The sequence below is a fragment of the Chiloscyllium punctatum genome, chromosome 1 (assembly GCF_047496795.1).
Source record: "Chiloscyllium punctatum isolate Juve2018m chromosome 1, sChiPun1.3, whole genome shotgun sequence".
Taxonomy (NCBI): Eukaryota; Metazoa; Chordata; class Chondrichthyes; order Orectolobiformes; family Hemiscylliidae; genus Chiloscyllium; species Chiloscyllium punctatum.
This window is the reverse complement of record NC_092739.1, coordinates 160,260,506-160,332,594: the sequence shown is the minus strand read 5'-3', so window position 1 is coordinate 160,332,594 and position 72,089 is coordinate 160,260,506. Positions and strand designations below refer to the sequence as shown.

The following is a 72,089-nucleotide window of genomic DNA, read 5'->3' as shown; positions in this document are numbered from 1 at the left end:
TATGTGGTGAGTCCAGTTGAGTTTCAGATCATTATAACCCACAATGTTGATCGTGGCGGTTCCTGTGCTGGAAACAATATTGAATGCCATGGGGTGGTGGTTAGATTGTCTCTCATTGGGATGATCATAGCCTGGTATTTGTATGGCATGAATGTCACTTGTCAGCCCAACCTTGGATATTGTCCAAATCTTGTTGCATTTGAACATGGATTGCTTCAGTATCTGAGGAGTTGTGAATGGTACTGAACGCTGAGCAATCACCAGCAAACATCCCCATTTCTGACCTTATAATGGAGGGAATGTAATTGATGAAGCAGCTGAAGGTGGTTAGGCCTAGGACACTAGCCTGAGGAACTCCTGCAGAGATGTCCTGGAGATGAATTGACTGACTTCCAACAACCACGACCATCTTCCCATGTGTCAGGCATAACTCCAACCAGTGGGCAGTTTGCCCCCTGATACCCATTGATTCCAGTTTTGCTAGAGGCTCCTTGATGCCACACTCGGTCAAATGCGACCTTGATGTCAAGGGCTGTCACTCTCACCACACCTCTGGAATTCAGCTCTTTTGTCGTAGAAGTCAGTGTAAAGATCAAACTTCGGACATAAAGAAAAATAAAGAGAGAGGAAAAAGTAAACTGGAATAAGAGGGAGAGGGAAAAAAGAGTGAATGGAAGATGAGAATTGCTTTAAAAATTTAAAAGCAAACCTACAACAACAATTAAAACGTGAGACATTTTTGCATTCGTGAGATTAATTGGCAGCATCTAAGACTTAATATGGTGTTTCAAGATCATTCTATTTTAAATTATTTTGTGTGGTGTTCCCTGTTGAGTTGAGTCTGTACTTATTGAGGATTAGCCATGATTCTACTGAATGGCGGGGCAGGCTTGATGGGCCAAATGGCCTACTCCTGTTCCTATTTCTTATGAGCAAGAGCAGGAGATTCATTCTATTCAATCAATTCTATTTCGAGGCACAGAATGTGGAGTTGCTTTCTGAAAATGAACAACAGACTTACGTAGCAGCTTTATTGTCTTCCCATTTAACCTCACATCTTCTTCTTGCCTGATGTTACTGTGCTATTTACATATAAATAGGAGAGAGTGACAATAGACTCACCATTGATTTGACAGCAAGTGAATAGAAAAATTAATCTGGATTGTAAGATTGAGCTCATCCAAAATGCTTTGCCCACATGTCAACCCCCTGTTCTGCACGTTAACTCTATGCTCTGTTTACCAATCATCCTTTAAGCTTGCTGATCCATGTCAACGCACGATCCGTCAATACACTGCCTTTAAAATTCCCTTCTTTGTGTTCAAATCACTCTCTGAACTGAAGAAATTCAAGGGGCAGAAACCTGACAATATCTCCAGGAGTCAACATATAACTGTTCCGAGAGTGACGGATAACATTATGTTAATTCACTCATTGCATGTGATGATGCTGCTCGGCCAGTATTTAGTGCCCATCCCTAATTGCTCTGGAAAAATCTAGGAACAGAAAATAGAAGCAGGAAAAGGCCATTCAGCCCTTCGAGCCTGCTCCACCATTCAATTTGATCATCCAACTGATCGTCCAACTCACTCCCTGTTCCCGCTTTCTCCCGTTACTCTTTAGTCCTAAGAACAATATCTAACTCCTTCTTGAAAGCATTCAATGTTTTGGCCTCAACAGTTCTCTGTGATAATCAGTTCCACAGTCTCCCCACTCTATAGGTGAAGATATTTCTTCTCATCTCAGTTCTTAGACTGTGACTCCTGGTTCTGGTGTTCTCAGTCATCGACAACATTCTTCCTGAATTGACCTGGTCTAGTCCTGTTCGAATTTTATAGGTTTCTACGTTATCCCTTCTTATTCCTCTCAATAAAATCAACATAGTCCTAATCGATCCAATCTCCACAAAGGACCATGGGTGTCTCTCTCCATTGGCAAGAGACAACAGATCATCTATACCTTCCGGGCTACCGCTCTGTAGGCACAGGGCAAGGTGAGGAGACTGATCTCCATGAGTTCCCACAGCCAGTGTAGGGATTGAACCTGCATCAATCTGAATCAAATATTTGCTATTTGGCCAACTGAAATAATCAACTCCACCGCACCTACAGTCAACTTATATTATAAGCATACAGTGATAACCCAGTCAATCAATCCATCAGGCTATTAGAAGAATGTGCTGTCCTGTTCTGAATGAAACAAACTTAAATAGACAGGTAGGTACTTACAGAACGTTACAGAGCCAGACAAGTGAATGTCGATAAATTAACTTTATTAGCTAAAATGGTCATACAAGCAGAGATATATAAGTCTCGGGATAGTGATGGATGAAAAGATAGATAGAGATATATAGTGGTAGTGATAGAGATGTGATTGATAGGGAGGGATAAGAACAGACTGATGAATAGATAAAGTCAGAGGGTAGATGGATGGATAGTTGAACAAGGAGGCACAGGGTTAGATAGATAAATAGGTAGATGAATAGATAGTATCATATTTTGCCATCTGATATTCTTGCTAAGTGGAACCTAAAGGGACATTAAAAGCTGTTTGATGAGGTTGTACTGACAATGGTGCAGTGCAATGTTACAGACCAACTGAGGAGGTTAACAGTGTACAGAAAATTCTTTCTAGGGTCTCTCCTGGAATGTGGAATTGTGTGTGTGTGTTTGTGTGTGTGTGTGTGTAATAAGTGAGCAGTTGAAGTGTGACTGATCAGGGAATAGAGAAAGAGAGGGGCGGGATTTGAATACGTTATTCACAACATTATTCCACACCTCATCCTTTGGACTTCCAATTTTACGGACGATTAACCCAAAGCGTGTTTCTGACAAAACTGATGTATGTATTAATTTGTTTTAACTAGTGATTAATTACCCTCCTCTTGAGCTGCTATTGCCTGGAATTTGCATATTAATCAAATTCTAGTTGATAGTCGGCACTCTTGATGAAGGTGTAGTCTGGGGAGGGGGTATGGGCTTTGATGGGAGCACTGGAATGAGTGAGTCACAGCCAGGAAGACTATATCTACAAATGGGAGGATCATTCAAATGAACACATATTATGAAGTATAAATGTATATTTTCAGTCAGCTATGTTGTAACTACCTTATTTCTAACTTTTTTTTAGATACTGTAAGTAATGCCACTAGTTTTCCTTTTATTCTTCTGTTGTACCCAGGTATTTGTACCTACGATGGCACATTTACAGACAGCGACTGCAATAAAACTTTTCACCATACTCCTGTACTTCTGTACTGGAGTACACATGACAATAAAGGGTATTCAATTCAATTCAATATTCAAAAGCAGATCTTTGCTGTTAACAGTTTGCTTCATAATTTCAGGAGCCAACCTCTTGCTTTCCCCCTACATCCAGGCCTCTGTGACTGTATTCCATAGTGAGTTTTGACCACACAATCTACATTGTTTTCATCAACCACTTCTCCCAATGTACAGTCTTCAAGGTAATGCTTAATTCGCCCTTGACCTAACCATCACTTACAGCTACCAATCATGGCCTCCATCCCCTGATGCATAGTTCCCTGGATTGCCATTCTTCATTCACTGACCCCTCTACTCCTGTGGCACTGGACTATCTGCTATCATCCCCTGAGTTTCTACTCCTCCCACAATAGACACAAAGTGTATAACAGCTCGGCGCTGGTGTGTAAGTTTGAGACAAACCTCTTCCCCCTTTCTCAATTAAACCCATCAAAACTCCTATTCTTGTCTCTTTTGTTTCTTCTGAAGTGCATCCTTTCTATTCATAGAGTCAGAGAGATGTACAGCATGGAAACAGACCCTTCAGTCCAATTCCTCCATGCTGACCAGATATCTTAAATTAATCTAGTCCCCTTTCCACTTCAATGTTGGGGACAGTTTCACATTCTTTCCAGATAATTAGCTTTCTCTTACATTCCCAACTCAGATTTTCTTTTGTCTAGCTTCTATCTTGGGTTCAAGTTAAATATTTTCTCTATGTTTACATTATTCCGTCCTTTCTTAATCTTAAAGTACTCCACCAGGTCAACCTGATCTGTTCAATCTTTGCTGACAGATCAAACCTCTCAGCTTTGGGGTTGTCTACCCAATGTTCTCTGCACCTTCTCCAGCATCTCTACATCCTTTCTGCATCAAGTAGAACAGATGGCCTTCCTGCTTTTCTGTTTGATCCTGGTAGAAATGATACCTAATGTTTTGTTGTTTCTCTTTATCATCTTGTTAATCCAGGTTGTTACTTTTAATAGTCCATCCATTGACACTCACCCATCTCTCTGTACCTTACACATTGGTAAGATTACAGCTGGATTATCATCTGTGATCTTGGTCCACTTACTTGTGGAAGGCCGTAATTGCAATGGAGACCGTTCAGAGAAGGCTTACCAGATTAATTCCAGAGATGAAAGACTTATATTGTGAAGAGAGATTGAACTGTTTAGGCCTAAACTTGCTCGAGTTTAGATGAATGAGAGGAGATTTAATTGAGGAAAGACTTACAAGGAAGTTGCCAGGATTGGAGGGATTGAGCTACAAGGGGAGGCTGAATAGGCTGGGGGAATTTTCCCTGGAGAGTGAGGGGTGCCCTTAAAGAGGTTTATAAAATCATGAGGGCCATGGATAGGACAATGTCTTTTCCCTGGGATAGGGGAGTCCAGAATTAGAGGGGATAGTTTTAAGGTGAAAGATTTAAGGGAAAGATTTAAAAGGGATCTAAGGGGCAACCTTTTCACACACGGGGGGTGCATGTATGGAATGAACTGCCAGAGGAAGTGGTGGAAACTGGTACAATAACAACATTTAAAAGACATCTGGATGGGAATATGAATAGGATTGATAAATACAGAAGTTCATTACAAACTACACCCCCATTATGCAAGTTAATTCATACATTCCTGTATTTTATTGATGTCCTTTTCCCCTGCATTAGCTAAATCCCTAAATCTGGTGGCCTCCTGATTCCTGAACTCAAATTGTTCATGTAAATTTGAACAGTGGTGAACGGTATTAGGGTCAATATAAAACACCAATCTCCAAAATACTTCTATTCAAAACATTAACTCTGTTGCTCTCATCACAACTGCTGCCAGACCCATTGGGGGGTATCTTCAGCATTCTCTGTGTTTGTTTCAGATTTTCAGCATCCATGGTATTTCACTTTTATTTAAAAGTTTCCGATCTGACCAATTGCCTTTAACTCTTAATCTCCATTCTCTCTTTGTGTAGTCAGTTGATTATGCATTTTGCACTGTGCCCTTTGACTTTACACATTCTGACCTTGTTGATGAGTCTACTATATGTGACTTGGCGAAGACCTTCTGATAGTCCAAATTGATTATGTCTGCATATTTAATCTAATGTACCCTGTCTTCTTCAAAGACTGAATTATCTTATCTTTACTTTTTGAAATCTGTTTGGCAGCTTTATTTTGGTTTCAGGTTCTAGATGATTTTTCTCTACACCTTTGACTAAGAACATTCCAATATCTTTTCCACCTCGACAATAAGCTGATTTGTCTCCAGTTTCCTGCACATTTTCTATCTCTTTCTCTGGAGGAACGATATTAGCTATTTCATTTATAATTGTTGTGATGGGTATGTAATTATACATCCTTTAACTTTTTAAATGTATCCGTTTATGGGATGTGTGCCACGCCAGCACTATCCCCCAGGATAGTGTAGGGGGACGAGATGAGATTAGTTCACAGGTCGGCGCAACGTTGAGGGCCGAAGGGCCTGTTCTGTGCTGTATTGGTCTATGTTCTAAACTACCCAGAGGGTAGTTAAGTAGCAACCATAACTTCATCTTCTGTTGTGAGAATATGATTTATCACTGTCTGTTCCCATTACACTCGATTACAATCGTCACTCTATCACCATCCCCTGAGTCAATGTGCGTCTCCCATGTCCCTCTCCCTTTATGTCTCATTCTCTCCATCCCCCTAACTAATTTATTATTAAATGTTAGTGTGATCCCTCTTCTCAAGGGTAGCAGGTACATGGGAACACCACCATGTGCAAGTTCCTCTCTAAGCCACTCACCATCCTGACTTGGAAGTATATTGCCATTGTTTCACTGGGTCAAAATCCTGGAATTCCCTCCCTCAGGTATTATGGCTTTACAGCACAGGAACTGCAGTGGTTCAAGAAAGCAGCTGACCACCACCAAGGGGCAACTAGGGACGGGCAATAAATACTGACCCAGTCTGTAATGCCAACGTTAATAAGTGAATATGAAAGGAAAGGCTCCACATCAAGGGTTATTGTGGAAAATAAATGCTCAAGGTGTTCAAGGAAAGATATGATCTTGGATAGAAGATTGGTGAGCTGTGAGAAAACAGAGAGTTTGCATACATGGTTCTGTGTCGAGAGTGTGGTGCTGGAAAAGCACAGCAGGTCAGGCAGCGTCTGAGGAGCAGGAGAATCGACGTTGCAGGACAACCTGATGAAGTGCTTATGCCCGAAACGTTGATTCTCCTGCTTCTCGGATGCTGCCTGACTTGCTGTGCTTTTCCAGCACCACACTCTCGTCTCTGATCTCCAGCATCTACAGTTCCTCACTTTCTCTGTAAATGGTTCTGTCTCATATTGGCTGGGTGCCAGTCTGATGTCACGCAGGGGTCTGTGCTGGGCCCTCAACCTTTTACAAGTTACACCAATGACTGAGCCGATGGGTGTGAAGGCATGGTGGCTAAATTCTAGATGACACTAAGATAAGTAAGAAAGGGCATTGTGAAGAGGACATTAAGGGGAAACGGATGCACATAGTTAGACTACGTAACGGGACAAAAATCTGGCAGATGGAAATAATGTGGGAGAATATAAAGTTGTACATCTTGAGAAGAAAGATGAAAAAACCAAGTTTCACTTAAATGGAGAATGATAGTGGTATAGAGAGATTTATAGGTTCTGGTGTACGAGTTGGAAAAAATATAGTTGTAGGGAAAATGCACAATGGCCAATGTAACCCTTTATTACAAGAGGAATTGAACTTAAAAATAATATGGTTATGGTTCAAATTGTACAGGGTAAAGATCACATCTCGAATAATGAGTGCAGTTTTGGTCTCCTTATTTAAGGAAGGATATAAATACATTGGAGGTGGTTCAGAGGAGGTTTTCCAGATTGAGATCTGAGTCTGTTGTCTTATGAGAATGAGTTGGACAGACTGGGCTTGTTTCTACTAGACTTTAGACAAGTGAGGGGTGACTTAATGGAAATGTGGACATGGAAAAGACATTCTTCGGAATACACCAAGTCTGAAAGGCTTATAGGGAGCAGAACTTTTGAAATTTGCCCAGAAGATCTTTTCATGGCAAAACATAGGAAGTCCTACAAAAGAGGGGTGACGCTGTACCTAATTTTAGGAAAGAAAATCAGGCAAGTAGGAGATGTGACAGTGAGGCAGCATTTTGGAAATAGTGATCATAATTCAGTAAAATTTAAGGTAATTATGGATAAGGACAGAGATAGACCAGAAATGAAGGAATGAGGGGAAGGCCAATTTTAATAAGACAGGATCTGACCAAAATGGACTGAGAGTAACCATAAAATCTAAATCATCATTCAAAAGGTAAGAAGTCAGAGTTCAAGGCCTACATATTCCTGTAAAGTATGGGACCCGCAAATCCAGATAATCCTCGATATCAAGGAATGTATGAGATTGGATAAGGACAAAAAAGGGAACCTATGGCAGATACCAAAGTCACAATACAACAGATGCCTGAGAGAAGTCTGGAAAGTGCAGGGGGCTGCTTAGAAAAAATATCAGGAGAACAAAAATGGGGACATGAAAACCACTGCAAGTGATATTAAGGAAAATCAAAAATGCTTCATAAATATATTATGGGCAAGATAATAACCAGGGAAGGAATAGGACCCATTAGTGACCAAGGTGGTGATCTGTGTGTGAAGCTGGAAGACATGGCTGGAGGTTTTAAATGAATATTTTATATCCATATTCACAATAGAGCAGGACAATGTTGGTATAGAAATCAGAGAAGAGAAGGATAATACACTAGAACTAATTAGCTTTGAGAAAGATGAAACATTAGAGGATATAGCAGGCTTGAAGGTGGATAAATCCCCAGGATAAGATGTATCCCAGACTGCTAGGGGAGGCAAGGAAGGAGATTGCAGGGGCTCTGAGGATAATTTTCAAATCTCTGGCTGCTGGAGGGCTGCAGGAGAGCCCTATGGTCCCATTATTCAGGAAGGGTGGGATGGATAAACCAGGAACCTACAGGCCAGGGAAGTCAGTGGCAGTGGTAGGGAAACTGTTGGAAAAAAATGCCTGAGTATCATAATTAATCAGAGGCAAGGATTAATCAAGGATAGTCAACAGAGTTTTGTCAGAGTGAGATCATGTCTGAAATTTTCAAGAGGTTGTGTAGATGAGGGAAGGGCAACTTATTGTATTCCAAATAGGCTTTTGATGAGGTCTCATGTGGCAGACTGGTTAAGATGTTAAGAGCCCATGGGATCCAGGCAAATCCGGCAAATTGGATCCAAAATTGACTTAGTGACAGGAAGTAGACGATAATAGTCGAAAGGTGGTTTGTGACTTGAAGCTTATGTCCAGTGGTGTTCGACAGTGGTTCACATCCTGTTTGTTGTATACGTTAATGATCTAGATGTGAAGGTTAGAGGTCTGCTCAATAAGTTCACAGATGAGATGAAAATTGGTGGTGTGTAAGTAAAGATCAGGAAAGCCTCAGACAATAGGACAATACAGGTGGGCTGGTCAGACGGCTGAACGGTGGACGTTAGTCCTGAAAGATGAGAGGTGATGCATTTTGGGAAGATTAACAGAACAAGGGAGTAAATGTTGAATGGTGGGACATGAAGAAGTACAGAGAATCAGAGGGGCTTTGCTGTGCATGTCATAGATCCTTGAAAACAGCTGGACAAACATATAAAGTGGATAAGAAGGCATATGGGATACTTGGCTTTATTAGACAAAACACTGACTAGAAGAGCAGGGAAGCTATGATGAAGCTGTATGGGAACATTAGATAGGTCACATCTGGGACATCGTGTGCAGTTCTAGTCATCACACTATTGGAAGGATGTGATTGAACTAGAGGGGAGATTCACAAGGATGTTAACTGGGCTGGAGTGACTCAGCTCTGAGGAGAGACTTCATACACTGGGGTTGTTTTCCTGAGAGCAGAGAAGGCTGAGGGAGGATCTGATTGAGGTGTGCAAAGTTCTGAGAGACATAGATGAAGTAGATAGGGAGGGTTTTTTTTTCCCTTAGTAGAGGGGTGAATATCCAGGGAGCACAGTTTTAAGGCAAGGGTGATGCTATTCAGAGGGGACTTAGGAAAAATAATTTCACCCAAAGAGTTGTGGATGTCAGGAACTCACTGCCTAAGAGGGTGTTAGAGGCAAGAACTCTCAAAACATTTGAAGAACTATTTGGACGAACACTTGAAATGTGTTAGCGTGAAAGGCTTTGGGCCAAGTACTGGGAAATGAGATTATACAAATAGTTGTTTGAGGACTGGCACAGACACAACGGGCTGAAGGGCTATGCTGCAAAATCACATGACACCATGAATCTTCTAAATTCATAAGTTCATAATCTAAAGGAGCAGAATTAGGCCGTTCAGTCCATCAGATCTGCTCCGCCATTCGATCATGGCTGAGATGTTTCTCACCCACGTTTTCCTGCCTTCTCTCCATATCCCTTCAACCCATTACCAATTAAAAATCTGTCCAACTCCCCCTTACTGTCCCAGCATCCACCCCACTTTGGGGCAGGACAATCCACAATCTCTGCAACAAACAGAGCAGCCATAACCTTATTGAATGCTGGAGCGGGTTTGAGGGGCCGAATAGCCTAGCCCTGTTGCTAACTTGCAAGTTTGCTTGTTCTTAACTCCAGTCGTGAAGGCTACACCTTCCCAACCATCTGTGTGTAAAAAAGGTTTCACATTCTCTCCATGCCAAATCTCGAACGTTTAACCTCAGATATGTGTGCCCTCCCTGTAGACTCCACTAAAATCAATCCAACTCCATTTTGTCTTCACTCTTTTGTAACCTTTTCTTCACTTCTGTCGAATGGCCTCCTACACAATGCCCCAGATCCCCAGCTCCCTATTGACCCCTGGGACTTGCTCCTGAAGTACAGACATGACATGTTTTAATGCTGCAACCAGAATCACCTTGGTCTGCAGCATATCGCTTGAATGTTCTGCTCAAACCTCTGGATAGGACCTTAAACCCTCACCTTCAGAGTCAGTGGCAGGCCTGGTACCCATCAAACCAGAGCTGCTACAGAAACTCAGACCAGGACCAAAGTGACAAAGAAACAACATGATTAACAGGGGTGAAACGGAGGGAGGGAGACATACCGTCTCTGACCTCTTGGAACAGACTCAGTGGACCAAATGGCCTGCTTCTTCTCATAAGTATTATGGCCCATGTGCTTATGTTCTCCTCCTCCAGATCAGATGAAGGAACTCTGCAAAAACCTTAGCTAAACCTTACAAGACATTCTTGTCATAATTCACAGTGCCAATTACTTTGGACTGAGATGAAGAATTTTTTTTCAGTCAGAGGATGGTTAGCCTGTGGAAACTGTGACTACAGAAGGCTTTGGATGCTGAATATATTCAAGAAAGGGATTAATAAATGATTTAAAAGATATTTGAGGGGTATGGAGAAACAACAGCAATATGGTGTTGATATTGTCGGTCAGCTGTACTCATATTGAATGATGGAGCAGGTTCAAAGGCTGACCCTTCTCCTAGTTTCTATGTCTCACCAGTATTTTTGGACAACGCTGGAGGGAACTCTGGCATTAATAAACTTAACCGAGAGCCCAAGTCATGAAATCCCAAGCAGTCCATTTGATGACAACCTGAGAGAGCTCAGTCTTATGTGGTGCAAGAGCTCCCTCCATTGGTGGCAGAGTGACAAAGCACTCAGACTTTTGTCTCTCAGAACATTTGATATGTTCCATCCTCAATATTTTCTTGCACTGGAAACTGAGGTTGACTTGACTTCCTGCGCCACTGGGTCAACCATCCCTCCATCTCCATTTTAGAATAAAACAAAACTTCAAAGTAAATGAAACACATCTCCTAATGATTGTGATCCTGGATGTTGCTTGCAGTTAGTATCGAGGGAATAAATCATAGAATCAGAGAATCATACAATGCAGAAGAGGCCCTTCTGCCCATCAGGTTTGTACTACCAAAGCTGCACTAAATCAATGCAAGTCCCATCTTCCAATACTCAACCCGTAGTCTCAAATATTATGACACATTTAAAGTCCTCCCAGGATGTGCATTAAAGACACCTCTCAGATTCTGAATGAAAAAGTATTTCCTCAAATCCCTTCTAAACCTCCTGCCTTTTGCTTTAAAATGATGCCCTTTTGTTATTGACCTTTCAACAAAGGGGACAGCTGCTTTCTAATCACCTTGCCCTCATAATCTTATACACCTCTATCAGGTCCCCCCTCAACCTTCTCTGCATGAAAGAAAATAACCTGAGCTTATCCAGCCTCCCTTCATCGCTGCAATGCTTCATCCCAGGCAGCATTCTGGTGAATCTCCTCTGCACCTCTTCCAGTGCAATCACATTCTCTTCCTACAGGAGAAAGTGCCCTGAGCTTCCTTGTACCTTGATACAAGAAAAGTTTAATTCCTGGGATTAGCAAGTGCATTTTCTTGGCCGAACATTATGTGATTTTAAAAAAATTATAGTTAAGTATTTTTTAAACAAGGAATTGTGCAGAATGGACCTGTTCTCTTGAAGAATTGGAGTTATAGAATCATAGAGATGTACAGCACGGAAACAGACCCTTTGGTCCAACCAGTCCATGCCGACCAGATATCCCAATCCAATCTAGTCCCACCTGCCAGCACCCGGCCCATATCCCTCCAAACCTTCCTATACATAAACCCATCCAAATGCCTCTTAAATGTTGCAATTGTACCAGCCTCCACCACATCCTCTGGCAGCTCATTCCATACGCGTACCATCCTCTGTGTGAAAACGTTGCCCCTTAGGTCTCTTTTATATCTTTCCCCTGTCAACCTAAACCTATGCCCTCTAGTTCTGGACTCCCTGACCCCAGGGAAATTACTTTGCCTATTTATCCTATCCATGCCCATCATAATTTTGTCAACCTCTATAAGGTCACCCCTCAGCCTCTGACACTCCAGAGAAAATAGCCCCAGCCTGTTCAGCCTCTCCTTATAGCTCAAATCTTCCAACCCTGGCAACATCCTTGTAAATCTTTTCTGAACCCTTTCAAGTTTCACAACATCTTTTCGATAGGAAGACCAGAATTGCACGCAATATTCCAACAGTGGCCTAACCAATGTCCTGCACAGCCACAACATGACCTCCCAACTCAATACTCTGACCAATAAAGGAAAGCATACCAAACACCTTCTTCACTATCCTATCTACCAGTGACTCTACTTTCAAGGAGCTATGAACCAGCACTCCAAGATCTCTTTGTTCAGCAACACTCCCTCCTTACCATTAAGCATATAAGTGCTGCTAAGATTTGCTTTCCCAAAATGCAGCACCTCACATTTATCTAAATTAAACTCCATCTGCCACTTCTCACACCTCCAATTTTGGTGTCATCTGCAAACTTACTAACTGTACCTCTTATGGTCGCATCCAAATCATTTATGTAAATGACAAAAAAGTAGAGGACCCAGCACCGATCCTTGTGGCACTCCACTGGTCACAGGCCTCCAGTCTGAAAAACAACCCTCCACCACCACCCTCTGTCTTCTACCTTTGAGCCAGTTCTGTATCCAAATGGTTAGTTCTCCCTGTATTCCATGAGATTGAACCTTGCTAATCAGTGTCCCATGGGGAACCTTGTCAAACGTCTTACTGAAGTCCATAGAGATCACATCTACTGCTCTGCCCTCATCAATCTACTTTGTTACTTTTTCAAAAATCTCAATCAAGTTTGTGAGACATTATTTCCCACACACAAAGTGTGGGAGTTGTTGACAGTGAGGAAGGATGTGTCAGGTTACAGCGGGATATAGATAAGCTGCAGAGCTGGGCAGAAAGGTGGCAAATGGAGTTCAATGTAGCTAAGTGTGAGGTGATTCACTTTGGTAAGAGTAACAAAAAGATGGGGTACTGGGCTAATGGTCGGATACTTGGTAGTGTGGATGAGCAGAGGGATCTTGGTGTCCATGTACACAGATCTTTGAAAGTTGCCACCCAGGTAAATAGTGCGGTGAAGAAGGCATATGGCGTACTGGCTTTTATTGGTAGAGGAATTGAGTTCCGGAGTCCTGAGGTCATGTTGCAGTTGCATAAGACTCTGGTGCGGCCGCATCTGGAATATTGTGTGCAGTTTTGGTCGCCATACTATAGGAAGGATGTGGAGGCACTGGAACGGGTGCAGAGGAGGTTTACCAGGATGTTGCCTGGTATAGGAGGAAGATCGTATGAGGAAAGGCTGAGGCACTTGGGGCTGTTTTCATTGGAGAAAAGAAGGTTTAGGGGTGACTTGATAGAGGTGTACAAGATGATTAGGGGTTTAGATAGGGTTGACCATGAGAACCTTTTCCACGTATGGAGTCAGTTATTAGCTTTAAATTAAGGGATGGTAGGTATAGGACAGATGTTAGGGGTAGATTCTTTACTCAGCGAGTCGTGAGTTCATGGAATGCCCTGCCAGTAGCAGTGGTGGACTCTCCCTCTTTATGGGCATTTAAACGGGCATTGGATAGGTATATGGAGGATAGTGGGCTAGTGTAGGTTAGGTGGGCTTGGATCGGTGCAACATCGAGGGCCAAAGGGCCTGTACTGCGCTGTATTCTTCTATGTTCTATGTTCTATAAAGCCATGTTGACTATCCCAAATCAGTCCTTGCCTTTCTAAATACATGTACATCCTGTCCCTCAGGATTCCCTCCAACAACTTGCCCACCACCGAGGTCAGGCTCACTGGTCTATAGTTCCCTGGCTTGTCTTTACCACCCTTCTTAAACAGTGGCACCACGTTTGCCAACCTCCAGTCTTCCGGCACTTCACCTGTGACTATCGATGATACAAATATCTCAGCAAGAGGCCCAGCAATCACTTCTCTAGCTTCCCACAGAGTTCTCGGGTACACCTGATCAGGTCCTGGGGATTTATCCACCTTTACCCATTTCAAGACATCCAGCACTTCCTCCTCTGTAATCTGGACATTTTGCAAGATGTCACCATCTATTTCCCTACAGTCTATATCTTCCATATCCTTTTCCACAGTAAATACTGATGCAAAATATTCATTTAGTATGTCCCCCATTTTCTGCGGCTCCACACAAAGGCTGACCTTGATCCCATTAGAGGATTTGACAAGATAGAACTGGAAAGGTTGTTGATCCCTGGCTGTAGGGTCTAAAACACAAGGTCACAGTCTCAGGATTAGGGTTCAGTCATTTATCATTGAGCCAGGGAGAAAGGTCGTCACTCCAAGTGTTGTGAACCTCTGCAGTTCTCGACCCCAGAGAAGTGTAGATGCTCTGATGCTGAGTGTGCTAAAGGCTAAAATCGATGGAATTTTAGATACTGAAGGAAGCATGAAACATCATGAGCAGGCAGGAAAGTGACTGTAACCTTAATGAATCAAAGGGGTGTATTCCTGCTTCTTATTATAAAATGAAAACTTTTGGTTGTGTGATAGGAACATAGCACCATCAGATTTATGAGTAAAAGCAAGCCATTCAGCCCTCCAAACCTGCTCCATCACTCAAGAAACCATAACTTGTCTGGCTACAGTCTCAACTCCCTTTCCTGCTTGCACCTTCTTGTTCTTGACTCACTTGCCTGACAAGGACCTCGGGTGTAGGAGTGTTGAGTGGTAACATCCAGAGGCCTATTAGCGAGTTTTGAGAAGATTTGTAGCTCAGGTTGAGGTTCTGGATGTAGGTTTGCTCACTGAGCTGGAAGGTTCATTTCCAGATGTTTCGTCACCCTACTAGGTAACATCTTCAGTGGGCCTCAGGCGGAGCACTGCTGATAATTCCTGCTTTCTATTTATATGTTTGGGTTTCTTTGGGTTAGTGATGTCATTTCCTGTGGTGATATAATTTCCTGTGGTGAAGTCACTTCCTGTTCTATTTCTCAGGGGGTGGTAGATGGGATCTAACTCGATGTGTTTGTTGATAGAGTTCTGGTTGGAATGCCATGCTTCTAGGAATTCTCATGCATGTCTCTATTTGGCTTGTCCTCAGATGGATGTGCTGTTCCAGTCGAAGTGGTGTCCTTCCTCATCTGTTTGTGAGGATACTAGTGAGAAAGGGTCATGTCTTTTTGTGGCAAGGTGGTGTTCATGTATCCTGGTGGTTAGTTTTCTGCCTGTTTGTCCAATGTAGTGTTTGTTACAGTCCTTGCACGGTATTTTGTAAATGACATTAATTTTGCTTGTTGTCTGTATAGGGTCTTTCAAGTTCATTAGCTGCTGTTTTCACCTGTCAGTGAAAAAGATATAACACCTGCCTGTACACCACTTCCCTCCCCTCCATCCGGGGCTCCAGACAGTTCTTGAAGGTGAGACAGAGGTTCACCTGCATCTCCTCCAACCTAGTTTACTGTATCCGGTGCTCCCGATGTGGTCTTCTCTACATCGGAGGGACCCAACACAGACTGGATGACCATTTCATTGAGTATCTTTGCCTGGCCCACAATGGCCAGCCTGACCTCCTAGTCACCGCCCATTTCAATTCCCCTTCCCACTCCCTTTCCAACATAATGATCCTCAGCTCCCTCCGTTGCCGCAGTGAATCAGACTGCAAATTGGAGGAACAACACCTTTTCATCCACCAGGGCAGCCCGGAGGACTCAACATTGAATTCTCCAATTTCAAATAACCTTCCCACCAATGCCCCGACTCCCTTCCCAGCCCCGAACCCTCTCTTCCATTCCACCGACCGACCCTTCGCTCCATTTACCAACTGGATTCATCCCTCCCATCGACCAACACCCACTATCTGTGCTCACCTGTCACTACCTCACCATTCTGCTACTCTCCCCACATCCATCCCCTTTACCTGTCACTCCCCCTACCCCACCCCCAGTCCTGAAGAAGGGTTATACCCGAAACGTTGACTTCTGCGCCTCTTGATGCTGCCTGGCTTGCTGTGTTCTTCCATCCTCCTGTTTATCTATTCCACAGCAACGTGACTGACTCTTAACTGCCCGCAGTGAAGGCCAAGCAATCCTAGGGAGACCTACAGAATTGTGTGTAATTTGTATTGAAAATGCAGGAAGAAATGTATGAACGGCAGTAACCAAGCAGAAGACATTCCTGTCCACTAGATGGTGCTGCTGCCCAACTAGATACACAGGGTAATATGACTGCAGATGCTGGAAACCAGATTCTGGATTAGTGGTGCTGGAAGAGCACAGCAGTTCAGGCAGCATCCAAGGAGCAGTAAAATTGACGTTTCGGGCAAAAGCCCTTCATCAGGAATACAGGCAGAGAGCCTGAAGCGTGGGGAGATAAGTGTGGAGGGTGGGGGTGGGGAGAGAGTAGCATAGAGTACAATGGGTGAGTGGGAGAGGGGATGAAGATGATAGGTCAAGGAGGAGAGGGTGGAGTGGATAGGTGGAAAAGGAGATAGGCAGGTAGGACAAGTCCAGACAAGTCATGGGGACAGTGCTGAGCTGGAAGTTTAGAACTAGGGTAAGTTGGGGGAAGGGGAAGTGAGGAAACTATTGAAGTCCACATTGATGCCCTGGGGTTGAAGTGTTCCGAGGCGGAAGATGAGGCGTTCTTCCTCCAGGCGTCTGGTGGTGAGGGAATAGTGGTGAAGGAGGCCCAGGACCTCCATGTCCTCGGCAGAGTGGGAGGGGGAGTTGAAATGTTGGGCCACGGGGCGGTGTGGTTGATTGGTGCAGGTGTCCCGGAGATGTTCCCTAAAGCGCTCTGCTAGGAGGCGCCCAGTCTCCCCAATGTAGAGGAGACCGCATCGGGAGCAATGGATACAATAAATGATAATTCATCAACTTCACCAACACATTCCACCCTGACCTTAAATTTACCTGGACCATCTCTGACACTTCCCTCCCCTTCCTGGACCTCTCCATCTCCATTAATGACGACCGACTTGACACTGACAATTTTTTACAAACCCACCGACTCCCACAGCTACCTGGATTACGTGGTTAAAGATGCCCTCCAATGCATCTCGTCCACATCCTGCACCTCTGCCTTCAGACCACACCCCTCGGTACCAGAGGTGAGTTTTCAGGAGCCTTGTCAAGGAAGAGAGAGAATCAGAGGCAAGGAGAGAATTCCAGAAACATTGGGTCAAGAGTGCTAAAGGTGTGGAGGAAAGCAAAATACTATAGATACTGGAAATCTGAATCAGACACAGAGAGTGCTGGAGAAACTCAACAGCTCTGGCAGCATCTGTGGAGAGAGAAACAGAGTTCATGCTGTACATCTCTATGACTCTATAACTCACTGAAGAGCATCCCACCCAGACCCACCTTATCCCTGTAAACCTGCATTTCCCATGGCAAATCCACCTACCCTTCACATCATTGGACTATGGCAGGAAACCGGAGCAAAACCCACACGGACAGAGGGAGAATGTGCCCACACACACACACACACAGATGCCCAAAGGTGGAACTGAACCCCAGTCCCTGGTGCTGTGAGGCAGCAGTGCTAACCACTGAGTCACCATGCCACCACCCGGTGACTGAGATTAATGGGGGAAGGGCAGGCTAGGCCATGATTTGTACAAGATCATGGAGGGATTTGAAGATAAGGATGAGAATTTTAACTTTGCCAGGCGAGCTAGCCTGCTGTGAGTGAGGACATAGACACTTTGGATGAATTCAAGTTTACGTTGGTAGAAGACTGCAGACGAGCCATGAACAGAGATAAGAAAGTCATGAGTAAGTGTTTCAGCAACAAATGAGCCAAAGCAGCCTATAAACCAAGCAAGGTGGTCTTGGGTGCAAGTTGTGGCCGAATCTTCAGGTAAAATAAGACACCGATATTGCTGATGATCTGGTTTAATGTAAGATAGATGTCATAGAGAGGGATGGAGCTGGTGACCAGGGGCCAGAGTTTGTATTAGGGACTGAAGATAATGTCTTTCCAACTTGGGAGGAAATTTCTGCTCAACCTGCCCAATATTGCACACGATCACTGCATCAGTTCAGACAGGTCATGGTGAGGTAGATCTGGAAGTGTAGCAAATATCTGAAACCTGTGCCATGGAGCCAAGGATAGATTCTTTGGGGAGTCCATTCACAACACCAACAGGTGTGCTCCCTGCGAATTGTAATTCAGTAGCAGCTATCTTTCCTCTGAGTAAGAAGGTAATGTATTCAAGCCTCACAGAATTGTTCCAGCTCAGCAGGAAGCCACTCAGCCAATTGAGTCTGCCCCGGCTGTCTGAGCATTTGGCCTTAGTAGCAACTTCCTTTTCCCCATAACCCTGCATGGCATTGCTGTTTACAAAATTTCACTTGATCCTGCTTCTGCCACACTTCCAGTCAGTGCACTCAGCTTGCATTTGCCTCTATAGGAAAAAAAACTAAATCTTTGCCCCCTTGTTCTTGACCGTCTGAATATCCACTGAGTAGGGACAGTTTCTATCTACTCTGTCTAGACTCCTAATGATTCTCACTTTTTTGTGGGCGGCACAGTGGTTAGCACTGCTACCTCACAGCGCCAGAGACCTGGGTTCAATTCCTGCCTCAGGCGACTCTCTGTGTGGAGTTTGCACATTCTCCCAGTGTCTGCATGGCTTTCCTCCCACAATCCAAAAATGTGCAGGTTAGGTGAATTGGCCGTAGTGTTAGGTGAAGGAGTAAATGTAGGAGAATGGGTCGGTGTGGACTTGTTGGGCTGAAGGGCCTGTTTCCACACTGTAAGTAATCTAATCTAAGAGACTTGAAACTACAATCTTGGGTGAGACATCCAGTGCAATAATGAGGCAGTATTAATGGGAAAGCCTTTCAGAGCATTGATCACATTGCTCTTAGTGTGACATTATAATGTACAAATTGGCAGGAGTAAGGAATACTATTGTGCCATGGATAGGTGCTACATTCCTATTCCATGTCTATATTATAATATATGCCATCATGAGGTGCTCCATTGTCTGTAAAGTACCTTACGACACCCTGAGGCCATCCTCAGCACTATAGAAATGCATGTCTTTAATTTAGTTTTTACAAATGCCCACATATGTCAAGGACAGTGGGTGATTTCACACAAAACGGATGTGGGCTTCAGACATTATAGCTCTGTTAATGCAAATTGCTGTGCGATTTGAGTTGTCTCTCTCTGTAGATTTTCTCTGACATATATCCAGCATGGACATGTCTCACTTGATATGTACTAACATTCATGCACCATCTTTAACAGTAAAACTTCCCAAGACACTATAGAGAAGAGTAGAAGAAAATTTGACACCTAAACAGATAAAGATTTGTCAGTACAACTGACCAAAGGCACAGTCAATGTCAATAAGGACTGTATTCAAACAGGTGGTAGCAGTGAGGTGGTGAGTTTTGTGGAAGAATTTCTGTTAACTATGCGTTTCGGCAGCTAAATATGCTTTGGAGATGCCGGTGTTGGACTGGGGTGTACAAAGTTAAAAGTCACACAACACCAGGCTATAGTCCAACAGGTTTATTTGGAAGCACTAGTTTTCGGAGTGCTGCTCCTTCATCAGGTGATTGTCAGATCTAGTATGGTGACAAAACGTCTGAAAATGAACCTTCCAGCTCCGTGAGAAAACCTACATCCAGAACTATAACCTGGTGTTGTGTGATCTTTAACCTGGCACAAAAGGTACTGTCACTCTCAGAGCAGGCTCAAAAAGGGGTTGCACTTGCTCCCATATTCTTACATCAAATGATGGCACAATGGAAATCATATTCTGAAGTGAATAGAGTGCTGATGGAGAGGACAGTTACAGCCCAGGGCTGCTTGTACAGGGCTTTTATTTTTAACATTACAGACCTTAGTGAAGTCTTTAGCTTATTTCTGTTAAGTTCAATTAGTCTAATGAATGGAGGGATGTCAGGACAGCTCAGTCCAGCTCACTCTTGTTTAATGTGAAAACTCCAGAAAATATCACACCAACCACATGTGCAGCATGTGACCATCTGGAGTGGCCTGAGAATGTGCTTCAGATCCTGAGCAGCCACAGCCATCACTGAAATCTGAAAGGCTGAGAAGTGAGATGGATGACATCTTTCTGTATGTGACCAACATGCAGTGTAACAGTATGCAAACAAGACAGGGCATGGGTGACAATCAAACAGGAGGATGTGTATATATGCCTATGACCAGGGAGGTCAAGCAGGATTTCCATTGAGGATGTTGAATTCTTCAACAAGTATTCAGTTCTGAATATTATTGGGGTGATTCTTCATCTTGGGAATAGTCCTTACCTTACCTTATCAATACAGGCAGAAGATTGAGAAAGCCAATAAGAGTAAGAAATGTGTATTATAGGAACAGGAAGGCATTTCTGCAATTGACTCCAGGATGGTTGGCTATTTCCTCTCTGATTAGGTGAATTATGTCACAGAACCATTACAGAATAATCCGAATGGGGAACATATTGATGGTGTAGTCCATAGATACATTGGTGGATAAAAGAGGTGCTCTGGGCAGATTGACAAGCAGACCCTCAAAGACAATGTATGGATTACTCCCCTTGGTGCATGCTAGTGAGTAGAAAAATCCAATATATGAGATTAGATTGATGTGTGACTGGGGACATGGTGTAGCAAGGAAGGCTTCAGATTCCTGGATCATAGAGACTCGTGTGCAGAAAGTGATGCTCATACAGGCTGGTAGGTTATACCCGAATAGAGGTGGACCTGAAACATTTACAGACTAGATTGCAGGTGTTTTTGGAAGAGGGCTAGGCACTGGCATACAACATTGTTTTTCCTTCTTAAAGGAATAGAAGAGACCGATAGCACCAAGAGAAAGCACATAAGCAGTATAAGAGTAAAAGGGAACACTATAAGGTCTAAGATCTAAAGTCGTAGATGTGAATGTAGGAGAGTTATCAATAAGTTTGCAGATAATACCAAAATTGGTGGGGTAGTAAAGGGCAAGGACGGCCTTAGATTCCAGGAGAATATGAATAGGTGGTCTGATGGGCTAATCAGTGGAAAATGGAATTCAATCTGGATAAATGGGAGGTGATGCTCTTAGGCAGGATAAACAAGTATATTCACAATCTCTAGGAAGCATTGAGGATTAAAGAGACCTTGATGTTCACGCCCACTGGTGCCTCAAGGCATTGAGAAAGGTGGATACAGTGGTTAGGAAGGTATATGGGATTACTTGCCTTTATTTAACAGATTATGCTGGAATTAAGGATTCCGTGATTCTTTGAAAATGTTGTTTGAGCCACAGCTAAAGGGTTGCGTGCAGTTCTGGAATCCATATAATAGGAGGGATGTGATAGCAATAGAAAGAGTACAGAGGAGATTTACCAGGATGCTGCCTGTACAAGAGATTTTCAGTGATAGACTATAGAACAATACAGGCCCTTCAGCCCTTGATGTCATGCCAGCCTATTATCCTACTCTAAGATCGGACGAACCTACACACTCTTCATTGTACTAACATCCGTGATGAAGAGAGATTGGACAGACTGGGGTTGTTTTCCTTTGAACAGAAGAGATTGAGAAGATACATGATGAAGATGTATAAAACTATGAGGGGCACAGAGACTTTTATTTTCCCCTTGATAGAGGGATCAATAACCAGGTGGTATAGATTTAAGGTGATGGGCAGAAGATTTAGAGGGGATGTGAGGGAAATCTTTTCACCCAGAGGGAGGTGGGAATCTGGAACTCTGTCTGTAAGTGTGGTGGAAGCAGAAACCCTCAAGACCTTTAAGAAGAATTTAGATTGTGGGTCAAAGTGTTGAAAAATAGTTCGGTGGTTAGAATTTGACCAGCTGAAGGGCCTTTTCTGTGATGTAGACAGCACTGACTCGAAGTTGAGTTTTACTGCACGTGGATGCAAATGCACAGTGGCAAATAAGATTGGTCATAAAAAGGGAATTTCAGTGCAACAGGGAAATACAGGCAGATGGAATAGACAAAGTGATCTTGCAGAGAATTGACCTGGAGTTGATGGGCTGAATGGCCTTGTTCCATGGTCACTCTATGATCTGACTGAGGTTTGAGATAAAGGGGAACAGATAGGCAGATAATGTTTCCACTGGTTGGCAAGGCTAGGGTTACTAGAATAGCCTAATAATAGAGCAGAAAGGTTTGGAGTGAAATTGATCAACGCTTCACACAATGCAGAAATTCGATTCAAAGTTGGTCAGTTGTCAGTCTTTGCAAAGTACCTTTTTTTTGTGGCCAAATAGGTATTAAGTGTTATTTGATAAAGATAGGCATATCGCGTTAGGTCACCAGCCTCACTGAGCATGAGAAACAGCTGAAAAGCTCTATTCCTGTTACTATGCTCATGCTCCAATTTTCACTTCACAATTGGAAGCTTTATCAGTTAGGTAGGGCCTGTACTTCAACAGCTCCTGTAGTCCCCTTCTTGAAGTTTCTCTCGTTTGGTTACCTTCCACAATATTTTCCCAATTTATTTTTAAACACAAGGAATGTGGTTATTGTTGGCTGACCATTTATTGCTGACCACTATTTGCCCTTAAGAAGGTGGAAGTGAGCTGCCTTCTTGAACTGCTGTAGGTACAATGCCCTTATAGATGGAGATCTGGATTTTGACCAAGTAACAATGAAAGAATGGCAATATGTCCTACCTGCCTATCTTCTTTTCCAACTATCCACTCCACCCTCCCCTCCTTGACCTATCACCTTCATCCCCTCCCCCACTCACCCATTGTACTCTATGCTACTCTCTCCCTACCCCTACCCTCCTCTAGCTTATCTCTCCACGCTTCAGGCTCACTGCCTTTATTCCTGATGAAGGGCTTTTACCCGAAACGTTGATTTCGAAGCTACTTGGATGCTGCCTGAACTGCTGTGCTCTTCTAGCACCACTAATCCAGAATATATTTTCAGTCAAGATGGCGAGTGGATTGGAGGGAACTTGCAAGCAGTGGTGTTTTCATGTATCTGCTGCCCTTGGCCTTCCAGATAGAAGTGGTTGTAGGTTTCGAAGGAGCTGTCTAGGGATCTTTGATGTCTAAGATATGGAGATGTTTGCATTAGGAGAGACTAGGACCCAATAGCACAGCCTCAAAGTGAAGGAATTCCCCTTTCAAACTGAGCTGGGAGGAATTTCTTCAGTCAGAAGCCCGTTAATCTTTGAACCTATTGCACAGAGTGCTGTGGGGGCCAAGTCATCAAGTTCATTTAAGACAGAGATAGATAGGTTCTTGAGGAGCAAGGGGATCCAGGGTATGGGGAGAAGGCAGTAGAATGGGTTCAAGAAACATAGCAGCCATGAGTGAATAGCAGAGCAGACTAGATGGGCTGAATAGCCTAATTTTGATCCTATGAATTATGGATTTTCTTCAGGACATGGTGTTGATGATACACACAGCTGCTACTGAGCACCAGTACTGTAATGGCTGAATATTTGTGGATATGGTGCTAATAAAGCAGGCTGCTATGTCCTAGGTGGTGTTAAGCTTTTTGATTGTTGTTGGAGCTTCACACATCCAGAAAAGTGGGAAGTATTCCAACACGCACCTGACTTGTGCCTTGGAGATGGTGTACAGGCTTTAGGGAGGCAGGAGAGGAATTACTGGGTGCAGTATTCCAAGCCTCTGACCTGCTCTTGTAGTCACTGTATTTCTGTGGTGAATCCAGTTCAGTTTTGAGTCAATGGTAACCCCAAGGATGTTGACAGTGGGGGAATTCAGTGAGGGTAACTCCATTGAATGTCAAAGGATGGTGGTTAGATTGTCTCTTATTGATAATGGTCACTGACTGCGACTTGTGGCATGAATATTATTTGCCATTTTTCAGCCAAAACTTGGATATTATCCAGATCTTATTACAGTTGAATGCTGACTGCTTCAATATCTGAGGAACAGTGAATGGTGCTGAACATTGTACAGTCATCAGTGAACATCCCCATTTCTGATCTTATGATGGAGGGAAGGTCATTGATGAATCAGCTAAAAATGGTTCCACAAGGTAAGATGGTTGTGGTTATTGGAGGTTAGTCATCTCAGCTCTAGGACATTCCTGCAGGAGGTCCTCAGGATACTAGTCTCAGCCCAAGCTATGACTCTAACCAGAAAAGAGAGTTTTTAGGGCTCCTTGATGTCATAATCTGTCAAAAGCAGCCTTGATGTCAAGGGCTATCACATTCACTTCACCTCAGTGCTTCAGAACATTTCACAATAGTACAGATAAATTCTTCTGCTAACATTTCTGGGAAATCATAGTGGGAGGAAGGGGATGCATGCCCACTTACACTGCGATAGGCAAGATATATCCAGGAATATTTCTATTCAGGTCAGGAAGCACAAAACAAATTGCTAATGACTTGTCATAAGTTTCATACAGAAATCAGAGAGGTCGCTGCTTAAAATTAAACAAAGAATTACATTAATTTCCTTTCTTTAAAAGTTCAGTCTTGTGACATGAGCCAGCATTTATTTGCCCATTCCTAATAACCATTGCACGTAAGCTATGATTTTGAACCACTGCTGTCCACGTGGGGAAATAAAATGACCCCATGAAATCCAACTCTTCCCAGCACTAGCATTCGTGCCACCCAAGTTGGCAGCACAGTAGGACACCTGAGCCAGCACTCATCCACTTTGATCACTTTTCCTTCATTTTTTCTCTCCCACCTTCTCTTTTTTTTCTTTTATTCTTCTTTACTTACCTCTTGTCCTGAGCTCAGGAATCAGCAGCAAAAGCCCAGCACAGACCCAGCGTAAACATGGGACATGCCATGGGAATGGGCAGCTGCGACATCAAGGATGCTGGTCTAGTGACTTTGTCGTTGGTTGTGACTGACTATGGCAGTGGTGAGGCGTTGGAGGAGGGATGGTGGTAGAGGTGCTGTTGATGGTAATGAGCTGGTTCAGGTCTGATGAACTCTAAGCTTTATCTTTCTATTTTCTTTTCTTTACTCTTAAATTATTCAACATGGTGCCAGATCACGGTGACATTGGAAAAGCCTTTCACCGTATTTTACTGAATTTATTTCTTCCCCCAAACCCTAAAATGCACATGATAATAAAACCGTTCATTCAGTCACATGAAGGCCAGTCAGTCTTTTTAGATTAGTGCTGCACTCCATTACTATCCGCAGTGCCCTGGCTGGTTGAATCAACTGCTGCAGAGTCTTACCTGAAATGTCGCCTCCTCCTCAGAGAGTGCCTGGCCTGCTTGGTTTTTCCCAGTACCTCCCTCTACCTACTCTGGTTCAATCAATTAGTTTAACCAAATGTTCAGCACCTGTGCCAACATTCATTGCTCAGGCACACCCATGAAAATGTGGCCACAAGGGTACCCACTATGTCCATCCTTAATGGAGTTTGAGGAATAAATAGCACAACCTGTTTGGGGGGGGCAGGGGGGATCAGAGAGAAATAAATTACAAAATTTCATTCGCTTAGACTCCAAGCTTGATATCATTTTTACATTTGAAATTTACATAGAGGCACTCAATACTTCAAATAATCCAAAAGGTTTACAACAATACAGAACAAACCTTTACAGAAGTTGTAAAAGCACACATTCTTGAATTCCTTTTGGAAAAAAAAAGGAAAATCTGGTAAAGGTGGAACAATTAAGGATGTTACAACACTACAAAAATTAACCGCAGAAGGAAAATAAATAGATTTCAATTTTCACTGGTATCAGTCACAGGGGTTTTAAATCATGTGTAAAATTCTTCCCCCCTTAAACAGAATGCTGTAGAACTCAACACTCGCTTGGGACTTAAGAACAGTTATCAGTTCATAATGCATTATCTAAAAAAGCCATTCGGTTAGTGCAAATTTCACTGCAAGCTTCTTTAACACTAGATAATCCATTAAAAAAAAGAGGAAATAAATAAGCATACAAACTATCCAACCTGTACGATTGGCAGTCACCACTACCTGCCTTTCTTTGTTCTGGACTGAGCCACATACAGCAGATAATGTCCCATTGTACATTTGTTGGATTACTGTCAGCTTGCAGGCTGCTGCCATAAGGTTGGATCGAGGCACGAGGTTTAGCTGAAGTATGTGTCAGAAGCAGAGTATGCTGAAAACACATTTGTCTTGAATATCTTCTTTTTGGAGGAGGCCAGCCAATTGTCCCTGCCCCAATTGGAGGGAATTCAATGACCAGTGAGGGCGAATGGATGGCAACAATGACAGAGTACATGGCTCATTCACAAATTGCCACCAGGCTACAGAGGCAGGGCTTGCCTTAAATTTACAAGCAGATCCAAGCTGGCTGGACACAGTCTATTTGGTAGGTGGAGATGCATAGACCACAGGATCTTAAGTAGGAATTAATTGTTTTCCAAAGTCCAGGCTTGCTCAGCATATCAGTTTTTTTTTCCCCTAAAAATAGTGACAGCACATTTTGATGCACTGGAAGAGTTGTTTGTCTGCCTCGGCTTTCACCTTCCTCGCTTCTCCTTCACACTGTACTGAAGGACCATTGGTGTAGGCTGAAGGAAAAAGTAGGAAGTGAAGTTAAATTCTCACCATTACATAAAGGAAATAGCAGCAAGAATGGTCTAGATTTGGTGTTTGTTTTTAACTGGCGCAGACTCAATGGGCAAAGGGCCTTTTCCTATGCCGTACACCTCTAGGATTCAAACCCATAAGAACCCTTAAACATGTTCCATTATTCAATGAGATGTTCTACTCCACTTTACTGCCCATTCCCATACCCCTTATGTTTCAATGTCCAAAAATCCATCACTCAATATTTAATGCACCCAACAATTGAGAATCTAAGTCAAGAATTCTAAACTTTCGAAGTGAATGAAGAAGTGTTTCCAGAGTTCAGTTCTTATCCTGTGGTTATACCCCAGTCTTAGATCCTCCAGCCAAGGAAACAGACTTCGCTTCTACAAACAAAAACAGAGAGAATGCTGGAGAAACTCAGCAGCTCTGACAACATCTGTGGAGGGAAATGGTTAATGTTCCAAGACTAGTGATTCTTCTTCAGCACCTGAGTTACTACGTGCAAGGTTAGTTAAATTAGCCATGGGAAAGTGTGGGTGTACAGGGATAGGGGCTTTGGTGCATGCAGGATGCTCTTCAGGGGGTTGGTGTGGACCCGATGGGTCAAATGGCCTGCTTCCATACCACAGGGATTCTATGATTCTTCTACTTTGTCAAGCCTATTGAGAATTTTGTTTCACTCAAGGTGGTTTTCATTTTTTCTGAATTCAAGAATGTAAAGGCCCAGAATCAGACAACTGATTCCAGGCATCAATCTAGTGAGCTTTACTGCATCTTGGAGACTAATATATCCTTCCTTTAACAAGATGACCAAGACTGTACATAATAACCCTGATGTAGTCTCAAAGTCCTATATAATTATAGCAAGACCCTTACTCATACATTAAAGCCACAGCTAACATGCCTAATTGCTTGCGCAGCTGAACATTAAATGTGACAATCCATGCAGGTGAATCACCAAATTCTTTGATGAGCAATGTTTAAATAGTGTCATAACTTTTAAAAGCCACCTTCTCCCAGACTTCCTACCAAAGGTATTGACCCTAGGACTACTAATCAAAGGATGCCAGACTATATCTTTTGATCCAGTTTTCCTCTGACAGCTATTGCACAGGAAGTAGAATGCCAACCTGGCATTCAAGAGTCAAGTCAAGTCAAGACTCGAGAGTAGCTTTTACTTGTCATTTCTCCCATATACAACTGATACAGTAAAAGTGAGACAGCTTTCCTCCAGGACTGAGGGTGCTACATGAACAGCACAAACTACACAATCATACACAGGGCGACATAAAGTGCATAAGAAGTGCAAAACACTAAGTCAGCAGGCACAGTGGTGCACAAATTACAGTGTAATAAAAGAATGAATTAATAAAACATTGTTCTAGCAGCAATTCAAAGTCGTGCAAAGAGTTTCAGATGGAATAAAGTCTGATCATACTGTGTTAAGGAGCCTGATGTCTTGGGGGAAGAAACTACTGCATTGTCTGGCCGTGAGACACCAAACGCTCTGGTACCTTCTGCCAGACGGCAGGAGGGAGAAAAGTTTGAGTGAGGGGTGTGTGGGGTCTTCCACAATGCTCTTAGGCTTTCGGGTGTGGCGTGTGGTCTAAATGTCAGTAATGGAGGGAAGAGAGACCCCCGATGATCTTATCAGCTGCCCTCACTATCCGTTGTCTTACAATCCAATCTGTTCCAAATCTGGATTGACTGAGGATCCTAGACAGGAAGTCCAGAATCCAGATACAAAGGAGGTATTTAGGCCCAGCAGACTCCGCTTTCCAATCTGGTGTTGAGGAATGATTAGTGTTAAATGCAGAACTGAATTCTATGAACAGTAGTCTGATGTAGGTGTCCCTCTTCTCCATGTAGGTGAGAGCCAGATGGAGGGTGGTGGAAATGGCATCATCTGTTGAGCAGTTAGGACAATATACAAACTGCAGTGTGTCCGGCGGGGTCTTAAAATGCCTCATCATGAGCCTCTCAAACACTTCATGATGATGGGTGCTAGTGCAAACAGGGCAGTAGTGCCACATCCAAGATTTGGGCTCAAAAATCCACATCTACAGACCAGAACAGCATCATTCTCAGTAGGTCAGTACCAATTTCCGGTTCATAATGCTATTGTGAAATGCCTGGCCATTTAGCTTTGTTTAAGAAACAACATAATGCAAAATATTGCTGAAAAACTATAAAAGCATGATGAGACTAGGTTATTAAAAAAACGAGCCGCATGAGCCATTACAGAAACTGAGGAGTTCAGTTCTCACTGAAATGGATGGGAAGCAGTTACAGTGAGTTACACAGTCACTAGTGAGAGTGTCCTTTTGCAACACGATGCCAGTCACAAATGGAACATTTACACCCCTTCCCCTCAAGCCCTAGAGAAACTGCATTTACAGAACTTACATTAGTCCAAAAACTCTGCCTCGATGCAAGCAATACAAAATAACAGAAAATCCAACTCCTAAAGCTATTCATCAATGTCACTACCCAAGCTTCTCAACATAGGCCATAAACAGTTTCCAAAATTGGGTCGTCATGACAGAACGAAGATGAAGTGTAGACTTCAACCTTCATGCCCCATACTTTGGAACTTTCCCTCTTGACCTTTCACATTCATTTACACTAGAACATGAGCCTTTAGCCTTGGCATTGATCACCACCGCTGAGATTTCTCTTACAATTGCAAACCAGCTGGCAAATTCCACTACATTACAGGTAGGAAGGTAAATTTGTCAGAGTTTAGAAGATTGTGAGTTTATGACTCATACCATTAAGTGGAGATAAAATCCAAACTGCGTTCTGTGCAGAATCGAGAGAGAGTGCTGCACTGCCACAATAGCCATCTTTCAGATTTCATGGTAAACTGAGGGGCTGTGTAGTCTCTCAGGTGGATACAAAATATACCATGCCATTTCTTCAAGGAGAAGAAGGAGATCTTCAACACCCCATAAAGTTTATCTGGTCATTATTATGGTCACTATTTATTTGCCATACCTTTCTAACAAGCTTCTAATATTCCCTCCCTTATACCCAATCCTCGTGAAACTGTTGGGGGAACTGTGTTCCACTTCCACAACTTACTTATTGCTTTTATCATGTATCATTGCTACACAAACCTTTTGACATCTACATTTCCTGAACTTAGACCATTCCTCTTGAACATCCAAAAACCATTAATTAACAAATCAACACCAAGTCTACTTGGTCTGTTGATTTATTCTTCAATAAAAGCAAATTACTGCGGATGCTGGAATCTGAAACCAAAAAAGAGAAAAATGCTGGAAAATCTCAGCAAGTCTGGCAGCATCTGTAAGGAGAGAAAAGGCCCACTTTACTCAACCTCTCAAAAACAAAATCCCAGTCTAAAGAACTTTCTCTGGACTGCCTCCAATACCACTACATCTTTCCTTAGATAAGAAACCAAAACAGTTCACAGAATCCTGGCTGTGATCTGACTCATGCCCTGCACTTTAGCCAGAGTTCTCTACTTTTTATATTTCATTCCCTTTGAAATACAGGCCATTATTCCATTTGCCTTATTTTCCACTGAAATTGAAGCTAGCTTTTTGTGATTCATGTACAGGAACTTCCAAATCCCTGTTCTGCAGTCTCTCTCTCTCTCTCTCTCTCTCTGTAAATAATACTCATCATCTCTCTTCTTTCTGCTAAAGTGCAGCACCTCACATCTCTCCACATTATATTCCACCTGCCAAGTTTTTCCCTCACCTAACCGGTCTATATCCCTTGACAGAATCTGTCATACTCCCCACTTGCTCTCCTACCTATTTTTATATCATTGCAATCTTGATTATTGTACATTCACTTAACCCAAATCATTAATATATATTGCAAATACTTGTGGCCCTAGAAGTGATCCCTGTGACACACCACTAGTTGCCATCCTGAAAACTCCCCCTTATTCCAACTGCTTGTGTTCTGGTAGTTAGCCAATCCTGTTCGTTCTATCATACAACTTTCAACAACATGTGATCTTATCTTGTTACATAGTCTAAAATGTAGTACCTTATCTAATGCATTCTGAAAATACAAATATATTATATCCACTGCTTCTCACCTGAAATAATTCTAACAAATTTGTCAGACATTATTTCCCCTTCATGAAACTACGGTGACTCTGCGTGATCATATTATGTATTTCTAAATGCTCTGCTATTAGATCTTTAGAATACTCTTAACATTTTCACAGTAACAGATGATGTTTAGCTAACTAGCCTGTAGATTTTTTAAAAATTCATTCATGGGATGATGGCATCCCTGGCTAGACCAGCATTCATTGCCCATCCCAGACGGCAGTTGAGTCAACCACATTGCTGTGGGTTTGGAGTCACATGTAGGGCAGACCAGGTAAAGGATGGGAGTTTCCTTCCCTTAAGCACATTAATGAACCAGATGGGCTTTCCCCCAACAATCAGTAGACTCTTAAATCCAGATTTTTATTGAATTCAAATTTCACCATCTGCTGTGGTGGGATTTGAACTGGTGTCCCCAGGACATTACCTGGGTCCCTGGATTAACAATTCAGTGATAATACCACGGCTAAGTGGAATATATCTTAAAGGGAAGGTGTCCAAGGAATAAGGCAGATGAGCAGAGGGCATGAGAGTGTGTAATATTGTAGGTATAATCAAAACTTGGCTGATAAAAATGAGCAGGATTGGTAACTCAACATTCTTCGGTTACAGGGTATTCAGGTGAGATAAAGAGTGGTTGGAGTCACAGTAATGATTGAGGAATCAATTTTAGCAGTTAGGAGGAAATGATCAAATTGGACAGTATGGGCAAAAAAAAACTATAAAAAAAGACACAAAAGGATTATAGCCACTCCCCACCCCCACAAGCAAATCAGAGAGAGATAGAAAACCAAATGTGTAATGAAATTTCAGAAAAGTACAAAGAATAATAAGGCAGCAATTGAGATGTTGGAGGACGGTATAATTACAACATTTAAAAGGCATCTGGATGGTTATCTGAATAGGAAGGGTTGAGGGGGATATGGGCCAAATACTGGCAAATGGGACTAGGTTAATTTAGATTAGATTACCTTCGGTCCAACAAGTCCACACCGACCCTCCGAAGAGCAATCCACCCAGACCCATTCCCCTACATTCATCCCTGACTAATGCACCTAACACTACGGGCAATTTCTCATGGTCAATTCACCTAAACTGCACATCTTTGGAGTGTGGGAGGAAACCGGAGCACCCGGAGAAAACCCACGCAGACACAGGGAGAATGTGCAAACTCTACACAGACAGTTGCCCCAGGCTGGAATCAAACCCAGGTCCCTGGCGCTATGAGGTAGCAGTGCTAACCACTGAGCCACTGTGCTGCCCCAAAGGTTGGGTCAGCATTTACTGCTCCTCCCTAATTGCCCAGAGAGCTCAATATGATAGAGTCTTAAAGCAAGATGAAAAGCACAGGAAGAATAAAGACAAAAAGAGAAATTAAAGAAGCTAAGATATTGTATGAGAAAGCATTAGTAATTCGAATAAAGGAAAACCTAAAGCAGTTTAAAATATATTCTAAATTGTTTAAAATATATGAGGAAAGAGTAGGGCTCATTAGGGATGAGAAGAATAAACTGTGTGGATCTGGAAGGTGAGAGTAGTGTCCTCAATTAATAGTTTTCATCGATCATTACAATATTAAAGATTTATGCAGGTACAGACATCAGGTAGGTACAGAGCGAGATAAATCATCAGGCCTGGATGAAATCAATTCCAGGCTGTTGAGGGAGGAAATATTAGTTGCTCTTGCACTAATTTGCAGATCCTTTCTGGCCACAGATGAATTTCCAGAGGATTGCTAACATTGCTCCATTATTGAAAAAACAGAGGAGAAAGACCAGAAAATTACAGGCCAGTCAGTCAATTTAACTCCAATGATCAGGAAGTAATTAAAAAGAATTCTGAGGAACAGAATATATCTGCACTTGGAGAGAGAATGATTAATTAGCATAAATTTGTTAAGGGAAAGTAATGTTTGACAACTTTGATCAAATATTTTGAGGGGGTAATCTTGAGTGTTGAGGGAAATTCATTTGGTGGCCTTTGACCAGGCTTTTGATTGGTCCCTCACAGCAGATTGGTAAAGAAAGAAAGTGGCACATTGGATCCAAATTCCTTAGAGGCACGGAGCAGAGGATGATGGTAATTGGATGTTTCTCAGTTTAGAAGTCAGTTTCCATCAGGGTTCTACAGCGTTCAGTGCTGGAGTTACTACTGTTTGTTGTGTATATTGATGATCTGGGCATTGGTGTAGATGTGTTCTTCAGAAGGTCATGGCTGACAAAAATTGGTAGAGTGGTAAAAAGAAAAGACTTCAGCTAAGAGAACAGCAGCAGATTTTAGAAACTTGGGGACTGTTGTCTCCGAAGCAGAGGGGTTAAGTGCAGATATAAAGACATGTTCCAAATACTTAAAAAATTAGTTTTAGTAGGGTAAATATAGGGAAATTGTTGTTACTGGTAAAAGTCAGTAACTAGATGACACCATAGTGTTTATAGTCCCTACAAGGCTCTCCTTTATCTGGACTTGTTTCGGGAACCTTCTCTTTCTCTCTCCCTCAAGCACAGTAATCAAGCAGCTACTTGCACACGCCGAAGAATGTGGTGCTTGAAAAACACAGCCGATCATGCAACATCCAAGGAGCATGAGATTAGTTGTTTCGGGCACAAGCTCTTCATCAGGAATGAGGCTTGTAGGCCAAGGGGGTTGAGAGATAAATGGGTGGGGGAGGGGCAAGGGGAAGTGATAGGTCAGAGGGGAGGGTGGAGTGGGTAGCTGGGAAGAAACATGGTCAGGTAGGACTGTTCAAGAAGCAGTGCAGAGATGGAAGGTTGGGACTGGGATAAGTTGTGGATGGGAAACACTTCACCCTCCTCTCTAACCTACCACTTTCACCCCCACCTTCACCTACCTATCGCACTCCCAACCCCAAACCTTCCCATTTATCTCTCAGCCTCCTTGGCCCACAAGCCTCATTCCTGATGAAGGGCTTATGCCAGAAAGGTCGATTCTCCTGCTCCTTGGATACTGCCTGACTGGCTGCGTTTTTCCAGCAACACTCTTCAACCTGAGCATCTGCAATCCTCATTTTCTCCTAGCTACTTGCGTACTAATCACTCACCTTGCCATACCATCTCAAGAGCCAGAGCTGCTTCATAGTCATGTGCTCTGGCAAAGGCTCATTGTCAAACAATATTTGCACCTGCAGAAAGAAAGTCAGTTATATTATTGCAAATATTGTGAAGAAACAAATGAATTCCTTGCTAACCCTCCATAACTTACCTGTTGCTGATCGATCACATTAATTCTATGGCATAGAACTCTCCTCAAGTGCCTGATCTCTGCTCGGACAGAACATCGGACGTACTTTTGCTGCAAGTGTTAAAAAGAGAAAGTATTTTAGTAGTGTAGTTTTGTTCTCACTTCAATCCCCTAGACAGAAAGAACTATTAAAAAACCAACAAGGAATCAAAAACACAAAGCCATATAAACCCCAGTGGGCCTCAGGTTTAGTCACATGGCTGATAGACCACTGCTCCAACTGGACTTGGTATCCATTGATTAAAAGGTAAGGGAGGGAAAAAAATGCAAGGTCTGATAAGTTATTAAGCCATGATATTCTCCCTGAGATGGTGGCAACTCCAGCACACAGTGAACCTGGCTATTGACCTTGTTCTGAATCCCAAACTACGCACTCAGCACAAACAGGTGAGCACCCAGGAAATTTCCAGATAGATTTTCATAGATATCCTTGATCTCTGCAGAAAAGATTTTATTTTACAGTGGCATCACATCATTGCAAAAGCTCCTTATAATATTCCATTGCCACGTATACCAAATAGCATAATACCATCTGCCTCTATGAAACAAACACTGGACTTCCAACATAGCAGCACAATCTGTAAATCACTTGCATGCAGGTGCACTTTGAGTTAGCTATGAAATGTCTGGCAGCTTTCAGTACTGTTAGAAAACAAGTACTGAAAGATGAAAAATCCCTGGCGGATAGGATCAAGGATAACCCCAAGGCATTCTATGCGTATGTGAGAAACCTGAGAATGATGAGAACGAGGGTAGGTCCGATCAAGGACAGTGGTGGGAGACTGTGTAGAGTCGGAAGAGATAGGAGAGGTCTTGAACAAGTACTTCTCTTCAGTATTTACGAACGAGAGGGACCGTATTGTTGAAGAGGAGAGTGTGAAACGGACTGATAAGCTAGAAGAGATGCCTGTTAGGAAGGAAGATGTGTTGGACATTTTGAACAACTTGAGGATAGACAAGTCCCCCGGGCCTGACGGGATATATCCTAGGATTATGTGGGAAGCAAGAGAGGAAATTGCAGTACCGTTGGCAATGATCTTCTCGTCTTCACTGGCAACTGGGGTGGTACCAGGGGACTGGAGAGTAGCGAATGTTGTGCCCCTGTTCAAAAAAGGGAATAGGGAAAACCCCGGGAATTACAGGCCAGTTAGTCTTACTTCTGTGGTAGGCAAAGTAATGGAAAGGGTACTGAGGGATAGGATTTACGAGTATCTGGAAAGACACTGCTTGATTAGGGACAGCCAGCACGGAGTTGTGAAGGGTAGGTCTTGCCTTACAAGTCTTATTGAATTCTTCGAGGAGGTGACCAAGCATGTGGATGAGGGTAGAGCAGTGGATGTAGTGTACATGGATTTTAGTAAGGCATTTGATAAGGTTCCCCATGGTAGGCTTATGCGGAAAGTCAGGAGGCATGGGATAGAGGGAAATTTGGCCAATTGGATAGAAAACTGGCTAACCGGTCGAAGTCAGAGAGTGGTGGTAGATGGTAAATATTCAGCATGGAGTCCAGTTACAAGTGGAGTTCCGCAGGGATCAGTTCTGGGTCCTCTGCTGTTTGTAATTTTTATTAATGACTTAGATGAGGGGGTCGAAGGGTGGGTCAGTACATTTGCAGATGATACAAAGATAGGTGGAGTTGTGGACAGTGAGGAGGGCTGTTATCGGCTGCAGAGGGACTTAGATATGATGCAGAGCTGGGCTGAGGAGTGGCAGATGGAGTTCAACCCTGCCAAGTGTGAGGTTGTCCATTTTGGAAGGACAAATAAGAATGCGGAATACAGGGTTAATGGTAGGGTTCTTGGTCAGGTGGAGGAACAGAGGGATCTTGGGGTCTATGTACATAGATCTTTGAAGGTTGCCACTCAGGTGGATAGAGTTTGTAAGAAGGCCTATGGAGTATTATCGTTCATTAGCAGAGGGATTGAATTCAAGAGTCGTGAGGTGATGTTGCAGCTGTACAGGACTTTGGTTAGGCCACATTTGGAGTACTGTGTGCAGTTCTGGTCGCCTCACTTTAGGAAAGATGTGGAAGCTTTACCAGGATGTTGCCTGGAATGGAGAGTAGGTCGTACGAGGATAGGTTGAGAGTTCTCGGCCTTTTCTCGTTGGAACGGCGAAGGATGAGGGGTGACTTGATAGAGGTTTATAAGATGATCAGAGGAATAGATAGAGTAGACAGTCAGAAACTTTTTCCCCGGGTACAACAGAGTGTTACAAGGGGACATAAATTTAAGGTGAAGGGTGAAAGGTATAGGGGAGATGTCAGGGGTGGGTTCTTTACCCAGAGAGTGGTGGGGGCATGGAATGCGCTGCCCGTGGGAGTGGTAGAGTCAGATTCATTGGTGACCTTTAAGCGGCATTTGGATAGGTACATGGATGGGTGCTTAATCTAGGATAGAAGTTCGGCACAACATCGTGGGCCGAAGGGCCTGTTCTGTGCTGTATTGTTCTATGTTCTATGTTCTATGTTCTAAGTGACAGGCTGGGGTCTGGACATAAATGCCGTCCAATCACATGCCCTATATGGAATCTGGAGGACCATGTCCCACCCCAAGTGCTTAATCCTGCTCACACTCTTAGGTCCCACAATTTGAGAATACAATGGGACAAAACTGAATTGAGATGAGCTGTGGTTTATCCTCAATGATCTCAGGCCCAGCCAACATGAGCATCATCCCAACCTGTGTTTGGGAGAGGTGCTGCAGCGAGATTAAGAAACAGTACTTGGACAGGCCATTACCAGAGAGAAAAAAAAGGAAAACATATTCTGGACAAAAAAAATTCGTTTATCTGTACTGGAACTTTTAATGACATGCTTTTGGATTGAATATTGTACTTTTGCAAATTATACATCAAGTGATTCTCTTCATATTAGAATTTGTTTCCTTTGCATTTTGTTCCACTTTGGTGGTGCGAACATTGCTGTCCTTCTGAAATTTCTCCAAATTGTATTCTTCATACTATATCCTGCTAACATTATTTCTTCAGTTTAATGGGGTGTGGACATTACTGGTAGGGTCAGCATTTGTCATTGATCTTAAGCAGAGAGGGTTAGTTGGCTATTTCAGAGGGCAGTTAAGAGTCACAGTACTGAGACCTTGGACAGACAATGGCTCCAGACCAGGTAAGGGCTGTAGATATCTCCCCACTCAACACAAAGGACATGTGAATCAGATTTTTTTTTTAAAAAAGACAAACAATTTTCAGTAATGATAGCCATGAAATTAACATTTATGTTCCAGCTTTATTAATTCAATTTAAATATCTACCAGCCCCAATGGAGACCAATCACAAAACCCTAAATTGCTTTTGTTTTAAAAAAGGATATGGGGACAAAATGTATTGGCGTTTCAGGGAGATTACAAGACAAAACAGAATTGTAGCAGCACAGAAGGATGCAATTTGAGTAAATTGGGTACACAACAGCAGGAGATGGCGAGTGGTAGAGCAGGTACAAGAGTGCCTATGAGAGCACGTGTATGGGAACAAGGAGAGCAGGGTATATGCAGGAGAGCACATGGACACAAGAGCATTAACAAGAGATTGTAGGAGAGCATAAGAAAATGTCAAATTTTGTCAAATGTAAAGACTTGCATTTATACCACAAGATGTAGGATCAGAATTAGGTCATTCGCCCATAGAATCTGCTCCAACATGATCATGACTAAATTGTTTCTCAGGGAGAAAAAGTGAGGACTGCAGATGCTGGAGATCAGAGTAGAGTGTGGGGTGCTGGAAAAGCATAGAAGGTCAGGCAGCATCCTAAGAGCAGGATGAGGCTTGTGGGTCGGGGCTGAGATACAAATGGTGGTGGGGGGAGAAGAGTTGGGAGGAGGTGGTAGCTGGGAAAAAGATAGATAGATGAGGGTGAGGGAGAATGTGATAGGTCAGAGGGAGCAGTGATGGATGGGTCTGGAGGGCGTTGCCAGATTGGAGGCTTGGGACTGGGATAAATGTTGGGGGGGGTCCACATTTATTCTAACTGGTTGCAGAGTCCCAACTTGGAATGTGAGGCGTTCCTCCTCCAGGCACTGGGTGGTAACGGTTTGCCGGCAGTTTGAAATGAAGAGGTTGAGGGCAGGTAGTAGGTCAGCACAAGGTGTCCATGTGGATGGGGTTTTGGCAGAAGTTTGAAATGAAAAAAAAAAGAGGTCAAACGCAGGTAGCAGCCAAACCAGTACCACAACCCACAAGCTTCATTCTTGAAGAAGGGCTTATGCCCGAAACGTTGATTCTATGGCACCTCAGATGCTGCCTGACCTGCTGTTCTTTTCCAGCATCACTCTCGACTCTAAATTGTTTCTCAAGGCCATTCTCCTGCCTTCTCCCCCCTTAACCCTTAATCTTCTTACTAAATAAAAGCCTGTGTTGAACACACTCTGACTCAGCCTCCACAGTCCTCTGCGACAAGGGGTTCCACAGATTCACCACCCTCCAGCTGAAGAAATTCCTTCTCATCTCACTTCTAAAGTGTCGTCCGTTCATTCGGAGGCCGTGCCCTTGGCTCCTACTCTCTCCTACTATTGGAAATATCCTTGTGTCAACTGCATCCAGGCCTCTTAACAATCTGCGTTTCAATGAATCAGATTCCCCATCAACCTTCCACATTCCAGGTAGAGACCCGGAGTCCTCAATCGCTGAAACCTGGCTGTGTTTTAAAGTAGGAAAGTGAAGCAGCCATTTCATGTAGAACAAGCTCTCAGAGATGGTACGGTGATAATGTCCAGATGATTTGGTTAGGGATAGATATTGGCACTGGAGCCCAGGGATCTTCTGTCTCCATTTGAGAATGTATGGATGGTTTAATGCCTCATCTGAGAGCAGTGCTTTGAGCACTGACCATGTCAGCCTGGATTCTGGGGTTCAAATTTCCAGAACGGAGCATGGAATAATGAGTTTCCGATGGCAAGTGAGAGTGCTACTCACCGAGTTGTGGTTCACAACTTGGAGCTGAGCATGAGGAGAGGGACGTTAGAAAAAGAGTGGAGGCTTAAAGTTAAAACAAAATGCTTGCAACACACTGACATCAATTTATACCTTAAAAACATCTCACCTGATTCCAGATTTTAGGGGGAAAAAAAAAAGTTTTGAAACGAAAGTTGTACAACATCAATATTTGCCAACAAGGAGGAGCAGGTGTGTCTGAAATCCACCTGACATCACGCTGCATGATTTAACAACTCCAATGTTATTTACTCTATGCATGTGTCCACTGGGGAAGGGAGGAGGGGTACACAGACTGCTTTCTGACAAGAGTGGGAATAATTGAATTCTACTTCAATGATCTGAGAACACAGGATGAAAAAAAAAAATCAATAGACCCCATCTGCTGCAGTGTAGTGATGTGAAATGATTTGTGACCCTTGAGCCCTTGCATTAACTGCAGGCTTTGTATCTACTTCATGTTAAATATGTTTTGGATTTACAGAGGGTCTGGCTATTAGAACAGACACACAGACAGACACACAGAATAAAACGCCTTCTGCATCTGGGAATTGTGTCAGAGGAGCACGTAAGCAGAATGACTTCAGAGTATTCTGCCAGTACATAATGCACATAGGACTCCTTACAAAGTTCATTAACCACCTGGTTAATGATCGCTTTCCTACCCTCCCATCCAACTGAAGAAAATGACTTAAGACTGTAGGTTGTGGTTTTGACTTCTAGACTCAAAATGCAGAAGTTCAGATAACACATCCCACCATGAATTCAATAATTCAGCTGGATTCTTGAAATCACTGGCAAACCAGTCAGGAATGTTTCCAAGAAAGGGAACTTCCAGCTGCTCCCTGATCAAGCCTTACTAAGACCAAAGTCACTTAATGCTGTCTGAGACAGGTCAAGCACTCACCTTGGCTGGAAGGTCAATTAATATCAACACAACATCCTATGTCTGCCACAACTTTCTCAGGACAATTAAAGAGGGGTAATCCTGGCCAAGTCTCAATTATTGTCCATATCCCAGTAAGAAAGGGGTTGATCAGGAACCTCATCAACATCAAACAGCCATTATCCTCAACGAGGACAAAGTCATTTAACCTGGATCATTGTTCATTCCTCCTTCACTTATCTGAACTTTGGTGGGCTGACAGCAATACCAGGGAGATTGCATGTACATTTGTTGTCATGATTGGTACAATGAAACGCTGTTAACCACACATTCCATAGGTCTGCACAGAAATGCAGCTAGCTGTCCAAGGATGAATGCTGTCGGGCAGAATTGGCCTCAAAATATACCTAACTCATGTGCTGACCTGAAAAGTTACAAGTACAAGTAATGTAACCTGCAACAGCGTTGCACTTGGTAAGGCTACTGCTACCAACCCACAACAATTTGCATCGATCAGGACATTCTGCTATCATGTGCATTTCATCAGCACAAATTGGGTATGATGTAACTGACAAATCGTGGATGCTATTTGGATACTGTAAACTCTCTACTGAACGGGTATAGTGATTTTCTATTAGCGACCTTCAACAGCGCAATCTTCTATAGCAGCTTTCCATATTACTCACATGCACACCCATACACATCCACAAATATACACACACACACACACCTCAAATATACCCACACACACACACAAACACATGCACACACAAACACCCTCACCCCCCACATGCACTCAAACATACCCATACATCACCACACACACACACACACACAGCACAAGGTTTTGGAGGAACACAGCTGTCGCGTTATAGCAGAACGACCTGTATATTGTACCTTAAGTGCTAGAAAATCAGCCCCACAGTCTTTCACAGGAGTCAGACTGATAAAATTGGACACTGACCCACATTAAGTGAAATTACTTCATGTGCTTCAAAGTTTGGTCAACTAAGTACGTTTTATGGAACATGGTAATGGAAGAGAGACAGGTCAAGAGGTTTAGGTCTCAGATAGCTGGGGATATGGCCAATGTGGTGAAGTGATGAAATTGGGAGGGGTCAAGAGACTAGAATTGAAGGAGTGCAGCAGCCTGAGGATTGTAAGACTCAAGGAGATTACAGAGAAAGGGAGAGACAAGATAACAGTGACATGAATGTGCAACTTTAGAAATTTAGATCTACTGTTGGTGAGTGTCAGATGCAAAGTAAATGCAGCAGTTGGTGACCAACATGGTCCAACTTCATATCTTACCTGCAACACGAGTTTCCCTTTCTCTTTACCCAGGGAGGAGCTGCATGACAAAATAGAAAAACACAAGTCTGTATACAGGTTGCATCACCGCCAAGGAACAAAACTCAGTAAAAACAAAAGCCCCCATAATATTTACGAATCTGAACATACTGGGCACCTGACTTAAGTACCACAGTATGTCTGGGCCGGAGTCGGTTGAATCAGAATAGCCCAGGCCAAACATGTCAATGCTGGTGCACACATGGGGCAAGTATGTGAATGTGAAGGCAAGTAGGCCCTAGTTGCAGAGTGCTCCATTACATCACAATTTTAAGCTAACCAACCTCAGTTGGTTTACAAAGCAGATCGAGAATTCCCAATTCCACCACCAATGGACTAGGCAGCCTCCTGAACTGAAGGAGGACTGGTTACAGACTAGGTTGAGTTTGGCTAAGTCACAATCTTCACAGGGTCCATGCTGCTGGGCGAAAGGTCTAAATGTGACAGGTAGGCAATTGAGCAAGGCTACCTACACAAAGGGCAGGTCATATCCAGTTAATAGGTGATATTTCAAGAGACGAGACTAGAAAGAAAATTGAAGGGAAAAACACACAAAAAAGCAAGCAACATCACACACAGGCTACAATCGTCATGGGAACAGGGAAACAAAATATAAAATTCAAATGAAGTTCACCTCTTAAACTTGCAGCAATAATGGTTACAAACTGAATTATTTTCTTAATGCACTCCCAATAAACTCAATGCGGCTGATCAATCAGACCATGGTGACTCTCTAATTGTTTTTTTATTATTATGCGAAACATTTTATCCCATGTGCAATAGCTGAATAATAAGCAGATTTACATCAAGCTGCCCGAGTCCCAACAAGGTTAGCCCAGTTTCATGAATAAAAACAACCAGCATCAATTCTCATTATTTTGGTGGAAGTGTTAACTCAATATCTCTAATGAAATTTGGTACTGAGCTATTCCCTCACTTCTCTGCTTATCAATCCCTTAGAATCTGAGCTTTTGTCCGCACTAGTTTACTGTGGCACCTGGACGGAATTAAGGGGCACATTTACACGCCAACATTCAAAAAGAACATAAAGCTTGACCTTCTGACTACCATTAAACTGAAGCTGCCAATGAGCCAAGGCTGACAACTTTAGCGCTGTGGCAAAGTAGTCTTTGCTGAGGCTGGTGTGAGAACTGAGGCCTCTTCTACTTATCAAGGAAAAATTAACAAAGTCCCGTGGCATAATTACCTACAAAAGCAAAGCCAGTTATTTTTCCTTGCTGATATTTATCACTCAAATAATATCCACAATTAAATGATTTTGATTATCATATAGCTGATAGCAGGGTCTTGCTGAGTACATTAACCATAAAGTGCTTGAGATGTCAAAGTCATGAAAGATGTCACAGAAATCATTGTTTCTTTCTGGCTGCAGCTTGTGAACATGGTCGTCTTTATAATCATGTTATAGAATCTCTACAGTGTGGAAAATGGCTATTTAGCCCACATCAACTCACTGAAGAGCATTCCACCCGAACTCACACCACCCCCCACCGTTTCTCTGCAACCCTGTGTTTCCCATGGCTAACCCAACTACACACCCCTGAACACTATGGGCAATTTAGCAAGGCCAATCTGCCAAACTTGCACATCTTTGGACTGTGGGAAGAAACCAGATCATCCAGAGGAAACCCACAGACATGGAGAGAACATGCAAACTCTACACAGAATCGCCAGAGGATGGAATTGAACACAGGACACTGGTGCTGTGAGGCAGCAGTGCTAACCACTGAGCCACCGTACTGCCCTTTAACTGATGAGAAAACCAGCTAGCAAGAGTCAAATTCCAAGTTACGAAACTTAGTTCAATAAATTTGGTATTCGAGGTTAACACCAGAGGACTTCCCTTCCACCATCCTTATGGCTGCCAGGCTTGTAACTCCTGTAATAGCTCATTCTCCTCAGGACAACTGACATCATAAGTGGCTCTTTGGGTGAAAGTTGCTGCTTTCAATTGTGCCTTGGACAGGAAGCCAGCAGCCACATCAATTAAAAAGGTTCTCCTTTGTGAAAATCCAGATTTCAGTTTCCCACTGAAGAGGGATTTCTGACAAAGAAAAACTGGCTCTTTCTTTCCAAAACTTCAGCCTCAGGGTGAGATAGGAAATATATAATCAGCCAAGGGTGCTGTACCAGCTACACCACTGGAAAATACAAGCGTTTGAATCAAACCACGGAGTTAGAGTCACAAAGATGCACAGCACGGAAACACACCCTTTAGTCCAGCTCTTCCATGTCAAACAGAAATCCTAATCTAATCTAGTTCAATTTGTCAGCACCTGGCCCCATATCCCTCTAAACCCTTCCCATTCATATAATTATCCAGATGCCTTTTAAATGTTGTAATCGTACCAGCCTCCACCAATTCCTCTGGCAGCTCATTCCATAAACACACCACCCTCTGCACGAAACTGATACAACACAGGAGGTAGCTATTTGGCCATTTGTGTCTACACATTTAGCAACTAGAATTCTCTAAAATGCCTTCCAAAATCCAACTTGGTTATTAATTTATTGCTCTGTGTGGGTAAATTACCTGCTGTGTGGTCCATATTAGAAAATTAATTACATTTCAAAAGCATGTCATTGATTGTGAAGAGTTTTGGGATGCCCTGATATTGTGAAAGGAGCTATATAAATGCAGGTTTTTTTTCTTTAAAAAGGAATTATTTTCAGGATAAAAGAACACCCGTCACCCTATCTCCAACAAGATCTTAGGAAAGGTTGGAGGCAGTTTAGAAAAAGTTCACCAGGTTGATCCTGGGTATGTAGGGACTGTCTGAATAAGAGAGGTTAAATAGGTTGGGCCTATACTTATTTAATATATAACATACAACATTACAGCGCAGTACAGGCCCTTCAGCCCTCAATGTTGCGCCGACCTGTCATACCAATCTGAAGCCCATCTAACCTACACTATTCCATGTACGTCCATATGATTGTCCAATGATGACTGAAATGTACTTAAAGTTGGCGAATCTACAGGTAAAGCATTCCATACCCTTACTACTCTGAGTAAAGAAACTACCTCAGACATCTGTCCTATATCTATCACCCCTCAATTTAAAGCTATGCCCCCTCATGCTCGCCGTCACCATTCTTGGAAAAAGCTCTCCCTGTCTACCCTATCTAACCCTCTGATTGTCTTATATGTCTCTATTAAGTCACCTCTCAACCTAAGCTATTTAAGCTTAGAAAATTGAGAAGAGACCTTTTGAGATAATAGGATCTTAGGAACTTGACAGAATATTGCGGAGAGGTTGCTTCAACTTGTGGGAGAGTCAAGGACCAGAGGGGACAATCCCAGAGTCGGGATTTGCCTATTTAAGGCAAAGATGAGGAAGAAATACTTTTCTGAGAGAGTGGCCAAAAACAACATTTTGCTGCAGCGGGCTATCAAGGTTGAGCGAGCACACTAAAAAGGTGGAGATAAACGATTTTTAAAAATCAGTATGAAAATCCCGGTTATGGGGAGAAAACAAGGAAGTGGATTTGGAGATAATCAGATTCACTATAAACCGCACTGAAGGTGGAGGGAATATAATGGGCTGACAGGCCTACATCTGCTTTTGTATTTTATGGTGTATTAGGCAGCAAATTTCAATCCAAATCTTGTACTGCACTTCACATAATTTATATTCACCCTAACAAAAAAAAAAAAAGGGCTGGAAATGAAGATTACCAATTACGTGAAAAATCTAAAGTGCAAATGGGAATGAGCTGATGGGCACACTGCATACATGCTCACTTGGTCCAGTTCTCTTTCTATTTTGGACTTTCCAGTATCACGTTCCCTTTTCTACTTCCAAAGCTGCTCTTCCCCTCTAAAACTCCCCTTCCTCTCCCCATTCCCTTCAACTCTTGGTTTGATGTTACCCCACTTACAACTGCTCCACCCAATTCCTATCTTACATCATCAGCTGCCACCCTGATCATACATCTCACCCTCAACCAAACCCCATATTTCCTTCTGCAGCTTCTTATCCACTTCCCTTCTAGAGTCTCCTCATCTCTGCTCCCAATCTCATACTTCTCCTGTCCTATTCTTGTGCTCGCTCTCTATCCATTGTTTGGCACCATGTCTGTTGTTCTTCAATCTCATTCTGAGTTCTCACTGTTTACTTCTCTAAAGCTCTTGCTGCAGAGCAAATCAGTAATACCTTGAAACAAAATTGTCATGCTGAACAGAGGTTGATGTGGCCTGACATTTGACTGAAAATTGGGCGAGGGCAGGGGGTGCGGGGAACAGGAAGAGAAGGCTGTTTTAACCTCGATGCCTTGTATAATTGGAAAACCAGTACTCTGTTCTTTTGTTTTATTCTTTAAAAAGACATTCACTGGGATCACTTTTGTTCCCCTCCAAAAACAAAAAGAAAGCACATTTGAAGTTATTGACAGGCAGAAAGAGACCCAGTCTCCTTAAACACTGCTGGTAAACTATTTATCAGAGTTTTCAACAGCTTTATGCGCAAGCTTTGCTGATAGCAACACATCCAAACTAATTGCTTTAAAATTAGTATCGACCCCAGTGCCTTCCAGCTGCTGCAAATTCACCAGATTGAGTGATGAATCTGGACTCAGACAAGCCGCTCGATAGGAATTTTTCATTTTTCCCCTTTGTGTATTGATTGAACATGCTCCCTGCCTTCTGCTTTGTACAAAGCCAACTCACCCTTCTCTCTCTCCCCCTGATCCCTTCTCTGCTGTCAAGGTAACAATCCACAAGTGCTTCGTGCAATAATTAAAATCAATGCAGGCAACAGTTTTGCTCAGGTCAGAAATACCAGTGCATGGGATACACAAGCAAATCAGATGTGACAGTGCAGGTGATGTCCATGTAAACAGAACAAAAAAAACTTTCAGATGTGCCAAGGGTGGAACATCACTAGCGTTTAAGTGATTTTCACAGATGGGCAATTCATAGACATGTAATCAGACAAAGATTTATGGCAAGTTAATTAAGATATAAGGAATTATGGCCACAAGCTTGGAGCTACCTGTTCCTTTTGTCCTTTAGGAGATTTTGCTGTGCAAAAAAATGTTGACAAAGAACATTCCTGAAGTAATTCATTGCACTTGCTACACTCACAGATAATTATGAGTTGTGGTGAAGTGTTGTGTGAATGTAAGCTTTCTTTTCACTGCCACCTCAACTGATGATGATGCAGGACAGTCCATACACCAGCCTGTATCAGAAAAACCCTCTGAAGTCGAGGAAACATGTTAAATCAACAAACTTTTACATGTGACAGCGTTTCCAGGATGAGCAAGGCATGGGATTAAGAACAACATCGAACAAACATTATTTAGATTAGATTACTTACAGTGTGGAAACAGGCCCTTCGGCCCAACAAGTCCACACCGCCCCGCCGAAGCGTAACCCACCCATACCCCTACATCTACATCCACCCCTTACCTAACACTACGGGCAATTTAGCATGACCAATTCACCTGACCTGCACATCTTTGGACTGTGGGAGGTAACCGGAGAACCCGGAGGAAACCCACGCAGACACGGGGAGAACGTGCAAACTCCACACAGTCAGTCGCATGAGGCGGGAATTGAACCCGGGTCTCTGGCGCTGTGAGGCAGCAGTGCTAACCACTGTGCCACCGTGCCACCCACAAATCAATTAGAAAAGAAGCATGTGCACCCTGATTGCTTTACTGGCTAATATTTACCCTGAGTTGTCATCCCACCTGGGGCCAGTAACTTTGTTAGTTCAACCAAATGATCATAGTGTGCAAGAACACTGCTAGCCAGTGGTGGGGATTGGGGGGCGGCGAGTAGGATTGAGTGGTAGTCGCGATGCCAAAAAGAGATACATGACATCGCTCAAATTTTGGTTTGGATCACTCAAAATAATGTGGACAAGTTTATTAGAAACTACCAGCCCTGTACAGTCAAGCACAGACATGACTGGTGCAATGCACACTGGGTCACTGGACAGCTTCTCTGAAATTGTTGACAATGAGTGATCCTATCCCTGTGCCTTATTTCTAGAAGGGGAACTTTTAATAAGGGAGAATGGGATGGGTAAAATTTGGCATGGAAACCAACGATCTTTAACTTGGAAGAATGGAAATTCTTGTCTTGAAATCCATCTACTTTGCAAATGCATTGTAACTGAAACTACAAGGCGTCTTGCTCAGAGACTGACCAAGCTGTTGAATATTTACAACACTGATGAATTGATATTTTTGAACATCACTGCGTAAGATCCAGAAGCTGAATAGAAGCTTGCCACCTGGTGTCCATCCAGCATTCAGGGCAGATGTTTAAAACTGAAAGCCCATAGATAAGTGAGACCAGCCAGCCCTTGCTGATACAGATACCCCACCCCAACCTAATAATAGAACAGGAACAGAATAGAAAGATCTGCACTTCTATATACAACTAATTAAGTACTTCTGAAGTCTAGTCATTTTTGTAGTGTAGGAAATGAGGCAGGTAGTTTGTACATAGCAAGCTCCCAAAAGCAGCAATATGATAATGGCCAGATGGTCTGGTTTTCTGATGCTGATAAAAGGATAAACATTGCACAGGATAGAAACTTTCTCTGCTCTTCTGAGGTGGTGCCATGGAATCTTTCACACCCACCACCTGATAAATGTGGCACCTCTGCCAGTGCAACTCCCTCAGCACAGGAGCATGTCTTGGCAGAGGCATTCTGATCCCATGGTCGCTTGCCTCAATCAAGGCCCAACTGCCTTTTAGACAAATTTTCTGGGATTGGTGACAGAACATTAGATCGATCCCTAACAGGTGGGTGTGTCAGGATGGGTCAATCCAGAACCAGGGGTCACAGTCAAGAGGATACATTCACGACTGAGGAGGAGAAATTTCTTCAGCCTGGAAAATTCACTACCACAGAAACTAGTCAAGGCCAGAATATTGAAAATGGAATTAGAATAGTTAGGTGGCTATTTTTGACTGGTGCGAATTTGATGGGCCAGAAGGACCTTTTTGTGTGCTGTAGACCTCTATGACTCTATTGCATAATTTCAAGGAGGAATTGGATATAGCTCATTGAGCAAAAGAGACTAAAGTATATAGGGAAAAGTAGGAAAAAGCAACTGAGTTGGATCATCAGCCGTAATGAATGGCAGAGTAAGCTCAAGGGGCCAAATGGCCTACTCCTGCACTTTTGCACATTTAAAACTGTTCACCATCCAATCCCACCCTTTAACTGACTCCCAAGGCATTCCTTCCAGATTATTTTAAGTACAACTAGGAGTTGACACAGTTTTAAAAAAAGGGATCTATTAGCAGGGAATTCTTTAAAAATAGACTCACCCGTGTCTCTCCAAGCAGAGTGAAACCTGCTCATCGTATCTGTAGTAGTGGGCTTTGGAGTGATCGAAAGTGGTGTAAGGAGAACTGGTCAGGTCCGGTGACATAGCTGACAAAAGAAGGCGGAGAAAAAAATTTAGATAAAATTGCAGACATCAGCAGGTACTGATCACACACGTACAAACCCACACACAGACTGGCTCATTCGAAATGACCTGCTATTGTGCCATACATTTAGAGTCATAGAGATGTACAACATGGAGACAGACCCTTCAGTCCAACCTGTCCACACCGACCAGATATCCCAAGCCAATCTAGTCCCACCTGCCACATCCCTCCAAACCCTTCCTATTCATACAACCATCCAAATGTCTTTTAAATGTTGCAATTGTACCAGCCTCCACTACTTCTTCTGGCAGCTCATTCCATACATGCACCACCCTCTAGGTGAAAACATTGCCCCTTAGGTCTCTTCTATATCGTTCCGCTCTCACCCTAAACCTATGCCTTCTAGTTCTGGACTCCCTGATCCCAGGGAAAAGACTTTGTCTATTTATCCTATCTATGCCCCTCAGTTTTGTAAACCTCTAAGGTCACCCCTCAGCCTCTGACACTCCAGGGAAAACAGCCCCAGTCTGTTCAGCCTCTTCCTATAGCTCAAATCCTCCAACCCTGGCAATATCCTTGTAAATCTTTTCTGAACCCTTTCAAGTTTCACAACAGCTTTCCGATAGGAAAGAGACCAGAACTGCAAGCAATATTCCAACAGTAGCCTAACCAATGTCCTGTACAGCCGCAACATGACCTCCCAACCCCTGTACTCAATACTCTGACCAATAAAGGAAAGCATATCAAACACCTTCTTTACTATCCTATCTACCTGCGACTCCACTTTCAAGGAGCTATGAACCTGTGTTCCAAGGTCTCTTTGTTCAGCAACACTCCCTAGGACCTTACCATTAAGTGTACAAGTCCTGCTAAGATTTGCTTTCCCAAAATGCAGCACCTAGCATTTATCGGAATTAAACTCCATCTGCCACTTCTCAGCCCATTGGCCCATCTGGTCCAGTCCTGTTGTAATATGAAGTAACCCTCTTTGCTATCCACTACACCTCCAATTTTGATGTCACCTGCAAACTTACTAACTGTACCTCTTATGCTTGCCTCCAAATCATTTACATAAATGACAAAAAGTAGAGGACCCAGCACCGATCCTTGTGGCACTCCACTGGTCACAGGCCTCCAGTCTGAAAAACAACCCTCCACCACCACCCTCTGTCTTCTACCTTTGAGCCAGTTCTGTATCCAAATGGCTAGTTCTCGCTGTATTCCATGACATCTAACTTTGCTAGTCAGTCTCCCATGGGGAACCTTGTCGAACACCTTACTGAAGTCCATATAAATCACATCTACTGCCCTTTCATGTCATTCTATGGATAACAGATATACGCCAATCCCTCAGAGCCTTACAAATTCTCAAAGCCATTATGACCCATTGGTAAGTTTGTTTTATAAATGTTTTGAATACTTGGGACAGAGTTACTAAAATACCCTGAGCCTCAACTTGCTCTTTGGTACCTAATTATATTCAATATTATGGATTTTAAAGAAAAGTTAACTGGAATCACCCAGCAAGTCCAAAAGACTGCACATAATAAAAAGGGTAGACATCCCACGTGGAAAAACTTAACATGAAACTGAAGGGTCTCCAGCCAAAATAACAGGGCTTTTCAATTGCATTCACTAATTGAGTGTTACACACTTCCAGAAGTTAGATTTTTTTTATAAATTTTAATTTGAAAAATAAGAGGTAAGGCACTAAAAATATACTGGATTAGTGGTGCTGGAAGAGCACAGCAGTTCAGGCAGCATCCAACGAGCAGCTGTAGAGATGGGAAGTGGACAGACGGAGGCCAAGAAACCTGGTGGGAGGATCTGTGGTGAAGTCTGTAGATATCGGTCCAAACAGAAGTGGCAATACCCACCTGCATTATACAAGTCCTCAGATACCAACAACTGCAACTTGTGCATAAAGTCTTAATACTTAATCCTTTCTCCTCTCTACTGTATTGCACCCAACACTGGAGTGATTGTAATGAAGTCAGCCAGCTGGACCTCTCAGAATAAGAATTCCTGGTCTGTGGCTGTTAATCTGTTCCAATTCAGGGACCACTGACTGACATATAAAAAGGTTGTGTGTCAGAGATACTGACATTCTTATACCAGATTCTCAAACGATGCAAGGACAGTTCATGCGTAAATAAAGGGAGACTTGGTGATGGGATACCAGCCTCAGAGTTATTTCAGATAATCCTCCATCTTTCTTCCAGTCCTGAACTGGAAGCAAGTGTGACTGTCCTTAAACAACTGAGCTCCTTACATTTCTTTTAAGACAAATAATGTTTTTTTGTCAGTCAGCACCTCCCTTCAATATTAAAAAAGGTGCAATCACTGCCTCAGTCTTGTTTCCTGGTCACATGTCCACAGCCCTGAGCATTTCCCCATGCCATTTTACCAGCAGCCTCAGTTAGCTGGTCAGCCAATTGTGAATATCTTTGGCCCTATTCCTGCCAATATTCCTCTAGCCCAGCAAGTGCTAGCAGCTTCAACCGTACCCACAGGTGCGTAAAGTGCACTCCAAATAAACAGGCCATTCAGACCAATAGCTCTGTGCTGGTCTTATTCTTCACATGAGGCCTCTCCCACCTTATCAGTACACTCCTTCACATGCATCCTTGCTACTCAGCTCAACAGTTCCACATGGTAGCAAGTTTCACATTGCAACCACTGCTGCTATTCTCTCCCTGGAGCCTCTTTCTCAGCGTGAAGGCTAATGCTACAGATTGTGTCAATAGGATTTTCCCACTCTTTTGGTTGGTGAAGCTTCAGCCAAGCCACAATGAAGTCCTTACCTACAGTTTCCAATTCTGGTTGGGCATATTCTTAGAGGGCGCTATTACATTATCTGCCAACGTCAATCTGCCAAACAGTCTTTTAAGTTATCTCAAAAGAATAAATAAATAGAAATGCTCAAAAGAAACTAAAGCCTTATTTTAAGCCATCCCTACTGATTTTTCTTTTTTGTCATCATCTGCAGCCATGTTTCAGGAATCCTCAATTCCTGGGAACTTCAGGACAATTCTGGAGGGCTGACAACTTCAAGTGGCACCTGCCCTGAGCCGACAGCTACAGATATTAGCTCTTTGACAAAGTCTCTGTCTGTAGTAAAGAAATACCAGATGTGGCTCCTGGAGAGAAATAATGGGGGAAAACAGTATCACAGCGGTCACATTAAAGGATCAGTAATCTAGAGACCTAAACAAAGGGTGACATGGTGGCTCAGTGGTTAGCATTGCTGCCTCACAGCACCAGGGTCCCAGGTTCGATTCCAGCTTTGGGGGACTGTATGTGTGTGGAGTTTGCACATGCTCACTGCGTCTGCATGGGTTTCCTCCAGGTGCTCTGGTTTCCTCCTACAGTACAAAGCTGTGCAGGTCAGGTGAATTGGTCATGCCAAATTGCCCAAAGTGTTAGGTATACTTGTCAGAGGGAAATGGGTCTGGGTGGTCCAGAGGGTTGGTGTGGACTTGTTGGGCCAAAGGGCCTGTTTCCACACTGTAGGGAATCTAATCTAATTTTTAAAAATGATCTGAAGATGCAAGTTCAAACCTCTTCATGGTAGCTGGGAATTCAAACTTGTTTACTACTCAATAGGATTTTAAAAAATCTAATATCAGTACCGGTGACCACAAAACTACAGAATAAATGGTGTCCTCGAGGGATGGAAACCTAGTATCATTGCATAATCTACCTTACACGACTCAGACTCCAGACCTGTGGCAAAAAAAAAGGTGACTCTTGATTGCTGTCACCAGCCACCCAATAGGGCAATACTTGCTAAACTCGCCAGTAATATTCACAAACCGTGGGGAAAAAACAAAAGACATAGGCCTAAGACATGGCCATGAGGAAAAGATATGACAACACTCTGCACATACATGAATCAATCAATCTCTGGTTATAGTACAACATTTGACTGAATGGGCATATGCTGTGCTCTAGCTGGAGCCTTGCATTGTATAAGAACCCGCAGTCTCTCTCTCTCATTTCCATACTTTCATTAACTGGTTGGATGATCCTGTCCAACCCTCGAGACTGATAGAATTCTCGAATTCGCTTCTCCTCACCTGTAAAAAGAAGGAACATATTTCAGGCAGGTTTGAATTGAACAGGGCAAGATTAATGCCATACTATTGAAGAATATAAATGAGATGCCATGGGGGTCAGGGCACAGAAATCTACTTCAAGGGAACCAAAATCAGTGCCGAGAGGAAACTAAAGGGAGATATGAATGACAACATTCTGTGCCATATTCAAACTGAGGAGGGGGCGGGGGTAGCCAATACAATCCACGTTTGGTTAAATTTGCTGCAAGAAAAATGGAGAGGTCGTATGACCTAATAAAGATTCTTCCTCCAGTACATCACCCTCAGATCAGCACTCAATAATTAAATGGCCTCAATAGCTCACCCTACCTCCACAAACTGTTAGATTACAGTGTGACAGGGAAAGAGAGGAGCTGGGTCTGCATAGTTACAGCACCCATGGGTATCAGTCAGGATATCGACGCCCAGCCACATGCTGGCTCTGCTGGGATTCTGACAGATTACATTATCGGCCCAAAACAGGAAATACCACAGCTCCTGAAACAAACTGATACCTTGGCTCCAGGACTGAAGTCCAGGTGAGTCACTCCTGCCAGGCCCTGGTGAGGTGCAGGTCAGAAGTACTAGCCTTCATCTCTGCTCCCTGTCCAATTATTCCAGGCATTTATGATTCCTTTTGCACTGCAGCTGGTTTTGAGTCAGATTAGAAAAAAGTCTTCAACCAGTTTATACTTACAACACGTAAAGCCAGGCGAGCAAAGTGGCAGATTGAGAATTTACCCTTTACACATGCTTAAAAAAAAACTTACTCTCCTGTAGACCTGGTACAAGTTTGTAGACAATGTCCTGCATCACTCGGTCAAGCTTAAGGTTAAGCAGAGGCTGTGTCTCATGGATTTTGATGTTGCACATTGGGCAGTATTTGCTGGTCTGCAGGTACTTCACAATACAACTCTTGCAGACTGGAAACAAAAGAAAAAGATTATTTTGAGATAAAATATCCACTGATCTGGGAACACAGTGCCAAAGTATTCATTAAGGCAAGGCAGCATACAGTGTAGGTGGCCGTTTCACCTCTGCCAACTCCAGATAAAACTTTCTAAAAAGTCACAAACCACCTGGTCTTTTCACATAGGTCTGCAATCTAACTATTTCTCAAACATTGATTAGTAGCTTTCAAAAGGAAATTAAATCAATCTGCATTTTCCCTTATTTGTTTGTGGGATGCAGACATTAAACTGCTAGGCCAGCATTTATTGCCCATCCCAAATTGCCCTTGAGAAACTGGTGGGGAGCGGCTGTCTCAAACCTCTGCTGTTAATTTGGTTTTTTGCACACCCATGAGGCTGTAAAAGGGGTGGGGATTTTGGGATTCTGACCCAATGGTGGCTTCTACCAACATTTCAAACAGCACCTTCTAGATCACCATAGCTCACAGCACAGATCTTACATTCACATTTCCCATTAGGTCCCTAATGAAAGTTTTTTTGTCAATCACCTCAAGACTGCAATTTCCAGTTACTGACCCCAATACTGGTGGGAACAGCTAACTAAAGGTTGAGGGACAATCAGATACAGGGACTGACTGCTTAGTGCCAACCAATGCTGAGATGTCCTACTGAGAACACCACAGGAACAGGTCACTTAGCCTAACAAATCTATGGAATTGTTTATGCTCTACACAAGCCCTTTTTCATCTAATCCCAGGTCACATTTCTTTCTTTTCCCTTCTCCAAGTGTTCTACACTCCTCAAACACAGCTCAGCTACTTACTTTAACTGCTCCCTGTAAGGACAAGTTCCATATTCTTAACTAACAATACGATGGTTAGCACTGCTGCCTCACAGCACCAGGGCCCCAGGTTCGATTTCAACCTCGGGCGACTGTCTGTCTGGAGTTTGCACATTCTCCCTGTGTCTGGGAGAGTTTCCTCCGGGTGCTCTGGTTTTCTCCCACAATCCAAAGATGTGCAGGTTAGGTGAATTCGCCATGCTAAATCGCCCAGTGTTAGGTGCATTAGACAGGGGTAAATAATGGGTCTGGGTGGGTTACTCTTTGGAGGGTCAGTGTGGACTTGTTGGGCCGAAGGGCCTGTTTCCACACTGTAGGGAATCTAATCTAATCTACTTCCTGAATAATGTACCTTTCCTTGAATACCCAACTGACTTTATCGTGACTATCTAATACTTATGGCTCCTCGTTCTGGTGTCAGATGTTGGAACATCTTTCTTGTTTACAGCCTACCAAACCGTTTCCTAACCTGACAGTACAGGGAAGAGTAATGTTACTGAATGGTTGCACTTAGATGTTTGATCAAAACTCTCCTTACACAGCATAGGGAATTAGTCATTGAATGATTTGGAGATTGTATTTCCTGGCCCCAGCACAACATCCATAATCTAAACCAAGTCACAAAACCGCTTCAGTTTCCTTTCACGCTGTTAGAGAAAGCATTTTTGGAAAAACAGCATCATCTGGTGGTGGCATCAATAACTACAAGCAGTCAACCAAAATTTAAAGTCACAACAAATTCTGGAAAATGGGAAGCAGAAAGTGCATTTAAAAGTCTGTTGAAGGGAGAGAAAAAAAAGTTCATGTTTCAGGCAGAAGCTGAGCCAAAACTGTTAGGTAAGGGTATGGAGTGATATAGAGTGGTGGAATGGAGGATTGGATATCCAGGCCATCTGATGTTGTGATGGGGTAGGTCACAGGGGTTGAATGACAAAATGTCCAAAATGCAGAAGCTTTCCATTATACAAGGAAAAAAGTATCTTTTCTCTTTGCCAGGCTGACAGATCGGCCGCTTTTTTCCCCCAGAATATCTAGTTTCTCTCATATGACATTCTGCTGCTGTGTAAAATTGAGAAACAGCAACATATTGCATTTATATAGTGCCTTCACAACTCTAGGACATATTGAACCACTTACCACCAATTGTAAAATTACAGCATCTCCTCGAGTATATAATATGGAATATTGAGGTGCAACGTTAGAATAAGTAGAGATATGATGTACCATGTTTAACAGCCTGAGGAGGAACAGGTAACTTTAAACCCATGGTTTCTAAAACTCACCACCACAAGATGGGTATGTTTCCCTTACTTTGTATCAATACATGTTGTAGATGGCCTATTATTGTTGAATAATATAAAGGTCAGGATCCTAGTGATGACAGTAAGTCTTGTGTACTTTAGAAACTACTAATTTTTTTAAAGACTGGGGTTAAATCATGACCAAACAGCATTACAGACAAGGCTGGAAATAAAAGTCTTTAAACAGAGGTTGCTTACAATACCCAATTCTGTCACAAGCATCATTAATACAAATCTTATAAATTCTTTGAATGGGAAAGGGCCGGACTATGGCTCAGTGGTTAGCACTGGGATCTGGGCTCGATTCCAGCATCAGGGGATTGTCTGTGTGGAGTTTGCACATTCTCCCCATGTCTGCGTGGATTTCCTCTGGATGCTCTGGTTTCCTCCCACAGTCCAAAGATGTTAAGGTTAGGTGGGCTGGACATGCTAAATTACCCAAAGTATCCAGGGATGAATAGGCTAGCTAGATTAGCCATGGGAAATGCTGGGTTATGGGGATATGGTAGGGGGTTGAGTGTGGGTGGGATACTCTTTGGAGGGTTGGTGTGGACTCGGTGTGGATTGAATGGCCTGTTTGGCTAGCTCACCTGGTGAAATACTGGGAATATAATGAATTTATGATCGGAGGACAGGGATAGACATATGGCAGCAGGATATCATGGGTATAAATGCAAAAATACTTGGCTCAAAAAAAAAATGCAAGCATGGCAGCTCAGCACTATTGGAAATACAGATTTCAGGGAGGGAAAGAAGAATATTTAAAAAATCAAGAGTGTTATTGGCAAAAGGATCAATCACAGCTGCAACTGAAGCATCAAGTGAGGTGCTCTTCTGGCACAGTGGTAATGTCTCTACTCTGAGCCAGAGACATGGGTACCAGTCCCACCTGCTCCAAGAGGTATGATGTGCAAGCCAGGTGGGTTACCAACAATTGATTAGAAAATATCTGAATCATTAAGTAAAGCCATATGGGTTGCATGCAAATACAAAAATAAAGAGATGGCCACACTGCAGGGTGCGTAGTACAGATAGGTAAAGAGAGAGAGAAAGATAAAGGAATAAATATGTAGGAAAATTTAAGTGCAAAAAAACAATAGGGCAATTTGGCGACTTAACCACCCAAATATAACTGGGGGACACAGTGTGTAAGGTATAGGAGGATATAAAATATTTAACTGCATTCAAGATGGCTTTTTTTAATATAAAAAACAGTTAACACTTAACAAGTCCAATGAGAGATGGTGCAATTCTATGTATTGTCTTAGGAAACAAAGGTGGGCAGGTGGATGAAATAGCACTGGGTGACCATTTTGAAAACAGTGATCATAACAGATTTCACATCTTTATGGAAAGGGACAAATAGAGAACAGAAGTAAAAGTTTAAATTAGGAGATGGCAAATTTTACAAAGCCAAGAGATGATTTGGCAAAATTGGACTGGTTACAGGTATATGGTGGTATGTGGAAATCATTCAAGAGCAGGTTCTATGGGCACAGTGTAGACAATGTCTCCATAAAAAGACAGACAGTAGTGCCAAATCTGGAATCCCCTAGTTATCCAGAAGTCTACAATGGGAGTTAAAACAGAAACAGAAAGCATAAGATAATTTCAAAGGTGATATTATTTTAGAAAGCTTGGACAAGGATAGAAAAGTACAGGGGTGAAATGAAAATGTTTTAAAAAGCAAAAAGGGAGAATACAAAAAATAAGGGCCAATAAAATTAAGGAAAATTCAAAGAGGTTTTATCAGTGCATTAAAATGAAGAGAATGACCAAGGAGAAGACTGGGCCTAACAGATGTATATGGCAACTTGTGGGCAGGGTTTTCCAAATGTATTCTGTCTCAATCTTCACAAAACAAAGGAATGATGTAGACAGTCTTGTTTAGACAAGTGTGAATTCTTAGATAAAATTTGAGTGAAAAGGGAAGTACTGGAGAGCCAGAGCCTCTTGGTGGATAAAACACCTGAGTGAGATGAATTGCATTTGAGACTGTTAAAGAAAGTTAGGAAGGTAATAATAGCAGGTGCTCTAAGGATCATTTTCCAATCCACATGAGATGCAGTTAAGGATTGGGGGACATTATTCCACGATCCAAAAAGGACAGGGAATCAAGGGAAAACTCAGTAGCAGGGAGAGATGTACTGCAGCTTCTACCCAGCTTCAAGACCAAGTAACAACTACCAAAAACTGTTAAGGGGGCATACAGTATGTTTACGGTTATTGGCAGAGGGATCAAATTTCAGAGTAGAGGTCATGCTGCAGCTGTACAAAACTCCGGTGAGGCCGCACTTGGAGTATTGTGTACAGTTCTGGTCACCGCATTATAGGAAGGATGTGGAAGCTTTGGAAAGGCTTCAGAGGAGACTTACTAGGATGTTGCGTGGTATGGAGAGGGAGCTGGGGGACTGGAGACAGTTTTCCTTAGAGAGAAGATGGAGAGATGACTTAATTGAGACATAAGATAATCAGTGAGTTAGATATGGTGGACAGTGAGAGCCTTCTTCCTCAGATGGTGACAGCTAGAACAAGAGAACATAGCTTTAAATTCGGGGGGTGATTGACATAGGACAGATGTCAGAGGCAGTTTCTTTACTCAGAGTAGCTGGGCATGGAACACTGCCTGCAACACCAACTTTACGGGCATTTAACTGGAATAGTGTAGGACTGATGGGTGATTCCACAAGTTGGCACAGAGGGCCAAATGGCCTGTATTGCGCTGTAATGTTCCAAGAGAGACAATGAGCGTGAAAGAGAGCAAGTAGGAGAGGCTGAAGTTTGGTTCATGGCTAATAATAATTAATTAATTAATTAATCCAATCTGTTCTGTACAGCTGGTACCTACCTCAATAATGTGGAAGATTGTCTAGGTGATGGTAGTTCACTATAAGCAGGATAAATTCAATCTGCCATTTACCACCATAGTTTATTCAGTCAAAAAAAAGGTACCAATAATCAAGCAACACTTGTACAACAGCTTAGTTGTTCATTGATGCTTAGTTTTGATTCTGTCAGACACACTCCGTTCTTGACCACATTACAGGCTTGGTCCAAATATGGATATAATCATAGATTTCCTACAGTGCAGATAGAAGCCATTTGGCCCATCGAGTTTGCACTGACCATCAAGAGCATTCCACCCCCAAACCTTGCCCTCTAACCTTGCATTTACTCTGACTAGCATATCAAGCCTGCACAACCTTGGACATTATGGGGCGATTTAGCATAGCCAATCCCCCTAACCTGCACAACTTTGGACTGTTGGAAGAAACCGGAACACCCGGAGGAAAACCATGCAAACACGGGGAGAATGTCAGTGTGGAGTTAGCACAGTCACCCACGACTGGAACTGAAGCTGGGTCCCTGTTGCCAGAAGGCAACAGTGCTAACCACTGTTTCACCCCCAGATCGGAAAAAGAGCTGAATCTCAAGTGAGGCGAGGCTGATTGTCAAGGGCAGAGTACAGCAGCCAGGAGTCCAAACAAAATGGGGATCGATGATTCTGTTTGTGTCATAGAGCATTGTATTTGCCCATTCTTCCCCTTCCCCCACTTTCTTCTGCCCTTGGTTTCAAAAGCACTGATCTATTCACCTCAAGAGCAAAGCCAAGTTAAATACATACAAGCAACTTTCTACAAAAACCATCACCACTGAAAACAGTTTCTCTGACATAATATGGAAACACAAATGGAAATTAAAAAGTTACACATTTTGTCCTGTTTAGAATTCAAAATTTGCAAAGTAACAATAGATTATTAACCTCTACCGCACAAGATCTGGACAACACTCAGGCCTGGGCTGATAATTGGCAAAGATTTGGACCACACAAGTGGTAAGTAATGATCATCTCCAACGAGAGAGAGAGAGAGAGAACCTAACCATTCAATGGCTTTATCTTTAATAGACCCTGAACTGGACCAACCATACAAAATAGTGTGGCAACAAGAGTGGGTTACAGGCTAGCAATTGTACAGCAAATAACTTGCTGCTGACTCCAAAGACTGTACACCATATATAAGACACAAGTCAGGAGTGTGAAGGAATGTCTCCACTTGCAGGAGTGTATGGAGTTCCAACAACACAAAGCTCAACAACATCCAAAACAAAGCTGCCCACTCAAATGGCAAACCATTCACAACCTTGACCACAAATGCACAATGACTGAGTGTGTACAATCAAGGTGCACTGCAACAATTCATTAAGGCTCCAAACTTGCAATCTTTACCATATAGAATGACAAGGGCAGCAGATGCATAGGACCACCATCTGCAAGATCCTCTCCAAGCCACACACTTCCTGGCTTGGATCAAATCCCAGGGCAGGATTGACTGGCACAAGGAGTCATAGTTTTAAGGTATTAGGAGAAAGGTATAGAGGGGACAGAGGAAGGATCTTTACGCAGAGAGTTGTGAATGCACGGAATGCATTGCCAGCGGTGGTGGTGGAAGCAGAGTCATTAGGGACATTTAAGCGACTGCTGGACATGCACATGGAGAGCAGTGAGTTGAGGGGTGCGTAGGTTAAGTTATTATATTTTACATTAGGATTAAACCTCAACACAACATCGTGGGCCTAAGGGCCTGTTCTGTATTGTACTTTCCTATGTTCTATGTTCTAAATCACCATTTCTACATGGTCTCTGGTTCAAGATTGTGGAACTCCCTGCAAAGTAGTACTAAGTGCGTGCATTTTTATATTACGGACTGCAAGGTTTCAAGAAAGCAGCTTAGCACCACCTCAAAGGGAATTAGGGGTGGACAACACAAACTGACTTTTCCAGCCATGCTTGCCTTCTCCGAAAGGATTGGTTTTTTAAAATCACAAGTTGGGGCTCAGCCAAGGGCTGTCCTCACAATTTGCACACACAGGGTTCTGGTGAGTGGGAACTTTGGATGATATACCATCACTGCCCTCCACATCATGGGATACTGAATCAAATTGTAGCCCACTGACTGTCATCCTAGGACCTCTGACCCTATCCCTCTTCGAAATAAACACCATACATTATATTTTACTCAGCATTTTCTTCAAAAAGATTTACAGTCCATATCCCTGATTAAATTTCACAACCACTCTCTCAAAATCTGTTTGTCATCTCTTTTCTGTAGAGAAAAATGGAGATTTAAGTGCATCAATAAAAGGCACAATTACATTAAGATTTACAATGTATTCAGTTACTGCTAAGACAAAACCATATCAGCAGCATTTATGAGAGGTTAAGTTCACATATGGCAAACATATTAATTGATTGACAAAGAAGTTTTTTTTTAAAGTCTGCACGAAATGTTTGTGCTCAACAAGATGATGACATCTATACTAGGGGCGGGCACAGCATTGGAAGCAAGCAGTGTCAGTACCAAGCACTTTCAGGTCAGCGTATCAGAGTGTGCTTTCTAACTTAACTTAAACCCAGACCAATAATCTAGACTCCTTTGCCACCCAGTACCGCAAAGAAAACTATGGAATTCTAAAATGCTGAGAACAAATGGATATCAAACATATTTGAACGATATACACTTATGTCAGCTGTGGTTAAGTATGTAACAATCTCACCTCAGAAAGGTTATGGACTCAGGCATTTAACATAAATTAGAGTTGATGCTTCCAATGTAGGAACGAGGGAGTTGCTTTTCAAGGATACATTAAACAAAGGCCTGGTCTTCCATTTCAGGGCATTAAAGCATTCTACAGCATTGTGAAAAAGCAGAAAATTTGAGGTTTCCAGCCAATATTTACATTTGTACCAACATCACTATAATTGTCTGATCATTGTCACATTTCTGATTGTGAAAGCTTAGCATGAGCAAATTGCCTCATTTCCTACATTACAAGGTGGCATTGGCAGTAAAATACTTTGGGAAGTTGTAAAGGGACAACAGAAATCTACGTTCTCTGTTTTGCTTTCTGTTATACAGCCTAAACTTATTATTTTAAAGCTTTATTTGTACTAAGAGTGATAATACAATAAAATTAATCTATGGATATTGACAATTAAGTGTTAAAATAATTTGAAAGGCCATACAATACCAATTAAGTGAGTTTGAATCAAGTGTCTCTTGAATTTAAAAAAATATTTTTCTAAAATCAAAGTACATCCATATCCAACAACAATTGTTTCTCCTCTGATATTTCCTTTCCATTTAAAGTGTCTTCCTCACTCTCCTTTCCCTATCAAACTCAGCCCATTAAAGCTCATGCCAACAAAACACACAAGGTCAAAATCTGTTCGTGAATCAAAATTTTGTAACTTTCAACCTGACAGCACTATAGGAACACTTTCACCGCACAGCAGTGCTCCAGGACAACAGTCTAATGCTGATCGCCCACGGTTGATGTTAATTTATTCACATGATTTGGGTATTACTGGCAATGCCACATTATGCTCTACTCCCATTTGCCCTCGACTGAGCAACTTTACCAGAGTGGTTTGCTAGGCCATATCAGAGGGCAGTTAAAAACTAATCTCATTGCTGCAGTTCTGGTCTTATATTTAGATAATTCTGAGTCATGGTAACGGATCTCCTCCCCCAAGTAACCAGATCTTTTTTCAAATAACAAAACAATAATCTGGTAACTCCACGATGTTTGCTTGTTATTCCACATTTATTTCACAGAATTTAAAATTCCCCAGTTGCCAAGGTGAAATTTGAATTAGTAACTAATAATTATTTTACTGCAAGGCTGGACTAAATCATTTGCTACTGTACCTGCATTCGAGAGCGAAATTAAAATGCCAAATCCTCAGTGGCTGAAGTTTTGGGCAAATAATCAAATAACTTTTATTTATACTACATGTTGGGTTTGTGAACAGGAAACACCCCTCACTTGAAAATTAAGTGAGCAGAATGAATTCTATATTTCCTTTCCGCCCTCCTGAGATTATCTAGCTCAGATACCACAAGTTCTGAACACACCCTTTAATGTTACATTTCCATCTATCACATGGTAAAAATATATTCTCTTCAAAAACTCACATGTATGTAAACACTCCGTGATAGTGGTTGCATCTATGAAGTAGCCAGCACACAGATAACAGACGATGTGTTCATTCAGGTCTTTAATCTTCACTTTTACTTCTTCCTGCCAATGGTAAAACACAGCCTCACTAGTCACGCAACTGATCACATTCAGGACAGTGCCAACACACTCTCGGGGGGCCAAATCAAAAGGAAAAAAAAACATTCACATGCAATTACGGCCAGCAACTGGAGGGCCAAATTGGCGAAAGAATCAAAGGAGATAGGGAAATATTTTACAAAATACATAACAAGCTAGTGATCTGGATCGCACTGCGTGGAAAGGTGGTGTAAGCAGATTCAGTGGTAACTTCCAAAAGGGAATTTAATAAATACTTTAAAAGATAAACACAAAGAGGAGTGTTGAAATAATTGGATTGCTATGTCAAAAAAGGCCAAAAGATTGACAGAAGTCCAAATGGCCTCTAATTGTGCTAGAAGGTTCAATAGTTTAATGAACTAATAGAGGAGAGATGTTGTCACATGCCTCCTGCTATCTCAGTAGAAACCAACAAACCAGTACAGGGCATGGATTAAACTTTTTTTTTGTTTTTTAAAAATATATTCTTGTATGGGATGGCATTACTGGCAAAGAGTCTAGATTAGAGTAGTGCTCGAAAAGCACAGCAAGTCAGGCAGCATCCGAGGAGCAGGAAAAAAACAACAAAAAAAAAAAGGACATTTCAGGCAAAAGCCCTGCATCAGGAATGAAGGCAGAGAGCCTCCGGGGCGAAGAGATAAATGGGAGGGGGGTGGGGCTGGAGAGAAGGTAGCCAAGAGTACAATGGATGGATTGAGGGGGGAGGAAATGAAGGTGATAGGTCAGAGAGGAGGGTGGAGTGGATAGGTTGGAAGGAAGATTGGCAGGTAGGAGTGTGCTGAGCTGGAAGGTTGGAACTGGGGTAAGATGGGGGGTAGGGAAATGAGGAAACTGGTGAAGTTCACATTGATGCCCTGGGGTTGAAGAGTTCCAAGGCAGAAGATGAGGCATTCTTCGTCCAGGTGTTGGATAGTGAGGGAGTAGTGGTGGAGGAGGCCCAGGACCTACATGTCCTCGGCAGAGTGGGAGGGGGAGGTGAAATGTAGGGGCACTGGGCAGTGGGGTTGATTGGTGCGGGTGTTGTGGAGATGTTCCCTGAAGCGCTCTGCAAGGAGGCATCTAGTCTCCTCAATGTAGAGGAGACCGCATCGGGAGCGATGGATACAATAAATGATATTAGTGGGTGTGCAGGTAAAACTTTGATGGATGTGGAAGGCTCCTTTGGGGCCTTGGATGGAGGGGAGGCAGGAGGTGCAATTCCTGCGGTGGCAGGGGAAGGTGCCAGGAGGGGAGGGTGGGTTGTAGGGGAGCATGGACCTGACCAGATAGTCATGGAGGGAACAGTCTTTGCAGAAAGCGGAAAGGGGTGGGGAGGGAAATATATCCCTGGTGGTGGGGTCTGTTGGGAGGTAGCTGAAATGTTGGCGAATGATGCAGTTTATGCGAAGGTCGGTAGGGTGGAAGGTGAGCACCAGGGTGTTCTGTCCTTGTTATGGTTGGAGGGGTGGGGTCTGACGGCAGAGGTGCGGAATGTGGACGAGATGTGTTGGAGGGCATCTTCAACCACATGGGAAGGGAAATTGTGGTCTTTAAAGAAGGAGGCCATCTGGTGTGTTCTGTGGTGGAACTGGTCCTCCTGGGAGCAGATACAGTGGAGGCGGAGGAATTGGGAATAAGAGATAACATTTTTGCAGGAGGTAGGGTGGGAAGAGGTGTAATGCAGGTAGCTGTGGGAGTCGGTGAATTTGAAAAAAATGTCAGTTTCAAGTCAGTCATCATTGATGGAGATGGTCATCAGGAAGGGGAGAGAGGTATCAGAGATGGTCCAGGTGAATTGGCAAAGGCCTGTGGTCCATTTCTCAATGTCCTTGAACCGAGTGACTCATTTGGTCATTTCAGAGGGCAGTTAAGAGTCAACCAAATCACTGTGGAGTCACATGTAGGTAAGGATGGCAGATTTTCTTCCCTAAAAGGCCATTAATGAACAAGATGGATATTCATGGCAATGGTTATAATGATCACCAGCAGGAGAAAGTGAGGACTGCAGATGCTGGAGATCAGAGTTAGTGTGTGGTGCTGGAAAAGCACAGCAGGTCAGGCAGCATTTGAAGATCAGGAGAATCGATGTTTTGGGCAAAGGACTTTCATCAGGAATGAGCTCATTCCGGATGAAGGGCTTTTGCCCAAAACATCAATTCTCCCGCTTTTCCAGCACCACACTCTCAACTCTGATCACCATTAGACTAGCTTGCAATTCCAGATTTTATTGAATTCAAATGTCACCATCTGAAAAACAAACACCCTTGAGAAAGTTGTGATGCAGTTTATGCAAAGGTCAGTAGGTTGGAAGGTGAGTACAGTAAAGGAATTCCACTTCTGTATGTCCACGCATGAGTACTGGATGATAGAAATTCAGTTTAGAGTATAGGCTATCTGTAACATCAAAAATATAACTTTGCATTTGTTTTTTCTGCTGCAGTGCATTTAGACACACAGAATCAATGAATGATCATGCAAGTGCAAGCTCATTTATATGACCTGGCTGCAGATATTCTCAATGAAGATGTTTCAGGAAAAATCATGAGGCCCATCAGGGCAGTGACTTCAATGCAACAGCCAAATTGGCAACTTTATTCATTTGAAGTGGGAGAATTGTTAACAGGTCAGTCCACATTCATCCCGAATGGCACAGATACATTACCAGGCCACAGTTACTATCAAACACATATAGGCTAGGTTAGGAAAGGCTTGCTTTTCTGAAATGCAGTGCTGCAGAGATGTATTCCATATATTGTTGAGAGTCAATTAACAGAAACCATGGATTCATTACCAGAAATAGAGCAAATTAGCCAAGGTGGACATTTAAAAGTACAATATTGAGCAAACCAGACCTGTCTGTTAGATGGGAATCAAACTGAACTCTAAGATGTCTGGTTCTAATGGCGATGAATGAAGTTGATGAATTAGTCCAGAATGAAAAAGCAGAAATTCCACTACATTATAGTCAAAGGACATCGGTGTAATAATGTATTTATCTTAAGATCATAATTTCCAACCTCCACAGCTGCTGTACTTTTCACATGATAACTTGCAGCAATTTGGACAATCACATTAAAGCAGTGCTAAGTGGACAGTATTAGATTCTGCAGTAAATTGTCAAAGCCTGTAAAACCATAAGATATAGCAGCAAAATTAGGCTATTCAGCCCACTGAGTCTTACCGTCACTCCAACATGGCTAATAGGTTTCTCAACTCCATTTTCTTGCCTGCTCCCTGTAACCTTTGATCCCCTTTCCAATCAAAAGCATGTTGATCTGTCTTAAATACACAATGACTTGGCTTCCACAATGTGACAATGAGTCCCACAGGTTCACCACCCATTGGCGGAAGAAATTCCTCCCCATTTCAGTTCTTTAAAAGGGTCAGCCCTTTACCGAGGCTGTGTCCTCAGGTCCTAATCTCTTTACCAGTGGAAAGATGTTTTCCATGTCCACTCTATCCCAACCTCTCTGAAACTTACAGGACACTATCAGATCCAACGCACCCCCCCACCACCCCATCCTTCTAATCTCCAATCAGTATAGACCCAGAATCCTCAACTGCTCCTCATGAATTATGTTTCAAAGTCCATTTGTTGACATAGCGAGGTATCTTTGAACAGGGAATCTGAGTCCCGCTGGATGCAGACCACTGATCGAGAGGGGTCGAATCTGGATGCTCTACAGTCAAAGCACTCACCAGATCTTGGTGTCAGGCCAGCCGATGCACCATCTGTCCTGTTGTCAAAACATGCATCAAAACCTGGTTGGCTGCTTTCTACACTAACATCTGTGTAATTAGCATCATTCCATCAATCTCCATCACTAACTTAATACAGAGGAATCCTGCTCCTGATCCAGCTAGCCATCCAAATTTAAATCCCTTCTATTCTCTTTTAAACTATGCATTGATTTCTTATTCATCTATTTCTCTACCCATTAGTGCATGGGACTGGGAACCATGCAAAGACTTATTTTTAACAGGTCCTTCTGGCTTATTTTCTACCTTGCTCTCTAAATTTGGATTGACAAACCACATCCCTTTCCAACTTATATTGTGGCCCACGCTGGTACCAGCGATCTCTAGCTGATTACTCTCCCCTAAAAGGATGCTCTGCTGCTACTCTATGACATCCTTGATTCCAGCACAAAAGAAGCAACAAATCACCAGTCTGGACTAACATCTGCAGAGAGAAAAACACCTGGTCTATTTCACTAACTAATAAAAGACCCGGCATAACAACTTCTCCCTTCTCTCCCCTGTACAGAAGGTCTGTGGGTCTGTACCCCTTTCAGGGGCCATCACCCTCATCAGTATCGAGAAGGGGAAAAAAAAAACTGATTCTTGAGCAATGTCAGGGAATTCTGCATTAGCAGCCTGGTTCTCTTGGGCTGTCCAGCAATCACCCATTTCCTATCTGCATTTAATCTCTAACTTGTGATTTTCTCCTCTCTCAAGACATGCTCTGCATCTAATTTTCAGCCTCAACATTTCCTTCTAAGCTGCACTCCAAGGGTCCACACAAGCCAATTGTCATGGCCACACCATTTCCAGCATTGACTTGTGGCTTGGACATTACTGCTGTGCACAAACCTCTGCACTCAGCGCAGAAGGAAAGGAAAGCAGAAACTTAATTTCAGGATGCACCACACAGACTCCAGCCACTAACTAGGTTCCAAAATTCCATGCTCAGGTTTCTGCAGCCAGAAGCACTTGTGCACATTAATCTAGGTCATGTGAAGTGACCAGCTCTGTACCCTTGGCTCTCCCATTATGGGCAAACATCCTCTCAGCATCCATCCTGTCAAAACCCCTCAAGATCTTTTATGTTTCACCTCTCATTCAACAATTGTGAATACCAGGAAGCTTACAGAAACCAAAGAACTACAAATGCTAGAAATCTGAAACAAAACAGAAATTGATGGAAAAACTCGCAGGTGTGGCAACATCTGTGGCAAGAAATCAGAGTTAACATTTCAGATCCAGTGACCCTTCCTCAGAGCGTTCAATTTCTGAAAAGCATTTTAAAAGATACTGAAAAGTTTACTACACACAATAGTTCATGGCTTATGGATAGAAAATTGGTTAGTCTACAGAAGACTGCAAATATAACTGAGTTATTCTCAAGTTGGCAAGAGGTGATGGAGTTCCAGAGATCGGTACTAAAGCCTCAACCATTTATACATTTTTCTCAATAACCCAAATGAAGGGATCAAATTTGCTAAATTTGTTGACAACTAAAAAAAAAGATAAATGGGGAAGCTAGTCAAGAGGATGCAAGGAATCTGCTAGGATTAGGAAAAGCCACAATTTCCTTGAATGGCAGGGCTGGCTCGAATGGCCAAGTACCTACTCCTGCTCTCATGTCATTGGCATCCTTCCATCTGTGCAAAACAATGTGTATACAAGTTAGATCTGTTAAAAATAGAAATTGCTGGAAAAGCTCAGCAGCTCTGGCAGCATCTGCAGAGATGAACCAGAGTTAACATTTTGAGTCCAGTGACCCTTCCTCTGTTCGAAGGATGCTGCCAAATCTGTTGAGCTTTTCCAACAATTTCTATTTTTGTCTCTGATTTGCAGCATCTGCAGATCTTTCAACTTTTATAAAAAAGGTAAATCTGTTCAAGGGTGGACACTTGCTGGTGTCTGAAGAGACCAATCTGTTTCGAGCCATAATAGCACTTTCTCTGTTGAACACAATATTTCATCCCAACATTAGACTTACCATGGACTACTCTTTAGTATCTGGCTCATTCTTGGACACATGCATTTCCATCAAGGATCGACACCTCAGCACTTCACTTTACTGCAAGCCCACAGATAACCTCACGCTGCTACACTTTTCTAGCTTCAACCTGAAACACATTAAAACAGCTGTCCCCCTATGGGCAAGCCCTACACATACACAGGATCTGTTCGGATGAGGAGGAACATGACGGACACTTGAAAGTGCTCAAGGATGCCCTCATAAGACCAGGGTACGATGCTCAACTCATCAACCGCCAGTTCCGACGTGCCACAGCGAGAAACTGTAATGACCTCCCCAGGAGACAGACATGGGCTGCAACAGATAGGGCACTCTTCATTGTCCAGTACATCCCAGGAGCCGAAAAACTACGCCATGATCTTTGCAGCCTTCAACACATTATAGATTATGATCAGCAACTCACCAAGACCTTCCCCACACCTCCAATTCTCACTTTTAAATAACCTCCAAACCTTAAACAACCAGCAAACTGCCCAACCTTCAGGACAACCACACCGTACAACCCGGTCACTGCAGCTGCTGCAAGATGTGTTAAAGTATTGACACAGATAACACTATCACACATGGGGACACCTCCCACCATGTACATGGTAAGTACTCATGTGACTCTGCCAACGTGGTCTCTCTCATACGCTGCAGGCAAGGATTCCCAAGGCATGGTACGTTGGCGAGACAGAGAAGACACAACGACAACAGATGAATAGACACAGAGCAAAAATCACCAGGCAGACTGTTCCCTCCCAGTCGGGGGGCACTTCAGCAGTGCAGGACATTTGGTCTTGGATCTTTCGGTGACAATCCTCAATGGTGGACTTCAGGACAAGCAGAGTGGCAAAACAGAAACTGATAAGAACGTTTGGTACCCATGGGAATGGCCTCATCCAGGACCTTGGGTTCATGTCATGCTACAGGTGACCCCACTGCATAATACACTGAAACAGACCCTCTCTCATATGTACATACAGACACTACCCATGCTCACACCCACATACGCATCCTCTCACAGACACAAAGCCCACTCACTGTCGCTCCTTAATGCGCACACAAGTTTATGGGGTGAATTTATTTTTTGCTGAATTGCATTTTATTTTGCTCAAACCCTGCATTAATCCATGTAAAACTCAAACTGTGCAGAGGGCTTTGTCATTCTGACTAAACATTGGGACACAGACAAACTTTACACCTACTGGGAGAAAAGCTGAACTATCTTGAGAATGTAATTTAAAAGAATTCTGGGATTTACATATCAAAGAACAGAAACCAGCATATCCAATTTTAAAAGATGAAAGATTTAATCTAAAATTGTTTAATGCTGAGATATTTGTATCATCAATAGTCACAGGTGAGGTGCTGGAAGACTGGAGGTTGACAAACGTGGTGCCACTGTTTAAGAAGAGTGGTAAAGACAAGCCAGGGAACTTAGACCGGTTTGCCTGACCTTGGTGGCGGGCAAGTTGTTGGAGGGAATCCTGAGGGACAGGATGTACATGTATTTGGAAAGGCAAGGGCTGATTAGGGATAGTCAACATGGCTTTGTGCGTGGGAAATCATGTCTCACAAAACTTGATTGAGTTTTTTTGAAAAACTAACAAAGAGGATTGATGACGGCAGAGCAGAAGATGCAATCTATATGGACTTCAGTAAGGCGTTTGACAAGGTTTCCCATGGGAGACTGATTAGCAAGGTTAGTGGTAAGGTCCAAGGGAGTGTTGCTGAACAAAGACACCTTGGAGTGCAGATTCATAGCTCCTTGAAAGTGGAGTCGCAGGTAGATAGGATAGTGAAGGCGGCGTTTGGTATGCTTTCCTTTATTGGTCAGAGTATTGAGTACAGGGGTTGGGAGGTCATGTTGTGCCTGTACAGGATATTGGTTAGGCCTCTGTTGAAATATTGCATGCAGTTCTGGTCTCCTTCCTATCGGAAAGTTGTTGTTCAACTTGAAAGGGTTCAGAAAAGATTTACAAGGATGTTGCCAGGGTTGGAGGATTTGAGCTATTGGGAGAGGCTGAATAGGCTGGGGCTGTTTTTCTTGGAGCATTGGAGGCTGAGGGGTGACCTTATAGAGGTTTACAAAATTATGAGGGGCATGGATAGGATAAATAGACACAGTCTTTTCCCTGGGGTCGGGGAGTCCAGAACTAGAGGGCATAGGTTTAGGGTGAGAGGGGAAAGATATAAAAGAAACCTAAGGGGCAACCTTTTCACAGAGGGTGGTACGTGTATGGAATGAGCTGCCAGAGGATGTAGTGGAGGCTGGTACAATTGCAACATTTAAGAGGCATTTGGATGGGTATATGAATTGGAAGGGTTTGGAGGGATATGGGCCAGGTGATGGCAGGTGGGACTAGATTGGGTTGGGATATCTGGTCAGCATGGACTGGTTAGACCAAAGGGTGTGTTTCCATGCTGTACATCTCTATAATTCTAATGTATCAGATCTCCATGACACAGGACTCCTTTGGCTACAAATTCTGTGAACATTATCTTAACCTACACAACCACGCGGCGCTCCGAAAGGTAGTGCTTCCAATTAAACCTGCTGGACTATAACCTGGTGTTATGTGATTTTTAACATTGCCCACCACTGTCCAACACTGGCACCTCCAAGAAGTGAACACAATACTGTCCCCTGTTGAGAATACAGCAATGTGAATACAGTACGACAATATGCATCAATTACTTTGGGACAAAATTATTAAATATAAAAAGTAAAAATTGCAATTCAGCCGTATCACTTTTAAAAGATGAATAATAACTAATAGTCAGCTGAATTTGCAACTAGATGAACATGAAAGGAGACAGACGCATGCGCATTGCAGACGAGCATCTTGACGCTTCAGGCGCATGCGCGTGGTAGAACTAGCCGGGTAGCCACGCATGTGCGGGGCTCCCATCACGGCACTGACGAAAAGAGGAAGGAGTCGGGCGACTCGTCGGTGAACTGGTAGCGACGATCCGACCTTTCCCCCGAGGCGCGAGGGACAGGTCGGCCTCACCTCTCACCTCGTTCCGCAGCGGGTCCAGTTTATAGACAGTCTGGAGTTGGTTGCGGAGCCGCATCGCGTTCGCCATCGGAGCGTCAACCGCCATCGTCGTCCACGAGCCCGGGACACGTCATCACGTCGCCCAACGTCACCGCGCGGGACAAGAACATAGAGCAATGTGCATCGTAGGTCAGAGAACACACAGCAATGCACAGAGAGAGGAACACAATGCAGGTCAGAGAACACACAGCAATGCACAGAGAGAGGAACACAATGCAGGTCAGAGAACACACAGCAATGCACAGAGAGAGGAACACAATGCAGGTCAGAGAACACACAGCGATGCACAGAGAGAGGGGAACAGTGTTGGTCAGAGAACACACAGCGATGCACAGAGAGAGGGGAACACAATGCAGGTCAGAGAACACACAGCGATGCACAGAGAGAGGAACAGTGTCTGTCAGAGAACACAGCAATGCAGTGAGAGCGATAGGGGAACAGAGTGTTGGTCAGAGAACAC

The 72,089-nt window shown here is 43.0% G+C and overlaps 1 protein-coding gene across 1 annotated transcript; it reads right to left on the bottom strand.

Annotated features, from left to right (window-relative positions):
- Positions 1 to 25,530: 25,530 nt before the first annotated feature.
- On the bottom strand, positions 25,531 to 71,724 carry pcgf1 (polycomb group ring finger 1). The gene is made up of 9 exons (XM_072577649.1): positions 71,589 to 71,724; positions 62,698 to 62,803; positions 53,438 to 53,590; positions 52,578 to 52,649; positions 48,466 to 48,571; positions 41,112 to 41,151; positions 33,932 to 34,021; positions 33,771 to 33,851; positions 25,531 to 26,596 (listed from the first exon to the last, which is right to left on the bottom strand). The coding sequence occupies exons 1-9, from the start codon at positions 71,673 to 71,675 to the stop codon at positions 26,546 to 26,548; spliced, it is 786 nt and encodes a 261-aa protein (XP_072433750.1). The 5' UTR covers positions 71,676 to 71,724; the 3' UTR covers positions 25,531 to 26,545.
- Between the last annotated feature and the right edge of the window lie 365 nt (positions 71,725 to 72,089).

Coding starts and splice junctions, on each gene's coding strand:
- pcgf1 (XM_072577649.1), bottom strand. CDS start 71,675: ATGGCGGTTGACGCTCCGATGGCGAACGCGATGCGGCTCCGCAACCAA. Junction 48,572..52,577: donor CATCCAACCAGTTAATGAAA/GTATGGAAATGA, acceptor TTCTTTTGTCAG/CTATGTCACCGGACCTGACC. Junction 26,597..33,770: donor TCTTGAGATGGTATGGCAAG/GTGAGTGATTAG, acceptor TTTTTCCTTCAG/CCTACACCAATGGTCCTTCA.